Source organism: Tasmannia lanceolata, unplaced genomic scaffold (genome assembly GCF_043159265.1).
Source record: "Tasmannia lanceolata isolate RefF3 unplaced genomic scaffold, GAP_Taslan_0.1 ptg000012l, whole genome shotgun sequence".
NCBI lineage: Eukaryota > Viridiplantae > Streptophyta > Magnoliopsida > Canellales > Winteraceae > Tasmannia > Tasmannia lanceolata.
In genome coordinates, this window is record NW_027518689.1 from 46,078,234 (window position 1) to 46,139,181 (window position 60,948).

At 39.5% G+C, this 60,948-nt stretch overlaps 4 protein-coding genes and 1 long non-coding RNA gene across 5 annotated transcripts; 4 read left to right on the plus strand and 1 right to left on the minus strand.

Annotated features, from left to right (window-relative positions):
• Window positions 1-16,915: 16,915 nt before the first annotated feature.
• On the minus strand, window positions 16,916-18,373 carry LOC143887413 (transcription termination factor MTERF15, mitochondrial-like). The gene has a single exon (XM_077391501.1). The coding sequence runs from the start codon at window positions 18,205-18,207 to the stop codon at window positions 17,050-17,052; it is 1,158 nt and encodes a 385-aa protein (XP_077247616.1). The 5' UTR covers window positions 18,208-18,373; the 3' UTR covers window positions 16,916-17,049.
• A 1,714-nt stretch (window positions 18,374-20,087) lies between these two features.
• Window positions 20,088-21,681, plus strand: LOC143887414 (uncharacterized). Its single transcript, XM_077391502.1, has one exon. The coding sequence runs from the start codon at window positions 20,429-20,431 to the stop codon at window positions 21,584-21,586; it is 1,158 nt and encodes a 385-aa protein (XP_077247617.1). The 5' UTR covers window positions 20,088-20,428; the 3' UTR covers window positions 21,587-21,681.
• Window positions 21,682-30,880: 9,199 nt separating this feature from the next.
• On the plus strand, window positions 30,881-36,780 carry LOC143888872 (uncharacterized). Its single transcript, XM_077393261.1, has 2 exons — window positions 30,881-32,401; window positions 36,670-36,780. Exons 1-2 carry the CDS (start codon window positions 30,881-30,883, stop codon window positions 36,778-36,780), a joined length of 1,632 nt encoding a protein of 543 aa, XP_077249376.1.
• A 288-nt stretch (window positions 36,781-37,068) lies between these two features.
• On the plus strand, window positions 37,069-37,974 carry LOC143888873 (uncharacterized). The gene is made up of 3 exons (XM_077393262.1): window positions 37,069-37,401; window positions 37,487-37,506; window positions 37,566-37,974. Exons 1-3 carry the CDS (start codon window positions 37,069-37,071, stop codon window positions 37,972-37,974), a joined length of 762 nt encoding a protein of 253 aa, XP_077249377.1.
• Window positions 37,975-38,646: 672 nt separating this feature from the next.
• LOC143887416 (uncharacterized) lies at window positions 38,647-40,253 on the plus strand. Its single transcript, XR_013254167.1, has 3 exons — window positions 38,647-39,225; window positions 39,307-39,479; window positions 39,565-40,253. It is a non-coding gene; the product is annotated as an uncharacterized LOC143887416 (long non-coding RNA).
• The last annotated feature ends 20,695 nt before the right edge of the window (window positions 40,254-60,948 follow it).

The following is a 60,948-nucleotide window of genomic DNA, read 5'->3' on the forward strand; positions in this document are numbered from 1 at the left end:
GAGAGAATATTTTCTTGTTACCCTTTTCTGATAGAGTGGTCTCTTTATAAGAGAACGTCATCATCAGTTTGTTACATCTATCTGATTAGTTACACACTTCATTAAGGAAGTAATTAACTCTATCCTAACTCTCATTATTGACAATCTAATTCTCCACATAATCCTTCATCCAATGCGGCTTGCTTTTGGCTCGTGCTGCTCTGTTATACCCCTGCTCTGAATCAGTTGAATTACGTGGCTGCTCTGTAAGTGTATCATTGCCTACCCCTTGAAAATCAACCTTGTCCTCAAGGTGTAAATGGGGAAAATCAGTTTGGAGTGACTTAATATCTTCCCACGAAGTATCCTCGGGTAGTAACCCTGTCCACTGAACTGGAACCTGTTGAACAGCCTTATTATCCCGTAAGATAGTTCGTGTGCTGAGAATTCCCAAAGGTGAAATGAGGGGCTGATTGGCGACACCTTGGGATGGTAAGTCACAAACAACATTTGGAGTAGGACCATAATACTGCTTGAGCAGGGAAATTTGAAAAACAGGGTGAATGCGATTACCACCTGGAAGTTTCAATTTGTATGCAACATTACTCACCTTGGGCTCAATTTCGTATGGTCCGTAAAACCGTTTACTCAATTTCTGGGAAGATCTTGTAGCAACAGAAAGTTGTCTATATGATTGAAGCTTTAAGAGGACCCAACTACCAACCTCCAATTGTTTATCAGTGCATTTCTGATCGGCCAAAGACTTCATTCGTGATTGAGCGCGAATAAGATTAGTTTTGAGCCGAGTCAGAATAGTATCTCTTTGTGTCAGTTCTTCATCGGCGGCTTCTACTCGAGAGGATCCTTGCATATATGAAGGAATTGTCGGAGGCTGTCGGCCATAAACTGCTTCATATGGTGTCATTTTAATGGCATTGTGAAATGAAGTGTTATATGAATATTCGGCCCATAGCAAGGACGCCTGCCAATGTTTAGGATTGTCTTGAGAGAATGCATGCAGATACTGCTCATGGCAGCGATTTAACACCACAGATTGACCATCCGTTTGTGGTTGATATGCAGATGACATGGTAAGAGTGGTGCCGCTTAATTTCCATATCTCTGGCCAAAACTTGCTAGTGAAGATTGGGTCCCTGCCTGATACAATTGTTTTTGGTATGCCATGGAGCTTGACAGCGATGTCAGTGAAGAGCTTTGCTACTTTAACAGCAGTATAAGATGAAGGAAGTGCTCCAAAATGGGCATATTTTGAAAGCCGATCAATGACCACCAAGATGACAGTGAATCCATTTGAAGGGGGTAAGCCATTGATGAAGTCCATCGCAATGTCTTCCCAAATTTGTTGTGGAACTGGCAGTGGTGAGTTTGAGCCGATGAACAATCTATGATTATGAAGGATGAAACCGTTTCGAAGTGAAAATGCCAAAGAAGCTTTTCCTTGTTCAATTTCAGCTCGTTTTGCTCGCAGTTCAGAATCAATATTGTTTTCCAACTGAAGTTGGCTGGTGATGTCAAAAATTGGGCTGGACAATGCCATTAATTGGGACAAACTTGAATGTGGCTTTGAATCTGGTAAACTTTCCTCGATTCTGAAGAGAGCATCTGCCGCGATATTGTCCTTTCCCGATTTGTACACGATTGCATAATTGTAACCTAGTGACTTACAAAGGTATTGTTGTTGTGCAGGAGTCTGAATTACCTGAGCCATCAGATTTTTTAAGCTGTGATGGTTGGTATAAATGGTGAATTTTCGGCCCAACAGATATTGACGCCATTTTTTAACTGCTTCAGTGATGGCAAATAATTCTTTGACATAGGCAGAGGCAAGGGACATGGTAGGTGACATCTTTTTGCTAAAGTAAGCAATAGGATGTTTGTCCTGCATCAACACGGCTCCGATGGCGATACTTGAAGCGTCTGTTTCTAAAACAAATTCCTTGGAAAAATCTGGTGAGGCCAATACAGGGACCTGGGTCAACAACGATTTCAGAGAATCGAAAGCAGATCGGGCCTCTGGGTTCCAGGAAAAAGCATCATTTTTAAGTAGATTAGTTAAGGGAGAAGCCACCGTAGCATAATGCTTCACCAACCTGCGATAATACCCTGTGAGCCCCACGAACCCACGCAATTGTTTCAGGGTTACGGGTGGTGGCCACTCGAGCAAAACTTGGACTTTATTTGGATCGGGTTGGACTCCATTGCCTGATACCAAATGGCCCAAATAGTCTATTTGGGCTTGACAGAACTGACATTTAGTCAATTTAGCAAAAAACTTATTTGTGGCCAGACAGTCCATAACAGCGAGAGACTCTCCAGTCCCAATTAAAACTTTGAAAGGAGAGATTGGAATTATTGGCCAATTCAATGAGTTTACTACTCTTTCCCTTACAAAAGTATGAGTGGAGCCACTATCAATTAGCACATGGAGGGAACGATTAGAGCTTACCCCTGTAACGCGAATAGTACTCGGAGTTTGTTGTCCAACGAGGGCGTTAAAACTAATTTCGGCAGATTTTTCCCATGGTGTGTAATCTTGAACCTCCGGTACTGGATCGTCGATGTTGATATCAGCCACATGATCGAATTCATCATCAATGGCAGCCATCTGATATAATCTTTTACGACAATCATGTCCGGGACTATACTTCTCATCACAGAAGTAACAAATCCCTTTGTCTCGTTTGGACCACATTTCCTCCTTTGTTAATTGTCGCGTGCGAACTGGAAGTTGACGCAATGGCGAGTCCGTAAGGGGTTTCAGTGGTGGAATTGCAGGTGTGGGTAATAAACCTAAACCACTACCCACTGGTTTAGTCCACGGTGGTTTCCATGATTTCTTCATGTCGTCATACTTTTGTTCATATATCCTTGCTAAGGACATAGCTTGGATAAGGGAACTTGGTTGTAAAACCATTAGTTCACGTTTGAGATCTGGTTTTAGACCCGAAATAAAGAAACTGGTAAGGAATGATTCGGGTAAGCCAGTAACCTTGGTGGAGAGCTCCTCGAATCGCAATTGATAGTCCTCGACGGAGGTGATCTGATGGATTTTCGCGAGTTCGCCTTTGTGATCCACATACAACGAAGGACCAAATCGCAATTGGATAGCATCAAGAAATCCTTTCCAGGAATTGAGGAGGTTATTAGATTTCGCCCATTGGAACCAAGAAAGGGCAGGGCCTTCAAGGTGGAAAGAACTGATAAGCAGTCGTTGATCCTCAGGGGTAGAATAATAGTTGAAAAACTGTTCTACCTTGACTGACCAACTGATTGGATCGGAACCATCGAACTGAGGAACATCCATACGAATAAATTTGATAAAATTTGGGGAAATTGGAACAATACCATCATCCGAATTACTGGCAGAGCGAGCGTCTCCCGTAGGGCGAAGCGAGGCAGAAGACGGTGGTCGAACTTGTAATTGCTTGATCATGTTGACGAGTTCGTCATGCTGTTGAGTTTGAGTTAATCGTAACTCATTGAGCTGTTGTTGATGGAGCTTGAGCTGCTCATCGATCATTGCTTGTGCTCGAGTATTCTCCGCCATGATCGTGGAAGTGAATCAATGAAAGCACCAATGATAGAGTCCAGTTGGTTTTGGTGAAATCCAATCTGGTTTTCTGTCCAAAACAGAGGAGTCTAGAGGAAGAAGAAGAAGAAAATCAGAGGCGGGAAAAGAAAAGAGCAGAGATATGAGAGAATATTTTCTTGTTACCCTTTTCTGATAGAGTGGTCTCTTTATAAGAGAACGTCATCATCAGTTTGTTACATCTATCTGATTAGTTACACACTTCATTAAGGAAGTAATTAACTCTATCCTAACTCTCATTATTGACAATCTAATTCTCCACATAATCCTTCATCCAATGCGGCTTGCTTTTGGCTCGTGCTGCTCTGTTATACCCCTGCTCTGAATCAGTTGAATTACGTGGCTGCTCTGTAAGTGTATCTCAAGCATGGTGGTTCCTGGTGGGGTCTCATCCCCTTGGAAAAAATTATTCACGATTCAAGACCCTCCCTCAATCCCCACTGCCCTGGATTTCTTTGATCAAGATGATCCCGATTTGGATGAAGTAAAAGTGGTTCTTAAAGATGATGATTTTGATGAGGTCGAGCAGAAATGGAGCGATACTCTCATTGGTTATTTTCCTGGTAAACGACCATACTTCATCTCTCTCAAAAACTTCCTCCAGCGCAAATGGAATCTCATGGGTGATTTCAAGCTATTTGCTCTAAACGAACGGTTCTTTCTTTTCAAATTCATCCAAAAATGGTCGTAGAAGGTGAAGTTGGAAAGAGCTAAGTTAACTGAGATCCCAATTTGGATAAAATTCCCCAGGCTCCATCTCAAATTCTGGACCCATAGAGGGTTAAGCAAGATCGCTAGCAGATTTGGACTGCCTCTCTACATGGATTCGCACACAGCAGAAGCCTCTCATTTGATGTATGCGAGAGTTTGTGTTAAGGTTAATGTTGAGAAAAAGCTCCCAGAATCCATTATAATCGAATCCCCTACTGGAATTCATATTCAACTTGTCGAATATGACTGGAAGCCTTCGCCATGCATTCACTGCAAAGATTTTAGTCATAGTACAGACAATTGCAACCTATATTCAGAAATTCAGAAACCCTCCAGCAAGCTTGTTTGGAAACCAAAAATCAAAGTCACTGCTGATGCTGAAACTAAGGCTTTAAACCCTGCTGATGTTGGTGGACCCCCAACATCGTATGGTAAATCAATAATCTATGCTAGATCTTCTTCTTCTCAGTTAAACGGAAATCGGTTAAGTCTCATCCTACCTCCCAAGGGGAACAAGTTTGCCGCCCTAAGTGGAAATGAAGAAGATGGGGATGATTTGGACAATTCAATTGAGGAGAATCAATGGCAAAAGGTTCTAAAAAAGAAAGACAAGAAAGGTTTGCCGCCCTACTCTTCTCCTTCGCCCCTCCCCTTCTTGCATTCTTCCATCCATATCTAAGCGGCCATTGAAATTTGGCTAACTATGGAGGTTGGGAGGGTGTAATTTTGGATCTGGTATTTTTTGGCTTTATGCTTTGCCTTCTGTTTTTGGGATTATCCTCCTTGTTTTGGTTTGTTTTAATTTTCTTCTTCTTATTGTTTTCCCTTTCTGTTTTATTTGTGTTCGGTTGGGTCCTCTCTCTGGCCCTTTCCTTTGTTGGGTCCCCTCTGCATGTAGAGGGTTTGCTTCTTCAAGCTTCATGTATATCCTTTCATTTTATCTAATACATCTGGTGGGGGTCCTGCCTAACCCCAGCTTACCTATCCAAAAAAAAAAAGATTTATTCTGTGAATACTCGAAAGTAGAACTTTGGTGCAAGGAATTTCAACTTTAGGTTTCGTTTTGATTGTATGTGGAACTTTGAGGTATGTCAATTCATTTTAATTTTGGCCATTTTATTATGTGACAACCTTTGTTTGCCCCCAGGAGCCAAATTCCTAGCTCCATCCCTGCACAAAACAGTACTTAATTTCGGACGAAATTTCATTTTTTCTGAAATTTCGTCTGAAATTTTAGGAAGTTCGACAAAAATCTCTTTTTTTAATTTTTTATTATTTTCCTGAAATTTTGACGGTAATTTCAGCCAAAATTTTGTAATAATTAAAATTCTATTTTTAAATTTCGGTTTCAATGAGGTCTGAAACCGGAATAACTCAACTCAACTCAACTAAGCCTTCGTCTCAAACTAGTTGGGGTCCGCTAATGAATCCTTTAGAAAATTTTCATGAAGGTTAAAGGATCTACCTGACTCAAATTGACTACGTCTAATCCTGATGGTAATTGGGTTCGTCTGCATGGATCAATTTCTTCCATTATCTCCTATCCAAGGTCATGTTCTCTGTTATGTTCCTAGCCTAGCCATCAAGTCTTTCCTCATTGTTTCTACTCAAATTGTTTTCGATCTGCCCCTACCTCTTTTTACTCCATCAATCTGGCACGAGTCACTTCTTCTCACTGGCTGGAGCATCCAAAGTCCTACGTTGGATATGCCCAAACCATTTTAAGCGGTGCTTTCTCATCTTCTCCTCAATTAGTCCGAAATCGGTACTGAAACCAAAATTTAAAACCATGCTTACATGTCCACAAGTTTACTATCTACAGAAAATGATATATTGGCCCCTTCTTTTTTTACTTGGGACAACCACCTCGTGTGTAAAATAGTAGTCATAAATACACTAGAGAAAGCTGCTCCTTTTTTTAACTAGAGGACACCTTTTGGGGTCGTTCAGGCATTTGATGTCATAGTAATCTCCACAGCTAAGTCCACTATTGAAAAGAGCAGCTATGTTAGTCCCATACACTTGAATATAAAGATTACCATACAATGTCCCAGAAGCATCACCACAACCATAAAAGTGACATGTGCACTACAACCATAGAAAGTGACATGTTCACTAGACCATCCACTTTCACAGCCATGAACAGACCTAAACATGCTGAGAAGGGCTGCTAGCCAAGAAAATCCATGGCAGGAGTCTGAAACTGAAAGTCTAGTTGCACAAAGGGGAAACCCGCCTTGTATGACGATCTCGGTCTCCTCTTCTGATAGTTTCATTAACAAAATTTTGCTTCATCTTCAAAAAAATAAAAAAAATAAAAATAAAAAGAAGGGAAAACCCAAAAAACTTCTACTCATCTGTCACCAAGTTCATATAAAATCATTAAAGAACAGAAGATATAATGAAATATTTGAAGATTTTCTAAAGAAAACATTCTGAAATATAAATGAGATAACCAACAAAACCACAAACAATAAAATCCATGACAAGCGTCTGAAACTGAAAGTCTAGTTGCACAGAGGGGAAACCCGCCTTGTATGACCATCTCGGTCTCCTCTTCATTAACAAAATTTTGCTTCATCTTCAAAAAAAACAAAGGGGAAAACCCAAAAAACTTCTACTCATCTATGACCAAGTTCATATAAAATCATTAAAGAACTCAAGATATTATGAAATATTTGAAGATTTTCTAAAGAAAACATTCTGAAATATAAATGAGATAACCAACAAAACCACAAACAATAAACAAAAATCATAACAAATACATATACCAAAACACTGTTATTTAGAAAATCAGAACAAATGAGTACCTGAACACAGCCATGCCTCATTGTTTCCACCAATTGTAACATGCTTATAACCTTATCAGATGTGCTTATGAACATAGTTTTAACGGGGTTCAACAGAAAATTATCAAAGAATGATTCGGGATTAAACCCCTAGAATAGGAACCAGATATAAAAGTTGGAAAATATAACTTTTAGGAAGAAGATTAGGGGCAGAAAATTAGCAAAGATGCCGTGCCTTAATTCCAATCAAATTCAGTCCAGACCCTTTGGATCCGTCAGACCATCTGTCCACTGACATTTCTAGATGGACTTTGCACTTAGATCCAATCTGATAGGAACCCAATGCTGCCCAAAGAAATCAGCAGTTCTAGCTGATCTAAACCCCATGAAAAAGGTCTCAAATGCTCGCTACAATCCTGAAATTCCATGGGGGATCGTACCCACAACCCTGGTACTAAGTTGGGAAATTACATTCAGGCACCCAAATCAGAGACCGGAAACATCAAGGAAATGCCCCCACTTTATAACCCATGTCTTGTTAGATCCTATGGTCATATATTAGATTGCCAGTGTGATCGATGAATTACGAGAGTAGGTAGCAAGGATCTTGACAGCTCAATCCCTCCTCCCTCCCTCCTTTTTCTAAAGCAAACCCATAACTCTACTTATGTTACAGAGAATCAATTTACTAATTTCCAAGCGTGAAGGTGTTAGATGAATAGGGGTATTTCTGTAACTTTCTTATTATAAAGTATAAATATAATTGGGGCGTGAGTCAGAGAGGTTTAACGACTCTCTTCTCTCGTGGATTCCCAGTTCTCTCTTCACGGCTTCTTCTTCTCCATTCTCCATTCTCTTGTGGCTGTCTAACATGGTATCATAGCCATGGTAGATTAAGACATCTTTTTTTTTCCTCTTTTCTATTTTTCCTTTTCTTTCCTCACCCTAATCAGCCCTAACCCCAACCTAACCCTAATTTAATCTATCCTAACCTAACCATGTGTTGCCGTAACCCCCCCCCCCCACCCACCTCTCTTTTTTTTCTGTCGTAAACCCCCCCTTCTCCCTTGCCGTAAATCCCCCACCCCATACCCTTGTTGCCGTAGTCCCCATCCCTGTCTCGGAAAACCCCCAGCCCCCCAACTCATCCCTCCTCTTACCCTTCTGAGTCGTGTTTGTTTCTTTTCTCCACCCACGACCCTTCTGAGTTGTGTTCATTTCTTTTCTCCACCCACAACCCTTCTAAGTCGTGTTCGTTTCTTTTCTCCACCCACGATCTCCACCCACGAACCTTTTATGACTGCCGTGTAGACTGATAGTTGTTTCTTGCTTGTTTCTAGGTAGTTTGGAGGTTCTGTCGTATTCTTGGTGATATTAATGGTTGTTTGTTGGTGGTGATAATTGGTATATTGTGATTGGTGATCGATTCTCTTTGTGAGCCCCTGTTGTTTTGATGATATTGATGGTTTCTGTGAATGGTGTGTGGGATTGATTGTTCTTTCGGATTGATTTGTCGTAGTTGTGATTGCTGGTTGGTGGTAGTGGTATCGGTGGTTTGATGCTTACTAGTAATGTTGGTGGATTGATGATTGGTTGCTTCGTGATTGTGGCTGGTTCTTGGTGGATTGTGTTTGCCGTTTCTCTTTTTTTGTGCTCCGTGGTGGTATTCTCTTTATGTTGATGCTTGTAGTTTGTTGGGATTGTGATTCGATTATATTTGTGGTGGCCTGTTAGGTGGTGGTTGGTGACTTGGTTGACCTTGACTTCATTTTTCCTTTTGTTATTCGTTGTTTATCCCATTCAGTAATTGTTTATGGAACCCTCTGAGACATCCTTGCCGTCAATGACTCCCTTGAAAATTGATGGGGCTTCTTCTTCTTCGACACCTAGTTATTCTCATGCAGAGGCCCCTTTACAGATGACCTCGATTAAACTGGATGGGAAGAATTGTCCTCCTTCGAGGCTGGTCGTACGTACTTACCTACTTGGTCGTGGTAAAGTACGACTTCTAGAGAGTGCTCCTCCAGCCGCCAAGGATCCCACCTTTGAGAGATGGGAACAGGAGGATGTTGTGGTTAGATCCTTTCTTTGGAGTTGTATGGATTCTCAGGTAGCAGCAAATATGATGTTTCTTGACTCATCCAGGGAAGTTTGGGAGTATGGTGGAACCTTATATTCTGGTGCTGATTAATGTCACCCGATTGTGTGACCTGTTCTCTGACTGGTTAGGATTTCAGCGTGGTGACCTGTCTCTTTTTGAGCATTTCAATCCATATCAGGCTCTTTGCCAGCAATTGGATGTGCTAATGCCCTTCACTGTCGATCTAGTTGTCCATTAAGCGCCGCCAGGAGGAATGGCGCGTCGTTCGATATCTGGATTCTTCAAGGCCTGATTTCTTGCAGTTCTGGTAGCTTACCATCACTTCAAGAGACATTTTCTCGGGTTCAGCGTATGAGGGCTCTTTCGACCACAAATACTACTCTTGATAGCTCTGCCAATGTTACCTCTTACGGTACTGATGGTGGTCGTGGTAGTTGGCGAGGTGGCCGCGGTCGGGATGTCCGTGGACGTGGCCGTGGTTGGGACTCTTGGAATGGTCGTGGTCATGGGTCTCACTTTTGTACCCACTGTTGATTGTAGGGACACAGCATTGATTACTGTTATGACTTGCACCCAGAGCTTCGCCCTTCGAGGCCTACTGCTTCGGTTGCTACATCTGATGGCTCTGGTTCTGCTCTTGCTACTCCTGTCCATGCACTGCCTCCTGATCAGATGGTAGTCAGCCGTGCTGAATATGCGGACCTTGTGCGCCTACATGATAGAGGCAAGCAGCCTACTGCTACCTTTGCCCAGCTAGGTAGCTCGTCTTATTTCCTTTCTCGTCCATCCTCTGAATCCTGGCTTATTGATTCAGGAGCGTCGCATCATTTGACTGATAATCTTCAACTTATTACCTCTTTCCAATCGGCACCTTCTACTGCGCTTCGTACTGTTACATTAGCAAATGGGACCACATCACCAGTCTCTGAGGTCGGTGTGGTGCCTCTCTCTAGTGGTTTTTCATTATCCTCTGTCCTTTATGTTCCGTCTTTTCCAGTTAACCTATTATCTGTGCGTCACTTCACACAATCTTTGATGTTTCATTCTTTCCTTCTTATTGCACTTTTCAGGATCTATAGACTGGGTCGAGGATTGGCTTGGGCCTTAAGATGGGAGGCTTATATTACCTAGACTCCGTACCTACTGGCGCTGCACTTTGCACTTCTATTGACGCTTATCAGTGGCATTGTTGTCTGGGTCATCCTCCTGCAGACAAATTACGGAAATCTCCTTTTATTATTAAGTCTATTGAGTCGTTTTCATGTGTCTTGTGAGTTGGTAAAGCACCATCAAGTGTCTTTTCCTTTGCGTGGTTGTCGATGGTCGTCCAGACCGTTTGAACTTATTCATTCTGATGTATGGGGACCTGCACGAACTACTCTATATGGTTATCGGTATTTTGTTATATTTGTTGATGATTTTTCTCGTACTACATAGTTGTTTCTTCTCAAAGAACATTCTGATGTGTTTAATGCCTTTCTTAGTTTTTATTTTGAAATTGAAAATCAGTTTAAATGTTCTATCTCTTATTTACGCACTGATAATGCCAAGGAGTACTTTTCTCGTAGTAGTGGTTTCGCACAGTTCCTTGACTCTCGCGGTATTATTCATCAGTCCTCTTGTGCCTATTCTTCGCTGCAAAATAGAGTTGCAGAGCGTAAAATCAGGCACCTTTTAGATATGACTCGCACACTCATGTTTCAAATGCGAGTACCGAAGGTCTATTGGTGTGACACAGTATTGACGGCATGTTTTCTAGGGAATCGCCTGCCATCTTCCGTACTTTCTGGTCAGACCCCCTTCTCTATCCTATACCCTCTCGATAATCCTTTCTCTTTACTACCTCGTGTGTTTGGTTGTACTTGCTTTGTTCACAAGTTAGCTCCGAGACTGGATAAGTTGGACCCTCGTTCTAAGAAAAGTATCATTTTGGGTTACTCTCGAAATAAAAAATGATACAAATGGTATAGTCCTCGCCTGCGCAAAACGTTTATTTCGACTAATGTTTCATTCTTCGAGGATACTCCTTATTTCTCTGATTCTCAAGTTGCTGTGGCTGAGCCGCCGAGTTTACTTTACCGGTTTACCCTCTGCCCGAACCTGATGTTATTAACCCTACTCCTGGTTCCTTTTCCGCCAAACCTATCACGGATTCTTCCTCAGCAGAACCTGTGATAGATTCTCTAGCAGTTACTGCTTTGCTAGTGACGAAAATGTACAGCCGTGGTCCTAGGCAAGTATTTCAGCCTCCATCTCCTCCACAAGCCAACTCTCTTTCTATGTCTAATGATCAAGGTTTAGGTAATCCTATTACTATCTCCGACTCTCCGGTTGCAAATCGTACTCGTTCTCATACGACTGCTCATCCAATTTCACAATTTGTATCTTATGATCATCTTTCAACCAAATTTCGATCTTTTGTTTCTAGTGTTTCTTCCTTTTCTATTCCAAAATCAGTTACAGAGGCATTGGCTTATCCTGGCTGGAAGGCAACAATGGATGCTGAGATGGATGCCCTATACTCAAATAGCACATGGCATCTTGTTCCCTTACCTTCTGGTGCACAGGCCGTTGGGTATTTGCTATTAAATATCAGCCTGATGGGACCACTGAGCGTCTCAAAGCGAGACTCGTTGCTAAAGGTTACACCCAGACATTTGGTGTTCATTACTAGGAGACTTTCTCTCCGATTGCGAAAATACCCTCCGTACGAGTGTTAATTTCTATTGCAGTTAATCGTGGCTGGCCACTTTATCAGTTGAATGTGAAAAATGCCTTCCTAAATGGCGACCTTACTGAGGAAGTGTATATGGAGCAACCCCCTGGGTATGTTGCTCAGGGGGAGATGGGTTCATCAGTGTGTCGCCTTAGGAAAGCTATCTATGGGTTGAAGCAATTTCTGAAGGCTTGGTTTGGTCGTTTTTGTGGTGCAGTTATACGTTTTGGCATGAAACAATGCACGGTTGATCATTTGGTGTTTAGCCATCACTCCAGTACCTGATATGTTTTCTTGATTGTTTATGTCGATGACATCGTCATTACTGGAAATGATCAAGACGGGATTCATAGATTGAAGATCTTCCTTCAGGAAGAATTTGCGACAAAGGACTTGGGTCTTCTAAGAAATTTTCTTGGAATTGAAGTTGCTCACTCTAAACATGGTCTTTCCCTATCACAAAGGAAGTACACTTTAGATATTCTAGAGGAGACAGGCTCTATGAGCATCTATTCCTATGGACCCAAATGTAAGACTCCTTCCTGAACAAGGAGAGTTATTTGAGGATCCAGGCCGATACAGGAGATTAGTTGGAAAGTTGATTTATTTGACGATCTTCCCGACCTTATATTTCATATGTTGTAGGAGTGGTCAGTCGGCTTATGAGTTCTCTTTACACATCCCACTGGGCTGCAGTACTTCAGATTATTCAATACTTGAAAGGCACGCCAGGAAAAGGATTATGCTTTAAGAAAAATGGACATGAGATAGTAGAAGGATTCACATATGCTGATTGGACTGGTTCTCCAGTGGACAGGAGATCTACAATCGGTTATTGTACTTTTGTTGGTGGTAATATGGTGTCCTGGAGAAGTAAAAAGCAAGATATTGTCTCCAAATCTAGTGCAGAAGCCGACGGGAGAGTTAATTTGGCTATGTTCCTTCTTGTCAGAAATTGGCTTTCCTCCTTCAGGACCATCACGGTTGTATTGTGATAACAGGTCAGCTATTTATATTACCAACATTCTTATTTTTCACGAGCGAACCAAACATATTTAAGTGGATTGTCACTTCATTCGCCAGCGGATTCAAAGAGGAGAAATTTGCACCATGTTCACTAGGTCTGCCAATCAACTTGCAGATGTGTTCACCAAAGCTTTGGGACCTGCAAAATTGAAAGATGTAACAAGCTAGGAATGTACGATATATACATTCCAGCTTGAGGGGGAGTGTTAGATGAATAGGGGTATTTCTGTAACTTTCTTATTATAAAGTATAAATATAATTGGGGCGTGAGTTAGAGAGGTTTAATGACTCTCTTCTATCGTGGATTTCCAGTTCTCTCTTCACGGCTTCTTCTTCTTCTCCATTCTCCATTCTCCATGTGGCTATTTAACAGAAGAGATACACATCTCTTTCATCCCACCCACCAAAATATGATTGTGCAAAAATCTTGTCATAATCATTGTCGATTAAGAGTACTATATGAGTATCCTCAACACATTGCTTAAGGAAAATTCACAAAGACAAGTGGTATCTGAGCTGCATGTGTAATGATTTTTCTGTGCCCGTCCTGCATTAATATGTCTACACCCTTGGTTTAATAAATGCACTCTTTCCTCTCTTTCTTTTTGAACTTTTCTGATCAATTGTTAGAGGCAGTTTAGAGTCCTAAAAGGCTATCAACATCCAATCAGAGTGCTTTGAGATAAAGAGTAGAAATGCTGTTATCAAATCATGGGAGTGCATCTATTATTTCTCTATTTTTATATTAACTTTGTTTTGGTGTCTGTGATGTTGCAAAAATATTATGATGATATTGCAAAAATTGCTTATTTATTGTGACAATATGCCAGGCTTCCGGATACAACGTAAATCATCATTTTTTTTGAAATGGTGATCATCATTTTAACTTCTATATTGATGATTTTTGTTAAAAAACGAAGCTAAAATTTTCCGCTCTCAAGTCTATATATACTACACTAACATTTTCAGATTGTTCTAACAATGTCATGTAGGGAAATCTAGGCACTAGGTTCTAATAGGGAGCAGATATGGATCAGATCTGTAATCTTGCAGTTCTAGAATGATCTGACTCTTGGATAAAGTAAGTTTCTCTTGGATACAGTAAGTAAGGATTCGCTCAGATACCACTTGATCTGAGAAAATTTATGGGAGGAGAGGGGAGTAGTGATCTAAGAATAAGGGGATGCTCAAATAGAGTGCAGATATGGATCAGATCTGTAAACTTGCAGTTCTAGAATGATCTGACTCTTGGATGAAGTATATCTTTGTATATATGTTAGGATTCGTATCTAGGATCGATATACCAAAGTTTTTCGACACCAAACAGCCCCATGACCATACAAGCAAAAGGCATCAAGGCAAAATTTTCAAGCCGATAGAATCAGAAGTTTTGAATCCATAAAACCGCTGATTAATAAGAGTCCCAAGTCTTGCCATACAAAATAAAAAAATGAGTCCCAAGTCTTATCACAGCAGTAAATCACATAGAATCATAATCTTAGACATTCTGAAAAGCAATAGAAGCCGAAAATAGAATGCTTGGATACAGTTCCGGGGGATTCTGTTTCAATAATAAAACTACTAGCTATGATGCCTACACTATCATTGATCCAAATTACCCATCCAATGGACTGATCAGATAATATTGACCATTCACTCAGTAGCCGTGAAATGGAAGTTAAAACATAAAATAAAAAGTCATTCCTATTTCAATAGTTTTTTGTAGGCTAATTATTTGGATGGTATCTTTGTGTTGGGTAAACAAAGGGATTTATTGAAAGGAAGGTAAAAATCATAGAATATACGGGCTAGCAGCCAACCCACAATAGAGAACCAAAATAAAATTATAGAAATCTGAAGTCACTGTGACGAGTACTGATCTTCAAATAATTATGTCGATTTCAAGAGGAGAAAGGAAAATCAATGATTGCACTAGACCTTTGTTTGCAAGCCAATCTGCCCAAATGCCGTTATGAACCCCTTGATTAGATGATTCTGGGTTCTTGATCCATCAAACGTCTTTTGAAAAAAGAAAAGCTAGATCATTGATTTTGTAGTTCTACCCCACGGGGAATCGATAATGTACACCACCGGACACGAAAAGCATTTATTTCTTCCAACAGCTCAAATCCAAACCTTGTTAATCAATAAACTGTATCAAGCAGAGAGGAGGGGGAGGGGGCTTTACCTTGAACGAGCGACCAGATCCGTTCCGATCTTGTTACAACAATTTGGAGCCAACTAGAGCTGAGTGGATCAAAAAAATCCAAGTATTCAAGAAAAAGACTTGCTTGTAACAGGACGCTTTTCTTTGGTTTCTTCAAACTCGAGAAAATCGGGAATGTAACGAGTAGGCGAGCAATTTATTCTCTAGAATCAGAGTGGCGATCGAAAACCTTGAGGATTTCGAAACTCTAAAAAGAAATCCAGAAGAAAAATCTTCGGTTGAAATCTAAAGAGAATACAGTTTAAAGCGAAAAGGCTGGTTCTGCCTTCAACTATTAAGTTGAACTTTGAGGGTTGCTCTTTGGAAATTCCGGTCTAGTGGGTACCGGTGGAATATTCAAAGATGACAAGGGGTACGTGGTAAAACATTGCTTGAGGGAGGCAACTCAGTTTGGCCCTACCAACAGATTCATTTACTCGCCCAGGTTGAGTCAGTTTTACCTTGGCAAGTTCTTGTTTGAGTAAGTCCATTTAAACATTGCTTAAAAGAGGCTGAGGGTATTACAAACTCTTTGGTGAAGGCAGACCATAGAGAAGTACTTTAGTTTTGGGGCAATCTCTGCCCCTCTACTAATGTGTTGTAATGGTTTGTCTTGCTTAAATAGACTATCACAATATTTCATAAAAAGGTAACATTTTCGTGGAAATTGACATGGCAATAATTCAAATGAGTAGAACTGTTGTACTCTTCAGGACATCTCACCATGTTCACCTCTTGATAACTCAAACCAGCAAGTGCGAAGGTGTTGCCCAGATAACAGTATTTTGACTCCCAGTTATCTGTCAATGACTTTTGGATTCTTCGGTATCTGTCAATGACTTTTGGACTGTCATAACACTGAAATATATATAAAAAAACAAGAAGCTATATCATTTTGTGACCACCCAAATAATTTCTCGTAACAAATTCAAATGTGCTATTGTGCTTAGTTTGATGTTCAAAACCAAGTTCGGCAATGTGGATGGAACTTCTTAACACATGGACCGACTATATTTCGAACATCATAATGGGACTATGGGAGAACATACCCAGCCTCAGAAAAAAGAGCATTTAAGAGCACAAGAAAAATAATCAACGTGCTAAAAGTGGATTGTGCTACACGCATAGTGACCTTTGGCTTTGGTGACTTCAAACAGAGAAAAACATGAGAAGACAGAAGCACTGCAGTTTAGATAATCACATTCACGATGATCAGTCAAGATTCATCTTTCTACATTTTGCCGAGGGTTTGTTTGTTGCACAATTTCTGGGGTTTACTAACCGTGTTTTGACTGGTTTTGGGGTGCCACATCATCTACTAGTGGTGTTTGGTAGAATGTTCTGATTCAAACTACTAGGAAACTACTTGCCTTGTCTCTTCCTCATCTGACCATGTGGTATGACTTCTGTCCCCCATTAAAGTAGTTCAAAAAAGTGGTTTTTTGCTCGTAGAATCTTGGGACTTGGTCCTCTACTCTTCTCTCCATATATATTGGAAATAAGACATCTACTGCCCCCTTATTTTGGTGGTGACACTCCACACCTGGGAACTACTTCAGTTGACAACCAAACATAATTTACCACTACTCTAAGAAGGGGCTACTTACACTATTATTACACATGTTGAATCTCTACAAGGCAACTACGTGCAACAAAACTGACCCCAAGTGAAAGTGCCAAAACTCTTCCAAACTGAGTGTAGAGTCCACACAAAATAACTATTAACAGCCCGTCCAAATCTCTATGACTCTATCAGATGAAAGTCTTTGAACAGGAGTTGAAAAATATAATAAGCATTGCCGCCAATGAACTAAAACTAGTGGTACAACAACAAAATAAAACTAAATTGTTGAGTAGCAATTAGTACCATATAGAAAATGTGCATCGTCTTAGCACTTTCATATCAACATTTTACAATTTCTGCACCGCATCTGATTCTTTAGATCCAATGTCTAATCCTATATCTGCGGTCTTACCTAGGTACACACTCAGTATTTCTGGAACTCTCTCTTTATTCTTGGTCACATACTTCTCCATGAATTCCTTCTCAGCCATTACCAATGCGCTGGACAGCTTTAAATCTTTCTTAAGGATGTTCTTTGACATCAAAACTTGCAAAACCAAACATCTAGGACGAATCCGCTTTTCCAAACTAAGCAAAAGAAAATTAGGGTGCTTCGAAAGAAATGATGGCTTCCGATCCATTTTGTTGACAAAGAAATCCATCACCCTCTTAACCTTCTTCTCCGATGTGATCATATGCCCGGGTTGCTTTTTGAATGCTGAAAGAATTGCATCATTAGTCCAGCCAAAGCTCCTATAGACCTCCAATTTTCGTTCCCAGGTCGATTTGCTCATCACTGACATTGCGATGATAGCTGCTACAAATAATGAACCTGACGGATGGAACCCCATTTCCTTAACCGCCATAACAACCTCACTAAAACGATTAGATTTTAGCCCCACCGCTCTAGGATGTGACAAGATAAGTTTGAAAATCCTGGATTCAGGCACACCATGATTTCGCAATGTTGTGACATTGGGTTCCAGTACTGTTTGGGCATTATATTTAAGAATATATCTTGACTGTCTGAGGGCGTCAATGATGCCTTTGGTTGGGTGATGAATGCTCTTAAGGAAATCAAAGGTAGGAATGATTTGATTTTCTAAACTCACTTGCAACATATATGGATCTAGACAGAGGGTCTTTCCAAGGTCAGGCGCTGAAATCCCCAAACCAAGGAAAAACTCAAATTTGGGCTTTAGGGTTTTGTCTGGATTGTATAAAAGTAATTGTGGACATTTAGTAATGATATTTGAGATGTGGGTTTTCGTGAAATCATGGTGTCTGAAGAAAGCTAGGACAGAGTCTGGTTTTTCTGCTGTTTCAAAGTTGATCTTTTGAGCAACTTTCAGAGCTGCTTCTTTTGAAAGCCCACATGAGCTCATGAGGTAAGAGACCTTAAACAATGTTTGATTTGTTGAGTTTGAGAGTCGAGAGATGGATTTCAGTGATGGGTTTTGAAGAGAATAAAGGTGGAATAGCTTTCGGCGGAGAAACTGGAACATTGATGCAAGAAAAGGAGTAGGAGAGGGCGTTGATAAAACTTACAGGTGGTATGAGATAGCAAGGATTTGAACACATCTGAGATTAGGGTGGTCGCAGTTGTAGGGGTTTTCACAGTATACTCCAAACCCTTTCCTGATTCTGTCTCTGCCAATAAAAAAAGTAGCCTTTCAATTGTCGGAATCGGTATTGATGGGGTATAAAAACAGCAGGCTATTAGCTGTCGACACATGGCCAAGGGTGGCCCGCCGCAGATTCCACGTCAGCAGGGTAGTTTGGTAATTACAGCAGGGTAGGTGAGCTCGAACCTATAGTTGGCCGACACCAGTCTTGGGAGTAATAACTCCCCAACTACCCCAGCTTTTCTTCTATAAAAGGGCTTCCAAAGCTCATAAACAGGGTGATAACTTCTCACCCACCACTCTCAAACAAGCTCTACACTCCTGCTCATACTGACTTGAGTATCGAAGGGCCTGTCCGGAGTAACACTCCGGGTTGGTCTTCTGACCTCGTTTGCTCCTTGCGCAGGACGCAGCTCCTCAGAACTCAGTTCCTTCACTTCGGCTCCTCGAGTCCTCCAGCTCAGCTCTGACGTCACTGCCGTATCTATTACCGATTTTAGGCCTAACAGTTTATACCCAAAAAATCTTCCCTATAGGATGATCCTAACCCTCGGACAAGGTATTGAAATATTTACAGATCGGAGGGTTAGGATCATCCTATGGAGAAGATTTTAGTGGCATGAACTGTATATGTTGGGGACCAATAAATAATTTGCTTAGAAGTTAGAACACCCAATAAGAGGGGCACAACTATAATTTTTTAAGAAAAGGCTGCTTAGGTGTGATGTTCGGAGAAGCAAGGTGGTTGTTGTATTTTTGTTTTAGGGAAGAGATTATGTTAAAGTGAAGAGCGTATTTTAATTTCCAGAATCAGGGACCATATTTGGTAATGGTATCCTAATGTCATAACCTTAGAAATGGATTCGTTCCGACCCGACCCAGGCATATTCAGAAATCAGAATACTGCCTCTTGGGGCAAAAATCAGATTCCAACATTTCCCCCCTTTAATTCTGCTCCTGTGTCATTTCCGTGAGTTCATTTCTTAGAACTCAAATGCCAGAATCAGAATAAGATACCGATTCCGGCTATCCAAAGGCTGTTGTCTGGATTGCCAGAATCAGGATTCAATTCCTATTCCGATTATTCTGATCTCCCTTAAACAGAATGAGATTTTTTTAAAAATAATGGGAAAATTCTAATAAAAATTCCATTATGACAAGCGTAGAATCAGAATACCACTTTTCAGATGGTAGACCTGGCAAGAATAGACCCCAACCTGCGGGTCGACTCGGCCCGCCCGTAATTTCCGGGTCCGGGTTGACATTTTGTAACCCGTTTCTAAGTTGACCTGCGGGTCAACCCGGCCAGTCAAAACTGGGCGGGTCCAACTGTAGAAGTGAAACAAAGTAGTTTTTCCGTAATTGTCATATTTCTATACATCTTATTTGTAGTTTCTTTCGTAATTGTCATATAAAGGTACATTTTTAGTAATTTTTTTTCATAATTTTTCTACTTTAAAGCACTTTTTTCATAATTTTCCTCCAAAACTTTGGTACCTTATGATTATTATTGGTAGCTTTTCAGTACTTATTATTGCAGTTTTCATCACGGTCTAATAAGACAAATCTCTCAACACATACAATTGCAAAGGATGGGCGAGAAGTAGCCTTTGGAGAAGGTGGCTAGCAAATACCTATAAAGACAAAAACAAAAAAACAAAAAATTACTAAAAACACGGGAGACCCGCCGGTCGACCAGGCCCTGGTGGAAGATTTGTGACCCGTAAAATTTTCCAGCCCGGCCGTTTGCCATGTCTATCAGACGGGAAATAAATTTGTACCCTTTTCCTCTCTTTAATTCCGGCCCGGTGCCAATGTCACCCCTTGATTAGATTATGTTCTTTTCTCTTTAACAAATGCCGGAATCGAGAAAATTGGAATCAGATACCGATTCCGCTGCCTATTTCCGGCAATCCAAACTCACCCAAAGGGTTTGGTCATTGGTGTATGCTGTGAAAAGAAAAGAAAAGAAAAGAAAAGGAGTTTTAATTCCCTCTCGAAAAAAAGAAAGAGTAAGAGCAGCCCTAGTCTCAGACGGTGTTCCATTCGTTTCTAGTTCATCTAGCCTGTAAGTTCTATCTCTTACTCCTTTCTTGAATCAATGTTTCAGTATTTCCGGAGAAACTTATTCCACCTCTATTCCTTTCAAAACCCATCTTTGAAATCCATCTCTCAACTCTCATACTCCACAAATCAACCATCGTTTAAGGTCTCTTACCTCATCAACTCATGTGGACTGTCACAAGAAGCAGCTCTCAAAGTTGCCAAAAAGGTCGACTTTGAAACCGCAGAAAAACCAGACTCTGTCCTAAATTTCTTCAAAAACTATGATTTAACCAAAACCCAAATCTCAAAAATCATTGCCAAGTTTCCAAAGTTTCTTGTATCCAATCCAGACAAAACCCTAAAGCCCAAATTCGAGTTTTTCCTTGGTTTGGGGATGCCAGCACCTGAACTTGCAATGACCCTCTGCGTAAACCCATATATGTTGCGAAATAGTTTACAAAATCAAATCATTCCTGCCTTTAATTTCCTTAAGAGCATCCTTCACACAAACAAAGACATCCTCGTCGCCCTCAGGCACTCAAGATATTTTACTCAATTTAGTACCCAAACGGTAATGGAACCAAATATTACAACCTTGCGAAATCATGGTGTGCCTGAATCCAGGATTTTGAAACTCATCATGACAAATGCTGGAGCACTAGGGCTCAAATCTGATCATTTTAGTGAGGTTGTCATGGAGGTTAAGGAAATGGGGTTCGATCCGGCAAGTTCATTATTTGTAGTCGCGGTCATCGCATTGTCGGTGATGAGCAAACCGACTTGGGAAAGAAAATCGGAGGTTTTTAGGAGCTTTGGTTGGTCGGACGATGAGATTCTTTCAGCATTCAAAAAGCAACCCTGGTATATGATCACATCGGAGAAGAAGGTTAAGAAGGTGATGGATTTCTTTGTCCACAAAATGGATCGGAACCCATCATTTCTTTCCAGACACCCAAATCTTCTTTTGCTTAGTTTGGAGAAGCGGATTCGTCCTAGATGTATGGTTTTGCAAGTTTTGGTGTCAAAGGACATCCTTGAGAAAGATTTCAATCTGTCCACCATATTGATACTGTCTGAGAAAGAATTCATGGTGAATTATGTGACTAAAAATGAAGAGAGAGTTCCAGAAATACTGAGTGCGTACCAAGGCAAGACAGCGGGTATACGATTAGACATTGGATCTAAAGCATCCGATGTGATTCGGAAATTGTAAAATGTTGATATGAAAGTGCCAGAAAGATGCACATTTTTCTGTATGATACTCTTTGCTACTCAACAATTTAGTTTAATTTCGTGTTGAAACACTAATTCTAGTTCAATGGAGGCAATGCTTATTTTACTTTTTCTGCATGGTACTACTTGCTATTCAACAGTTTAGTTTAATTTGTTGTTGTACCACTAGTTCTAGTTCATTGGAGGCAATGCTTCTTTTATTTTTCAACTGAAATTCAAATACTCACTTATAATGGATAATAGGACGCGTTGTTAATACTCATTTTATATAGACTCTGCAGTCAATTTGGAAGATTTTTTGTGATTTCACTTAGAAAAATGGAGTAAAACAATTCGTGAATGCCATAATCTAAATGCAATGCTCTTTTCTTATCCTCAACTAAAAGTTTTTTTCCCAATCCGATCCTTGTAATACAAATTATTTGCACTCTCAAGCTTAAACAGCTCAAGTCCTATAACATGATTTTCTCGTTTTGAAGTGACTCTTATATGAAATGAATCCTATCGAAAATTCGTTGGGGCGTAACCTCACATTCTTCTTGAAAATTTTCTAAAGGATTCATTAGCCAACCCCAACTAGTTTGGGACAAAGGCTTAGTTGAGTTGAGTTGAGTTGAAGTCACCAAAGCCAATGGTCACTATGCCTGTAGCAGACAAAGGTCACTGTGCCTGTAGCAAGGATCCAATTGTTGCATGTTGATTATTTTTTCTTGTGTTCTTAAATGCACTTTTTCTGAGGTTGAGTATGTTCTCCCATAGTTCATTATGGTGTTCAGGATATTGTCAGTACAAGTGTTAAGAAGCTTCATCCATATTGCTGAACCTGATTTTGAACATCAAACTCACCACAATTGCACCTTTGATGTTTTAGGAGAAATTATTTGGGTTGTCCCAAAATGATATAGCTGCTTGGTTTTTTCTATACATTTCAACACCTTGGCAGTGGCTAGTGTGAGTTATCAAAAGGTGAACATAGTGACGTGTCTTGAAGAGTACGGTAGTTCTACTTATTTGAGTTATTTCCATGTCAATCCATTAACATTTTTATTTTTTATGAAACTAGAGTGCCAGAGATTGAATCATCCCCTCCCCCCCCCCCCTTTTCCCAAGAAAAAAGAAAGAAGTAAAGCACCCCTATAAAGGTTGCCTTCTCGAATGAGTCTGTTATACCCTCAGCCTCTTTCAAGCAATGCTAAGAAAACACAAACTCAGACAAGAACTCCTCCAAGGTAAATCCGAGTCGACCTAGTCGAGTAAATGATTGAGTCATTGAGGCCTAAACTGAGTTGCCTCCGTCAAGCAATGTCTCACCACGTCACCCTTGTCATCTTTTAATTTTCCACAGGTACCCACTAGGCCCAAAAATTTCCAAAGAGAAACCATCAAAGTTCAACTTAATAATAGAAGACAGAACCATCCTTTTTTTGCTCTAAAACTTTATTCTGTTTCAATTTCAACCAAAGATAATCTCATTCTATTTCAGTATTTCCTACGGTGATGTTGAGTCATGATCCCCCAAAAATTACCTTGCCTTAACACTCCAGAGGGTATCAAGACCTAAATGTTTTTTAGAAATCCATTTCTATACCAAAGGCAACTTGTCAAAAAAATAAAATAAAAATAAAATCCTCTATAGTCTTCCTGGAGGACCCAAGCCATCTCAAATGAGACATGTTCCGTACGAAACATCCCCTCCCCCAAGGTGTTATCTCCTCCTGTCTTCCAAAAAGAAGGGTAAAAGAAGCTAAAAAAGCCCAGCACCGAGACACACCAAGCCACCGAAGAATTGAGCTCCAAATCTTCCTTGCGCGGGGTACAATGAATACATAGGTGATGATTGGATTCCTTCCTCTCGTTACCTTAGATGCAGACCCCCAAATTTTAGAAACAGGGACACGACTAAAAGAAAAAAGTATATAAACATGATTTGTAGACCCATACGATGTGTCTGACTTGGCAACTACTAAAAATCAAAAAATGGTGACACGCCCACCATACATGTACATACATATAAAATTACATATAATTTGCTTCAATATAAATATGGTATTCATTTAACAAACTAATTAATCTTAGGATTAATCAACTATAATCTAAAACAAACATTAGATAAACCAATAACAACGCATTTATCAAGTTAATCCATTCTCTTTAGTCTACAATATGAAGAGAGAATAGGTTTAGGGAGGGGATATAACACCAAAGATTAGCTAAGAAAGAGCTAAAAGAAGAGTTTTTTAATCATAGAAAAGTTAATAATAAAAGAGATAAACGTAATATTCCATAATAAAACAGAATGTCACACTTGACAAGGTACAAAAGCATGTTGACACGCCCACATTAAGTCTTGACACTTCTAGTGGTATAATTAAAAGTGTCGAAAGGAGCGTCAACACGTGTGGACATGCGTGTCATGTTGGACATGGCATGACACGTTAGTCAGCAATAAATTCAAGGTGTCGGCTAAATCATAGGCAAAATGAGAACTCTAAATGATGTTCCAAAGAACCTATCACCGCCATCAGTACTAGATACCTGAAAACCATCAGTACTAGATACCTGAAAAGGACACAAGTGAAAAGTGACAGGGGGATTCAATTAGTCATGTCCAAATCCTCATATCTTCTCCACATCGGAGACAAAGACTATCTCAAACTTTTAATAACCCTGAACTCGTCTTCCTTAGGGGGTTGTTTGGTTATCGAGAAACAGGTGAAAAGTGTTGGAAATGAAGGCTTTTCCCATGTTTTTACCTCTTTCAATTGTTTGTTTAAGGACGAGTTTTCTCAGGGCTCCATTTCTTTCAACTTAAATTTTTTTTTTATCTTCATTTGTTTCAACGTAATGCAAATTTTTCATTCATTTTTATGTTAAAAGAAACAGAGCCCAGGCGGAAATTCTTTTTCATTTGAAAACGAAAACACCTCTTACCCTAACCCTAATACGTGGCTTATATATCAATTCCACTACTTCAATGGAATTACAGAAATACCCTTCAGCACAATGTGTCATGGACATTATTTGGTATTAGTCTGTCAGGGTGTAGTATCACGGAAAGAATACAAGACATCGGCACAACAAAATGACAACTGAAAAGAAAGAAAGAAATGATAAAACATTAATTTCTGCTATGCTAAAACATGCTTATTTTTTGTTTCAGAAATGACAAGAGATTTGAGTTTTTTTTTTCTCAGTTTTTAGTAGTAGAATGCTAGATTTGTATAGTTTTGACATTTTATTGATGTTTGTTCTATTTTCTGTTAGATATTATTCCTTTTTAATGCTAGAATAGTACCCTTCAATTTCTGTGTTCTCTATTTGGAGTACAATGAGTTTCTTCTCGATTGATACCATATTGGAACCCATCAAGAAGTGTCGATTTCTGTAATGGTTCATTAGGTTTTAGTTGCTTGTATTGCTTTATAATCCTTTTGACCATTCAATTTTGAGTGGCAGTATACTAAAATATAGTCATCTTGGAATGCAGTGATATTCCACTACCAATTTGATGTTATGTTTTTTTAGTAGTTGACTAGTGCTCATTTGATCTTTCCAAGATCCGATATCATCCCGTGATTTACTTGTTGATGGATTTTTGACCTGTATCCATCCAAAATGTAATTTTTAAAAGATTATATTTAATTTCCACAAATAATAAAGTTTTAGTTGGTATTACTGCTTTCTAGTTGTTTCGGTAGTACCCATGTTTAGTTTTATAATACTAGAATGGTATGTTTCCTGTAATATAGTAATGCCATTTTCTCCATTTGATGTTATGCTTTTTTATTAGCAGGTTAGAAATGGGTAAATCTTGTCATACTCTAATTTGGATTTGTGCGAGTTTTATTGAAAATGCGACTACCTTCTAAAATTCTTCTGAGTTTTGGTAATAAGTCTTAGTTTCCTTTGCCAACTTCTACTTGCTTTGGTAATATCTATTTAGAGCTTCAATTTTGAAATGTTGGAATTTACAGTGTACTACATTTTGATTTGGGAGTGCTGGAAAGACTTTCGTTCAAAGTAGCATTGATAATAGTAGCTTTTAAAGAAATTGGCAGTGAAGCTCCTTGGAGACCATTCTGCACACATATCTAACTCCAGTCCTTGCACATACCAACTTTGTGAGAGTAGTTCCTTCTTAAAAATTATCCTGATCATATAAACTAATCATTCAGTATATCATCGAAAATAATCACCATTACACTTGCTCATACAATAATCAATAGTAAATACTAAGATGTGTAATCATATTGTGGGCTACGCATCATAGTTTGTTAAGAGCAGAGAAACATGCAAACACACCTAAATGGTGGAAGACATAATATTCCTGTGAGCTCGCGGATGACCTTATTCACTTATTGTCACATATCTTCTGACATCACTAAGGATTGGGTGCGATCATTTTAGAGAATTTTCTACTTAATTTTTCATTCCATCAGGGTAACAATCACTAGTGGTTCGGCTGTAATTAGTACTCTATCGTGCATAGTTTGTTATATAGTCATTCCACAAGTGCTGAATGTAAATTGTAACCTTTATAGGAGTAAAGTGAAGACTTGGAATCTGAAGGTATATACCAAATTCTGTGACTAAGAGAGATTTTTCACATCATTTGTTATTAACGTCTAAAGTGTCAGGTTAGTGAACCAAACATTAATTCTATCGTCACTGCTGGGTAGTTACCTTCTCGGGTTAGTAGATGACCAATGGATATGTCAGGGCATGCTAGTACACATATTATCACTTTTTCTGTCTGTCTCTGCCTCCCTGTTAATAATGCTCATGAGAGCAAGTTACTAGCATATAGTCTATCATTTATAATATTTGAAGCATGTTTGAACTGTTTTGACTTTGCTAGGTTTTATGCTTATCATTTTGACCTTTATTATTATTTTTTGAAAGCAAAATCTTTTTTACGTTAATTAATTTTAAAGTTTGTTATCACTTCCAACAGAAACATCATTTGGTCATATCAGCTTGTTACTATTTGATTTAATTATAGAACTGGTGAATGTTGTATTAAATAAAATAACTCCATAATTATCTCCATTGTTGGCAGTAATAGTTCTCCTCTGCAAAACTTTAAAATTTCATTTCTATATCTTAAGTTCTCATTTTTTCTAAGTGACATGCATCCAAACAGAAAAAAAACTTTTCTATGTAAGAGTTTTCCTTTTCATGTTTTTTAATGACTTTTCCTTTTCATGTTTGTTGAACCAAAACGGTTAAAACAGTTTTCTCAAAAAAGGGAAGGAAAAGAAAGGACTTTCCACTGAGAGCTCTTTTTAGGTACAAAGACTTTTCTTTCCAACTAAACAGACCTAATGCTCTATCAGAAACCTACCTCCAAACCATCCTCCCTGAACCTTCTGAAAACAATCAACCACCCTGACCCTGCTCTTTCTGACTAACCAACAGAAACTCGAAAAATGCATGAAAAAGAGGGATGCCATCACACCAAATATCCTCCCAGAACTTGTTCATTGATTTTATTAATGGTGATTTGGGTAATGTGAACCAAACATTACTATCAATTTGGAAAGTTTGTAATGTGATGGTAGCTGGTTTCATTATGTATTATCTCTGACATCAAGGATCTTTGTCATGGTCTAAATGCTCATTGTTGTGATTTGAGTGGACTACTACCTTATTATTTGAGGAGATTTCCTTCTTGACATCTAATGGGCTAACAAGAGGACTGATATTTCCCAATCCATGCCTTGCAGTTTTTTTCAATTGCTTTTTTATGTGACAGTGGAAACCAATAACTTCGGGTGGAAATGTTTATCATTTTTTTTTAAATTTAGTCTGCCAAACTAATATCCTGTTTCGGTAGATAAGCTGGAGCTTCGACACCTAACAGTTTATTAATAAATAATCGAAAGTGAAAGCATTACATCATTGTCATCTAGTTTTTTTGGAGCTCAAACTAGATTTTGTACGATATATTTCAATATTTATGTTGACAAAGAACGTAGTTGGAAGCAAAGAATAAGAATACCTTGACATAACACTATGGAGGAAAACATGGTAGTGGCGGAAAGACCGATGGAGTATCGACGGAAAGACTGAAGCAACCAAGGAAGACGGCAGGGTCAGCGACAGCATGGGGAAGAGGCATGGGAAATTCAAGCCTCAAGGAAAGAAAGTCGACTGCGAAGGTTGCTGGGAGATTGGATCTGCTCGAAATGTAATTTCAAGAACTTCAAGAAGCGATTAGAGGGTATGAAATGCTCTAAAATCTGGTCAGGGTTTGATCGAAACCTCTCGCTCCAGCAGTTTCCTCCAAGAGGGCCCGTCAAAGCAAGATGGAAGCCGATCCACCCTCCGGAGGTAGCTGAAGGAGTGGTTATGGAGAAAAGACAAAGTGGCACTTTAATCGGTCTAGACACGGCAAGTATGAGTGATTCTTTTGAAACCAGAAAGCCTGAGTCATGAAAGAATTGAGTTACAAACTATTCAAGGTATTAAAAGGGCTATTTGGGGAGAGCTAAAGGAAGCATCAAGTGATTCAAGCAAGCTGGTGGAAAACTGGATAAAAGCAAGAGGTCAAGCTGAGGTTTCTGTTAAAAGGATTGATGATTGTGAAATTCTCATAACCTTAGCTGAAAACGTGAAGGTGGAGGACTGCAAAAATGAGTGGAATAAAAGCCCAGATAATCCTTTTGATGAACTTGAGATGTGGTACGCCAAGTTTTCTGGTTCTTTGATCGCAACTTGGTGGTCGGTTCGAGGAGTCCCTCTGCGTGCTTGGTCGGAGGAGAACTTCGTAAGAGTTGGCAGGAGAATCAGAAGAGTTTTACCTATCGATGAATCTTGTAAAGAAGGGAAGGGATACAAAGAAGGAATCATCTTACTGCTTGTATCGAAGGAGATACCAGAGGAGTTAAGAATACCTGTATTCATTGATGAAGATGTTCAATGGATAGTAATGAACAAATTATCAAGAATGGGAGGTAGATGCATCAAGGAGGGAAGAGTATCAGACATATCAAACCCCCTCTGGTGTAGATGTTCAGAACAGGGGAGAAGAAAGGACTGCGCAAGATAGGAACCATGCGCACGATAGTGGTGTAGCTCGTACGATAATGGTGTAGCTCAAGCGCATATTGGCATTGAGCCCCAAGGCTTTTTTGAATCGAGAGTTGGAGCCAGCTGTCGGGAAGGATCAACCAATGAGTCTGAGTCGCGACACGTGCTAAGAAATGTTGGGGGTGGACTTTCACCTGCTAGCAATCGAGTGGGAAGGATTCCTAACCCTCTATGGTCGGTCACTCCATCACAACATTTAGGTGAGTCGGTGTTACCCTCAGATTGGAGTCGCATAGAATTAGACAGAGCGAGTCTCCAAAAGATATTTGATAGGCTCAGGCCCATGAGTTATGGCCCAAATCCTTCGAGCAACTGGGAGTGGTTAATCGAATTGTGGATGAATGGGTTGATAATGGGGGCCCATTTAGCAAATCAAAGTAGGGAGAAAGAAGGCAATGATATCCCGCCGATGCCGTTAATTTCATTCTCTCCATCTCCAAGGGACTTGTGATGCAAGTGGTCGCGGAAGCGTCTTCGCCGCTGATCTTCGTTCATCGTATCTTTGGTGATACAATTTCGTTTCTTGCAGGGGGTTTAAGAAAATTCATATCTGATTTGAATCTTGCATCAAACAAGATGATGGATTAGGAAAAAAAGGAAAGATATAGAAAAGCCTAATCTTGATTTCCAATTTTCAGAGGAAAACAAAGGGATAAAGAGATCTCTACAACAGGTCAAATCAAGCAAAACTAACTACAAATGAGAGGGAAGAGGCTTTATATAGGCAGCCCCCTAATACAACATGAAGTATCCAAAATACTCCTAATGTAACTAGAATTTTGCAAACTACCCCTGCTAGTGTAAAAATGACATAAAAGTACAAGTAAAGCCACTAAAATCACTAAACTACCACGAAACAAAAGAAATGCCTATACATGTATACTAATGAGCAAATATGGGCTGATGTAGTGAATGCCAAGGGGATGCTCCTGCATCAACTTGCCCCCATCTCCTACGCTATTTCATCTATGGTCAGAAACGAAGATATCAGAGCCTGAAAGGCGGAAAATTTCCATTGCTCAGGTGGCCATCACTCTTAACTTTGAGGATTTGCAATTCAATGAAGGAATGGAACAACTGATGGGGACATCAACAATGCGAAAGAATTCTATTGTCCTGCATCAACAACCTATGATCCCTTCTATGCAGGGAAGGGAAGGATTTTGAGAGCTTGAGGTGGCTGAGAAGATGCCTTGAAATCTGCAAGGCACCATAAGAAGCGGGCATCCAGTCTCAGGTACAATGTGAATTTTTCTAATGCGCTTCTATTGTCTCCATTTGATAATGTTTTGCAGGATTCGGGGCAAGATTCATTAAATATTTTGTGCTATAAGAATTCTTCTATATCTGAATTCCCAGACCATGTAGTAAATTTATGTAGCAAGCAATCAGGCCAGAGACAGGGAGTTGAATCAGGGGGCTGTGTTGGGCAAGCTGAGGAGATGGAGGTTGGAGAGGGTATGGCGATGATCATCAGAAATGAAGATGAATTGGTTCCTTTAGAGTGGCAAGCCACGGAGAAGGAAGTTGTAGAAGCTTTTGTTAACCAGGTCAAGGAAATTAGCAAGGTGTTGGGGTTAACATATTCAGGCCCCACGGCTAGACTCAGGAAAATGTTCCGCGAAGCCGAGGTGAGAGAAATGAAATTACATGGCAGCATGGAGCCTAAGTCAGGGGAAATATCCAAAAAGACGGCGAGGGAGTTGGCCAGACTGAAATCTGAAATCGATTATGAGGGGCATCCCTAGCGATAGAACATGGAAAACAAAAGGGTGTCAGCACCATAAGTACGCCTAAGGGGAAATGTAAAAGTACCACTCAGAGCTCATGAAGATATTATCTTGGAATACAAATGGGTTGGGCTCCCTGAATAAGAGAGCCCAAGTGAAGGAGGTGATCTGTAAATATAAGCCGGATATATTTATTATACAAGAGACTAAATGGTCTTTGGTGTGTAGAGCGACAGTTAAAGGTCTGGGTTTCAGTGGCAATTGGGACTTTGAAACTTTGGAAGCGATTGGAGCATTTGGGTGGGATTTTGATAGTGCGGGATTCTGCAAAATTTTAATTATCTGAGTCTTGGTGTGGTCGCCTCTCTCTCTCTCTCTCTCTCTCTCTCTCTCTCGTTGTGAAGAATATCAGCAATAATTTGTACTGGACCTTTTCTTGCGTTTATGGTCCGATGCTCAGAGAGGAGAGAAGTCTACTTTGGGAAGAATTGGAGGTGGTAAGCTTTAAGTGGCCTCACCTGTGGTGCATTGGGGGGGACTTTAATGAGATCAGATTTGTGGAGGAAAGAGCGGGTTGTAGTCACTATAGTCAGAATATGAAGGCCTTTGCGGATTTTATTGCTTCCAAAGATCTTATTGATTTACCTCTATTGGGAGCCCATTTGACGTGGTCTAGAAATGAAAGTCGCAGTAGATTGGATAGATTCCTAATTTGCCCTAGATGGTTGGAGGGGCATCAGGAGGTGTGTCAAAAGGCCCTCTCGCACTCTGTTTCAGATCATTGCCCAATCCTTCTAGATCCAAGGATTGAATCTTGGGGTCCTATCCCCTTCAGATTTTACATAGCTTGGTTGGAGATTCCCAAAATGGATGAGAAGTTGGGAGCGTGGTGGGTTGAACATAAGGGGAATGGACCAGCGGATGTGGTAATTGGGTCTGAGCTTAGACATGTAAAAAAAAAAAGGCTTAGAAAATGGAAGTGTGAAATGGAAAAAGAAGCCTCTTCTAGGAAAGTGTGGCTGTTAGAGCGGATAAAATCGATAGTTGAAAAGGAGGAAATTGGGGCAGCTTCTGTTGAAGAAGTGGAGGAAGTGGGTCATTTAAAGGAAGAGCACACTCACTTTGTCTTACTAGAGGAAATTTCTTGGAGACAGAAATCAAGGGTAAAATGGTTGAAAGAAGGTGATAAGAATATTGCCTTCTTTCATGCCATGGCTAGTGTGAGAAGAAGGGGGAACCGAATTGAAGCCTTGCATGTGAATGATGAGGTTATTGACAATAAGGAGGGAATAATTAAGGAAATTATTGACTATTTTCAGAGTTTATACACTTCTGAAGGTGTCATGCGTATGGTCCCGGAAGGGGTGCCATTCATGAGTTTGTCGGAGCTTGATCAACAATCTTTGGAGCGTCCATTCATAGAGGAAGAAATAGAGAGAAGAGTCTTCTCTTTAGGGAGAGATAAAGCCCCCGGACCTGATGGATTTTGTATAGCTTTCTTTCAGGTGTGTTGGGGGTATGTGAAAGAGGATATTCTGAGATTCTTTGAAGAATTCCATCAGGGAATTGAGTTTGATAAAGGGATTGGAGCAACGTTTATCACCCTGATTCCAAAAGTTAAGGGTGGTCTGAAAGCATCTTACTACAGGCCTATTAGTTCGGTTGGATGTTTATACAAGGTGCTAGCAAAGGTATTGGCGGAAAGATTAAAAAGGGTGCTTCCGAAGATTGTTTCTATGAATCAATGTGCTTTTACCAGTGATAGGCATATTGTGGATTGTTATCTAATTGCAAATGAGACGATTGATTTCTACTCTAAGATGGGGAAGGAGGGTATCATGTGCAAATTAGACATGGAAAAAGCATATGATAGAGTGGAGTGGGATTGCCTAGATTATTTACTTGGTCGTATGGGGTTTGGCTCAAAGTGGAGATTGTGGATAAAAACTTGTATATCATCGGCTAGTTTTTCGGTAATCATAAATGGATCACCAAAAGGATTCTTCAAGTCCTCTAGAGGTCTGGGACAATGCGACCCTCTTTCTTCTTCTTGTTTGTATTAATAGCGAAAACACTAAGACATTTATTAGATAAAGGGAAAGAAAAGGCCTAATCAACGGGTTTGATTTTGGCGAAGGACATTTATAGGTTTCCCATCTAGAGTTCATGCATGACACATTGCTATTCAGTCACCCAGAGTTTTCACAATTAGTAAACCTCAAAGCAGTCATGCGATGTTATGAAATGATTACGGGGCAGAGAACATACTCTCACAAATCAAAAGTCTTTGGCATTAACATATAGAATGAAAAAGTCACAGAATTGGCGGGTTTAATGGGGTGCTCGGTAGATACATTGCCCTCGACCTATCTTGGCTTGCCGCTTGGAGTTGGTTGTCCAAAAAAAGAATGTTGGGAACCCATTGTTGACAGAGTTGAGCAGAGACTGGAGACGTGGAAAGGAATCTAGGTGCAAGGTTGGGGGGTAAAAATGGGTTTGATCGAGGTGCAAGGTTGAGGCTAGAAGGGCCGGGGTGTTAGGTTAGGATAGGTGTTTTGGGTTGCAGGTAGTTAGCTGGAGTGGTGAATGGCGGTGGCTGGAGAGGTAGTGGTTGAGGAAGGAGGTAAGACTAGGGTTAGGTGGAAGGTAGGGTAGGTTTATGGTTTTAGGGCTTGGTGGAAGTGAAGAGGAAGAATGTTAGGGTGAACAATGGCGGTCTCTAGGGTTAGGTGGAAGCAAGGGTACGGTTAGGGATTTAGGTTCTGGTGGAGGTGAAGAGGAAGAAGTTAGCGTGAACAATGGTGGTCTCTAGGGTTAGATTAGGATTTTTGGTTTGGTGGTTTAATGGGATCCCCCCGGGACGGGCGGTGGCGCAAGGTGGAGGTTGCTGGAGATCTGATTCGATGGGTTAGCTATCGTGCACGGTTATGGGCCCACAATAGCTTCAGGCCCTTGAGCAGGATTTTTGAAAATTGAATTCGCCAGCTAGAAAGTGGTGGAGAAGTCTGTGTGACGTGGCAGGTCACAGCTATGACTTGCTTGATGGGGCCCACAAATATGGCACTTTTTGTTGGATTCGATTCAATTGAGACCTTTGGGCAATGTAAAGCAAAGGAAGGGGGATAGTAAAGGCACTCTCGGCTGCGGTAGTAGATGAAGAATTCAAAAGGAAAGTGAAATAGTTATTCGGCATGGTGGCAGCGCATGGAAGTGTAGACTTTACTGTAGTGGTTGACCTAGAAGATCACTTCTTTTGGTTTTTACTGGCCTAGGAGTATGGTCCTGGCTACCCTTAATTGATTCTATGTAATGCAAGTAGGGACCCCTGGTCCCTAATGTAATCTTCATAGTATCAATGAAATTATCAATTTTCAAAAACATAAAAAATCTAGTTTCCAAAGGGGGCAGACTTACCCTAATCAAGGCAATATTGGCTAACATCTCCATTTATCAGCTTTCCATTTTCAAATGCCCCATGAGCATTATTCTTAGATTAGAAAAAATTCAAAGGCGATTCTTATGGGGCGGTAAAAATGATAAGAAAGGTATTCCCTTGGTTAATTGGGAGGAAGTTTGTACATGCATTAAGGTGAGTGGATTAGGTATTAGAAGGATTAAGGAAACTAACCAAGCGCTTCTTGGAAAATGTCTTTGGAGATATGGGGAAGAGGAGTCTCAGATGTGGGCAAGAGTGATTGATGCTAAGTATGGATCGTGTAAAGGCCATTGGGAACCAGGGCATAAGTTTAGAAAGAAGGGAAGAACTTTATGGCGGGATATTATGTGTTTCAAAGCTAAATTTTTGGAAGGGGTGAGATTCAGAGTATATAGTGGGGGACAGAGTCCGGTTTTGGTGGGACAAATGGGCACAGATGTTCCTCTAAAAGAAACATTTCCACAGTTGTTTGCCTTGGCATTCGGTAAAGGAGGTAATGGTTAAGGAGTGTTTCGGCCGAATAGAGAACAGGGTGGTATGGGCGCCGTCTTTCAGAAGGAATTCTTTTGACAGGGAACTTGATTTGGTGGGAAGGCCCTTGGAGACTATAGAAAGTTGCTACATCAAGTAAGACGGGAAAGATAAAACAATATAGGTCTTGAACTCAGATGGAGAATTCTCGGTCAAATCTTTTTACCACAACCTTGGAGAGGATACAGACTATTGATTTCCTTAGACAAAGGAATATGTTGATAATTGATCACTGCGCCTTTTGCATTGAATCTGGATAATCAATGGATCACCTCCTAGTCCATTGCAAGATGGCTAGTGAGGTATGGGGCAGATTACTCGTCAGATTTGGGATAGCATGGGTGTTCCCATCTAAATTTGTAGAGCTTCTAGAAAGTTGGGCTATGGGACCATGGAAAAGGAAAGGCAAAATACTATGGCAGATCTCCTTTTTAGTTACTACATGGGTTCTTTGGAAAGAAAGAAATGCAAAAAACTTTTAAGGGATTCTCAAAGGGAGCACAATTTCAGTTTGACTAGGCGATTGCGCTAACCATATCTTGGGAGAGAATTTTAGAAACCTTTAGATTTGTATCGGCCTATGACTTATGGCATGGATTGAGAGAGATTTTAGCGAGTCGACCATCGAACCCAAAATTATTCAAAGGTGGTCACCCCCCGGAGAAGGTATTCTAAAGTTGAATTTCGATGGCTCTAGCACGGGGAATCCTGGGCCGTCAGGCATTGGAGGTTTGTTGAGAGATGGAGAAGGGGTATTATTTGGGCATTTCGTGGCCCGATTGGGGTGACGGATGCAAACGAGGCAGAAGTATGTGCCATACACCAAGGTATCAAATTGCTTCAAAATGTGGATTTGGACAAGGTGGTGATCGAAGGGGACTTCGAGATCCACATTGAATTCCTTGGAGGTTTGCAGCATTATTTAATGAAATCTAGGACAGGATTGGGGTACATCGATTCTATTCAACTCTATAAGGCGGTCTGCCAATGGTGAAGTGGATAAATTAGCTAGAGAGGGTGTATCTAGGGAGAGTTTAGAATTATTTGATTTTCTTCCTCCCTAATTTTCAATTCCTATATATTTCCTTTTTCCGGAGCACTCTATATTATCATTGTATTCCAGAGGGACCGACTCGGTCTCTGTTTTCATTAATGAAAGCCTCTTACCGTTCCAAAAAAAAAATTGTAGTTGGTAATTTTTTTATTATTATTTAGGTTTTTTTTTTGACGAAAGAGGGATTGAAATCAATCTAAACTCTAAATGCTTGAAATTTGACCGGCATAAATTTCCATTTGGTTGGAGGAAGTCTATAATAGAAAATGCTTTATGAACATGATGCAGCATTAAATATCCACATGAAAAAATAATAATCAACAAATGTTCTCTTGGAAACTTGATAGAGTATATCCGAATTGATTTTAATTTTGTGGTGGAGTTAAATCTTGCCCTTGTTGGAGGTTTCTCACCATCTAGTAGTTTTCTTTCCGAGTGAACCTTCATAAAAAGTACTTTGAAGCTTTCCTTCAACCATATAATTTCGACATTTGGAGCTGGAAATGTAATTTCCTTATCTATACTTTCATTTTTTCAGGCACTTGGAATAATGATGATTATCTGTGCAGATTTAACACTATCATTTGGTTTTCCTTGTGTCACCATGACGTTTTCTTCCTGATTTTTTTTTAAAATGATTTTTTTGCAAGGTTTGCTGACCAAATTTTAGATAAATATTATATGGTACCGGCAGGAAATTCTTTTGTGTTGGATTAGGGTGTTCATGAAGAACCAGTCCGTTCCAACTCGATACTGTCAAGAATTCATAGGAACGGATTCATCTTCTGAGCATTTTTCCTGTCCAACATTTTTCTTCCTTTCCAACACTTTTCTATTGGAGCTTCCCTTGTTCTGCATAATGATGCAAATTGGAAAAATTGTTTTCCAAGGAAAATTTTTTTCAAGAAAATTGTTTCCCTCGTGTACCTTTCATTTCTTAGAAGCAAATGCAAGAATCAAAATAGGACACCAATTCCAGCAATCCAAAGGCCCTGCTTCGGCATTATCACTGATTCGGCATCCAACATCTGATTCAAGATTGTCTCTTAAATAAATTTTGAAGAAAAGTGCAAGCTACTGTTCTATAATGGCTCGTGTGATGATAGTTGGATTTGTAGTGCTATGGTGATAAACTTTAGTTTCTGGTTACTTGATCCATTAAGATACTAAAAGGAGGAGATTAATTTTTGAGTAAGACATAGTACATGTTCCATTGACAGTTACACGAATGGTTCATAATCATGGGTTACAAGAATCTTATCAATTTGTCTGGCTTCATGTTTGAGATTAATATCAATGTTGTTCGGCCTCATGTCTCTGTGGGTTCATAATCATGTTCTTTGATTTTGTAAAGAATAGTGTCATGGCCTCATGTCTTTGTCTGTCAGTGGGCCCTCCATTTCCTTCTTAGATGGTGAGGTAGTTTTCATGGGTTCTGTACATTTATATGGCCCATACACAGTAACTTGTCCTTTCAACTTCTGAGCTAGAGCCCACAACCTCCTCACCGATATTTACCTTCAGGTTTGAACTCAAATTTGAGACAGAATTATAGTTATTCTTTTATAAAATAAAAAAACATGTATACATACACTAATAGTTACCCATGTGTTTAGATAATGGATAGTCAAGCTTCCGTTAATAATGATCGCTCCAGAACCCGTTGGACATCACCAATGGATAGATACTTCATCGATCTCATGTTAGATCAGATTAGTGCGGGTAGTAAGGGGGAGCAAGGCTTTGGAAGGCAAGCATGGGTTGATATGACTGCAAAATTTAATACTAAATTCGGACTTCAGTTTGATAAAGATATTCTAAAGAATAGACACAAGACTTTAAAGAAACTATACAATAGTCTAAAGACCCTTCTTGGTCTAAGTGGATTTGGTTGGGACGAGCAAAGACATATGGTTACAGCAGACGATCTTGTTTGGGAAGATTATATCAAGGTAATTGTTCAGCAAATTAAATTTGCATACTTACATGTGAATTCATCAAATGTTATGTAATAATTGTTTCACATGATATATGCAGGCACATCCTGATGCGGCCAAGTATAAAACCAAATCTATTTAAACTATGATAACCTATGCATTATATTTGGAAATACAAGCGCTAGTGGAAAGTATAGTCAGACATGCCATAACCTTGTAGATGAGCCTATTAGAACAGAAACTGTTGCACAAAACGTTCCAGATGAAGAACCGTTAGATGAGGAAGCATCAATGGATGTGGGTGTAGATAATCAGCAGATGAAACGTCGGTCTAGTATCACATCCACTCAACATGTTGGGAAGACACGGCATGGCACTTCTGAGGGTATTGTGGGTGCTCTGAATGAGATGGCTGCTGCATTCAGGTCATACGCAACCAAGGAGGGTAACACAATCAAAGCGCTCCGTCAGGTATCTGACATCGATGAGGATCTCTTCTTAAGGGGTACTGAGTTGTTAGAAGATGATAAAAAGGGGCGAAGTTATTTTTGGAGGTGGACCCTGCATTACGAAAGAAGTGATTGTTGATGAAGCTTCGTCCTAATGATTTTAACATGTTTTCTACCTAGGAGTAGATAATGTTGCTCGTTTTGAAGTAAAGTAGATAGGGATATTTAATTTCTTTAAGCCATTTTTTAATTTTTTTTGAAAGACCATTTAGAACGTATTTTGATGTATTAGAGATTAGACCTGAGTTTATGAATGAAATTTGCATTTGGAATTTGGAATCTATCAATGTGCAAGTTGAAGAAATGGGTGTGTAGGCAATGTGCTGTGAAAGATATGATTAATTATTTTTATTTCATTTTGCCACATATAATCTTGACGAGTATCTGCGAGTTTCAAGTGTGCTTCTTTTGTTTCTTAATATGTTTGCTAGGGTGGCGGAATGATATTGCCACCCATGCTTGGGTGAGTAAATAAATATTTGTTGCACATATTAGCCATTAAAGGAAGAAGGAAAGTCTGCGCAATTTTAATCATTGAATATACTGATTTCTGTGAGACTTTTATAACTCCTTATTTAGACCTTAGGATTGGGATTCCTAGCTCAGTTTTTTCACAAGAGTTTATTTGGAAGCTTGCCATTTAGCTCCAAACCTGTCACCGAGCCTTCATTTTGATTTTGTGAGTACCATTATTAGCCCATTCTTTTGTATATAGTATGCTACTAGATGAATGAATTTTCCTTTTATTATGTCTACATCTATAATGTTATCTTTGTCTACTGCTATGTCTTTAATATTTACTTAAATGATATGAGTGCAGACAAAAGAACTACTTCATGGATAAGAAAATTGAGAAAGATAAGATGGTAATAGCGGCCGCTTGAGCCACAGGCCCCCAGCAGCATCTGCTGCTGCTTATTATTTTCATCAGTATATATCAAAAGAACCATGCAGTAATTCATCACCGAGTGGTCACATGTTGGTAATCGGAATACTCAATGGTAATGAATCCCGCTGCCACAATTTATTCCGCATGGATAAACATGTTTTTATTAACTTATGTGTTATTTTAAAGCAAAAGGATTTACTCCATAATCAAAGGGAAGTTACAGTTGAGGAGCTGGTAGCAATATTTTTGTTAACTGTTGGTCATAATGAACGTAATCGAGTGGCCAAAGATCGATTTCAACATTCAGGACAGACAATTAGTAAATACTTCAATGCTGTGTTAGACACAATTATAGCATTGGTTCCTGACTTCATTCAGCCAGCGACTGCTTCTACTTCCCCAGAAATCTTGTACAATTCCTCATTTTGTCCCTACTTTAAGGTAATATATTAGTGATCATAGTTTACCAATGTCTGTGTTCTATTATGTTTTAAATTTTAACGTTGTAATATAATATCTTAGGATTGCATTGGAGCAATTGATGGGACACTTATCCCAGCGATGGTCCACGCCGATGATAAAGGTTGATTTGCAATTTCAATATGTTCTCGCTGGGTGGGAGGGATCGGCAGCAGATTCACGTGTACTAAATTCGGCACTCACAAGAGAACATCATAGACTTCATGTCCTTGGAGGTGATCCTTAAGAAATTTGTATGTATATGTAATTTACTCTTTTAGGTTTTAAAGTCTATTGACATTTAACTTTACTTTGATGTAGGTAAATTCTACGTTGTCGATGCAGGTAACGCAAATATGCCGGGTTTTGTTGCACCATATCGTTGTATTTGCGACCACACTTGAGTGAATTTGCAAGTGGTCCTAGACCTGAAAATGCGAAGGAGTTATTTAATCTCCGTCATTCATCATTACGATCCGCAATCGAACGTATTTTTGGGGTCTTGAAGGCACAATTTCCCATATTGAAGTTGGCCTGCCCCTCCATATCCTTTCAAAACACAAGTGAAGATAGTATTAGCAACATGTGTGCTACACAATCATATCAGAAAGGAGAAAAGGAATGATCAACTTTTTGAATTGTATGAAGAAGGGATTCGAGTAGAAGAAGAGCCAATTGAGGAATATCGTCGTGAAGATATGGCAGCGCTTATTACTTCTCAAAGGCAAAAACGAGTGAGTGCTAAACAACTTCGGAACTCTATTGCAAATGCAATGTGGAATCATAGACCATGAATGTCATCTCTGATTATCTCATTGATAATAAATTAGTAGTCTTCAGTGAGAGGTTTTAATAAATATTGATTATATCTTTTGAGTGTGATGATTCACTTTAATTTATGGTGGGTATACCATAAGAGAATAATTTATGAAGATATTTTCTTGTAATATTAAGTATTTTTTTTTACAAAGGTGTCTTCCTTATCAAGATGTTGAATCATCCAATCAAGTTGGGCAAGTTGTACTTAGTTTTTTGGTGATTATATTTTTACCCTTTTGATCTTGGCATCCCTTCCTTTCAAACTTCTTTCTTGGAGTGAGGTGTCCATTATCAAAATATGGGGAATACAGGCAGCAATTTGCAGACAAATCTTGGAAGGTGATATATTCGTCCATTTTAAAACTTGGGACATCACCCAAGTTTATAATCTTAGTGTATTCAAGTAAAAAAAGGTTGGAGCAAAACTTCCATGGTGAGACTTTATAAAGGGATGGGCCATATAAAATTCTGTAATCTCCATAACCTTATAATCTTATCCATCCGATAGTACAACTGTACCAAACATCGAATTGAAATAATCCAAGGTTAAAAAAAATTTCATCAAACAGAAATTAAAACCAACTCGGGATAAGTTATCCATGGCAACATTAGTTCAGGATAAGAGCTTATTCTAGCTAAATCCTATCCCGCCGCAATCAAACATGCCCTTATTTCTCTTCTTATTCTCATTCTGTTTTTCCCTTAAAGAGAACGAGAAAAAAAAAAAACTATTAATTAAAAAATCTAATAAACATTTCATTTTGACAGGGGGTAGAATAAGAAGAATACCATCTCTTCAGGGGGGAATAAATTCCGACCCTTGTCCTCCTTTTAATTCTGGCCCGGTGCCAATTTATTTCACCCTTTGATTCTTTTCTTTTCTCTTAATAAAATGCCGGAATAGGGGGAAATCGGAATGAGAAACCGATTCTGCTGCCTATTTCCAGAAATGGAGACTGGAGAGAAGTATAACGAGGGATGCAACTTGGTCCGGGTGGGTCGGGTTTTCCAAAACCCTACCCTACCCGAGAATTATCTCAGGTCGGGTCGGATTTTTTACAGGAAAACCTGAGAATCCTAAACCCGACCCTACCCAAGATAGTTTCTCGGGTTGGGTTGGGTCGGGTCGGGTTTCCACTTTTTAGCGAAGGATAGTGACTAATTTTAAGAATTGTAGAAAAAAAAAAACAAACCTTCGCACCAAAAATTTCTAAATTTATATCATCAAGTGTATCACTTTAAGGACGACACTATATTTCCACATAACACACATGATCACCTCAATCAAAACAATTGTATCAATATATTAGAAAATAATTTTCTCAGTTATTCAAGAGATATTTAAGAAAGTCGCAGTGCACCCATCTGGGTCAGATCGGGTTTCGCCGTTTCGGCTTTTTTTTCTTTAAACCAGGCGCTATCCAAGATTGAGTCTGATTTTCCAATTTAAAACCCGACCCTACCCAAGACCCATGATTTCTAAACCCGACCCATGTTATTTTCTGTTCGGGTCGATGCGGGTCGGGTTTTTCCCGACCCAAGTTGCAACCCTAGTACTACTATAACGATGTGTTCCATTCCTTGCTAACTCACTGTAAGTTCTCTGTCACTCCTTTTCTTGCATCATGGTTCAGTTTCTCCGTGGAAAGCTATTCCACCTCTATTCTTTTCAAAACCCATCTCTCAACTCTCAAACCCCACAAATCGATCATCCTACCTCAAGAACTCATGTCGGTTGTCAGAAGAGGCAGCTCTCAAAATTGCTAAAATGGTCGATTTTGAAACCACAGGAAGACCAGACTCTGTCCTAGCTTTTTCCAGAAACCATGATTTTACCAAAACCACCCACATCTCAGATTTCATTACCCCTGAGTTTGCCAGGACCCTATTAAGAATATATCTTAAGGGGGGGCACTTGAATAGCAGTTTAAAAAATCAAAACAGTCATCTCTTTAATTTCTTGAAGAACAACTTTAGCACCGAAGAAGACATCTTCCTCCTCTTCAGACGCGCACGATCCCGAAAGCCACTCGAACCCAATTGAACGACCTTGGGTAATCATGGTGTGCCTGAATCCAGGATTTTTAAAAATTCTGGAGCACTAAGGCTGGCTAAAACCCGATTGTTCCTGAAACACTGAGTGTGTGTACCAAGGTAAGACATCAGTTATAGTATTATACATTGGATCTCATATATTGTAAAATGTTGATGTGAAAAGATGCACATTTTTCTGTATGATACTAATTGCTACTCATCTATCTGGTGTTGTACACTCTGCACTCAATTTGGAAGTGTTTTTGCACTTTCACTCAGCAAAATTTAATAATACAAATCTTGACAGCTTTCATGAATGCCCTATATAAACTGAAAAGTTGTTGCTTCGATCCACTTATAGGGAAATTCTTTGCACTCTCAGGCCTAAACAACTTAGGTCCTATAACATGTTCTTCCCTTTTTGAAGTCATCAAAGCTAGAGTTCACTATGCCAATAGCATGGATAGACTTTTTGCATTTGATTATTTTTCTTGTGTTCTTAGATGCATTTTTTCTGCGGCTGAGTATGTTCTCCCATAGTCCCTTGTTGAGATATAGGCGGTCCAAGTGTTAGGAAGTTCCATCTACATTGCTGAACCTGGTTTTGAACATCAAACTCACCACAATTGCACCTTGGATGTGGTAGGAGAAATTATTTGTATTGTCCCACAATTATATAGCTGCTTGTTATACACACACACTCACATATATATATATATATATATATATATATATATATATATATATATATATATATATATATATATATATATATATATATATATATATATGAGGAAAGTGTTTCTACTCGGTCCCCTAGATAAGCTTATCTACTCCTCCCTTTAAAAAAATACAGTGGGCCCACGCTGTTTGGATGATCCAAAGCATTCATTTGATAGGTCTTAACATAGATAGGGTGTGCCCAAAAAATCAGCACCAGAGGGTCATCCTAGCCCTTCGTTTTGTTGGGCACACCGTGTCCAAAATGGACGCATATAAACGTGACGTTTATATGTGTCCATTCTGGGCACCACAAGGCACTACAAAACGAAGGGCTAGGATGACCCTTTGGTGCTGATTTTTTGGGCACACCCTATCGATGTTAAGACCTATCAAATGAATGCTTTGGATCATCCAAACAGCGTGGGCCCACTGTATTTTTTTAAAGGGAGGAGTAGATAAGCTTATCTAGGGGACCGAGTAGAAACACTTTCCTCTATATATATATATATATATATATATATATATATATATATATATATGAGGAAAGTGAAGCTACACCGCCGGTGTAGCCAACTTAGCTACACCGCCGGCTTAAAATACAATGGGCCCACATTGTTTTGGTGATCCAAACCATTCATTTGATTGGCCCTCACATAGATAGGGTGTCCACAAAAAATCAGCTCCATAGGATCATCCCAACCCTTCAAACTGTGGAGGCAAAAATGGACAAATTTGTGAAGGTTTTTACACGTTCATTTTTGCCTCCACAAATCGTAGGGTTGGGATGATCATATGGAGCTGATTTTTGGTGGACACCCTATCTATGTGAAGGCCAATCAAATGAGTTCTTTGGATCACCAAAACAATGTGGGCCCATTGTATTTTAAGCCGGCGGTGTAGCTAAGTTAGCTACACCGGCGGTGTAGCTTCACTTTCCTCATATGAGGAAAGTGAAGCTACACCGCCGGTGTAGCTAACTTAGCTACACCGCCGGCTTAAAATACAATGGGCCCACATTGTTTTGGTGGTCCAAGGAATTCATTTGATTGGCCCTCATATAGATAGGCTGTCCACCAAAAATCAGCTCCATAGGATCATCCCAACCCTACGATTTGTGGAGGCAAAAATGAACGTGTAAAAACCTTCACAAATTTGTCCATTTTTGCCTCCACAGTTTGAAGGGTTTGGATGATCCTATGGAGCTGATTTTTGGTGGACACCCTATCTATGTGAGGGCCAATCAAATGAATGGTTTGGATCACCAAAACAATATGGGCCCATTGTATTTTAAGCCGGCGGTGTAGCTAAGTTAGCTACACCGGTGGTGTAGCTTCACTTTCCTCTATATATATATATATATATATATATATATATATATATATATATAGAGAGAGAGAGAGAGAGAGAGAGAGAGAGAGAGAGGAAAGTGTTTCTACTCGATCCCCTAGATAAGCTTATCTACTCCTCCCTTTAAAAAAATACAGTGGGCCCACGCTGTTTGGATGATCCAAAGCATTCATTTGATAGGTCTTAACATAGATAGGGTGTGCCCAAAAAATCAGCACCAAAGGGTCATCCTAGCCCTTCGTTTTGTAGTGCCTTGTGGTGCCCAGAATGGACACATATAAACGTCCACGTTTATATGCGTCCATTTTGGACACGGTGTGCCCAACAAAACGAAGGGCTAGGATGACCCTTTGGTGCTGATTTTTTGGGCACACCCTATCTATGTTAAGACCTATCAAATGAATGCTTTGGATCATCCAAACAGCGTGGGCCCACTGTATTTTTTTAAAGGGAGGAGTAGATAAGCTTATCTAGGGGACCGAGTAGAAACACTTTCCTCATATATATATATATATATATATATATATATATATATATATATATATTTATGAGTTAAGTGAAGCTACACCGACGGCTTAAAATACAGTGGGCCCACATTATTTGGGTGATCCAAATCATTCATTTGATAGGACCTCACATTGATAGGGTGTGCCCAAAAAATCAGCTCCATTGGATGATCTCAACCCTTCAAACTGTGGAGGCAAAAATGGACAGATTTGTGAAGGTTTTTACACGTCCATTTTTGCCTCCACAAATCGTAGGGTTGCGATGATCCTATGGAGCTGATTTTTTGGGCACACCCTATCTATGTGAGGGCCCATCAAATGAATGGTTTGCATCACCCAAACAATGTGGGGCCCACTGTATTTTAAGCCGTCGATGTAGCTAAGTTAGCTACACGTATGTGTAGCTACACTTTTCTCATATGTATATATAAAACACACACATATATATGGGGAAAATGTTTGTGAGCTAGAGCTCACAAACATAGGGCGCCCACATTGTTTGGATGATCCAAAGCATTCATTTGATAAGCCTTCTTAGATAGGGTGTGCCCAAAAAATCAGCTTCATAGTATCATCCTAACCCTTCCATTTGTGGAGGTTAAAAATGGGCTAATTTATGGAGGTTTATACCCGTCCATTTTAGTGTAACACCCGAACCCATGCTCTCTCTCTCTCTCTCTCACACACACACACACACACACATAAATGTTATATTAAGTTCTTTGAATGGAGTGTATTTACCAGTATTGAACTATTGATGTTATTTTTAATTCTTTGAAATGGAGTGTCATTATCAATATTAATACTAAATTTAGTTCTATAAAATGCGGCGTTTTTATAAAAAAGGGGTTGAGTTTTTGTTTTCAAAAATTGGAGGAGATCCAATGGTCATGGATGAAATAGGGAGCAAGTAGATGGATGTGTGGTTGGGAAACCTTGCTAGGATGAAAATTAGTTAGAAATAGAATTTTAATTTAATTTGAGTGTTTCATGTGGAGAAATTATGGGCTGCAAATGGGTGAGTGCCACACACTTAGGTCTTTTGTAACAAGAGAAGGATTATGATTTTTGGTTTATTTGGATTAGGATCCATAGGATTCAAACCAATAGGAGAAAAGCTTCAAGCATATCATGTTTATTGGAGAGTTGTGTTGTGTAAACCCCCCTCCAACCCATTGTCGATTTGAGGTTTGGGTCCTCCAACCCATTGTCGTTATGAGGTTTGGGTTCTCTTGTGACCTGGTAGGACAAAATTATTTTTCTTTACACTTTCGATGGCATAAAATGTAAATTTGATAACTTTTCTGAAGAGTCACTTTCACACAGTACAATCGTTCAGAGAAATTTGTTTTAGAGAATCTCTTTCACACTAATTTTAGCAACCTTTGTCATTGCTTTTGTAAAATTTGTTTTTTTAATGAAACCCATTAGCTGTCATTATATGAAACTTTTGAAAAATTTATTTTTTCTACAGAACAATGGCAGTGGCTGTAATTTTATAGATTGATTTTTTGTGAAATGGCAGTAGCCATAATTTCGAAGAACTTCTGTGGAGTTGCTTTTACGGGGAAACTTTGTGAGCATTTCTTTTCATATCATAAACTTTATGAAACAAATTACGGTTTCGGAGCTGACTTTATGAATATTACATTTTACAAGTAGACCTTGTCAAAATTACTTCTTATATAATAACTTTCTCAAAATTTCTTTTACAGGATACCTTTATTGGATGGTGTATTACGTTTAATACAATGATACTATTAGTATTCCGTTTTGCTAACAAAGAAACTCTAAGTATAGATTAGACTTTATGAGTAATATATTACATATTACTCATTAACTCTATAAATATTTTGTTTTATACAATAACTTCACATATCTATTAGTGCTAACTTAAAATGGAAATTACAACCATGGCTTTGTAAATTGGTGTTGTGGGATTTGGATTTAGGAATTTCGGCCTCGAAATTGACGGTCAGTTGACCAGATAGGGGATTGGTCGACCTAATCCGATTTAGTACCTCAAACACACTCTCATGTATCCAGATTTAACCATTTTAAGTGAATTTTAATGAGGGTATTCGATTTCGACCTTTGAGGGATTGGAAAGAGGACTTTCTTAAAAGAAGTATTTTGACTTTGTTAAGGCGTCGAAGAAGGTAAGCGGTTATACCTCTTACTTAGTTATTTTCCCTAAACTACTCCAAGGACTATTATTTAGACGAATTGTTGGACAATTCTAAATTGGTTTCGAAATGATTCTTTCTTTAAAAATCAACGTCTTTATGATAATTGAAAAACTATTTCCAAATAGAAATTCTATTAAGATTGTAGTACACCCATGTTTTAAATGATAAGAGACAACCATGCAATATTGTAAAAATATGTGGATTGGAATTACTCGTATTGTTATTTGATTTCTAAAAATGTACAGTACATTGAATAACGTTTATTTCAATATTTTGTTCTATAGATTCTCAGTTAGACTACATAAGATCCCGTCAGTGGGGGTTAGTCGCTGACACATGAACATGTTTTAGTGACCATATGGTAGTGACTCTAAAGTAAAAGTGAAAGTGAAAGTGAATTGTGCTCGCCCAAAAGTGGTGACTTAGTGTAATCGTAGTTCCAATGTTTGTAGTAGATAGAAGTGTTTAACCTATATTTGATTGATATTCAATGGTTAACTTGCTTTCTTAACTCGAGCGCAATATTTTAACTGCTTATGTTGGTTATCAAATGTGCATAGTTTCCCAAGTGATTGAACTATTTGGTTTGTAAATTTCTAAGAGAATGCATATTTCTTCTTAAATTGTGAAATGATTTACCCAGTGATTTCCGTTTAATGTTTTTATTGTGGCATACTTATCTCGGCTAAGTAAGGGATATAATCTCTTGCTGAGCGTGATCTCACTCCTCATATTAAATTTTTTCAGATGATCAAGATGCTTAGGGCTGCATGCGAGAGACTGGTGAATGTAGAAGACTAGTATGAAAATAGAGATTCTAATAAATGATTTAGTTATTTTATGAGTTAGAAGAACCTTTATTTATTTCATTTTATATTGAACTATGTGAAAGAATTAGTTATGTCGTTGTTTGGGATTATTCAATTATTATGGAATGGAATTAGTAGAGCACTTGATGAATTTTTTTTATTGTGGGTTTTTAATTAATTCCTTGTGTTAGACATTGTAATTGAAATCTACCTTGGGTGTTTTTAGTCAACCGTAAGTGTGTGGTCGCTGTTCGAGCCCTCGCTTCCATGCTTCTGGGTTGGGTGCGTGACATTTAGCGTTGTGAAAGTTCCCAAGTTATTGACAGACACCAGGGAGTCGTAATATGGTTGTCTGAGATCAACACCTTGGCAGTGGCTTGTGTGCCTTATCAAGAGGTGAACATAGTGACATGTCTAGAAGAGTATGGCAGTTCTACTCATTTGAGTTATTTCCATGTCAATCCATGGACATGCTTTATTTTTTTACGAAACATTGTGATCGATTATGGGCGCTGATAACACACAACCCCCCTCCAACCCACCCACGACCCACCCCCTCTCTCTCTCACGACTCAGTAACGGGAAAAGTGAGACTTGACTCATGAAGCAGGTTTCCTATCTACGTTTTACCGGTACGCCACTACTCCAATCAGGTCTCTCTCTCTCTCCAGCATGCATGGACGGTTGGTGGGCCCAATTAATTTGTTTTAATCTGTGAGCAAGGTAGGCCACACCATTGGATGATCCAAACCATCCATTCAATGGCCCCCAACGTAAATAGGTTGCACCCTAAAATATCATTTCCAAAGGATGATCCTAGCCCTCCGATCTAAAGAGAAACTGCAAGTTATAGAAACCTCTATAGAATGGAGGGTTGTGATCATCCCATGGAAATGATTTTTGGGGCCAACCTATTTACATTGTGGCCCATCAAATGGATGGTTTGGATCATCCTATGGTTCAGGTCGTACAGTAACATTAAGGCCCAATTGTAGGCCCCACTTATATTTTTCAAAATGAAGCGTACGGTCCACACAATAGGATGATCCAAGCCGTCCATTTGATGGGCCGCAACGTAAATAGGTTTGCCCCCCATTTCCACAGGATGATCGTTAGATCGGAGGGTTGCGATCATCCTGTGGAAATGATTTTTTGGGATAAAACCTATTTACATTGTGGCCCATCAAATGGACGGTTTGGATCATCCTATGGTGTTGGCCGTACAGTTCATTTTGAAAAACATGGGTGGCGCCTACCTTGCTCAAAGATTTAAACAAATTAATTGTTGGGCCCACCAACCGTTCATGGTGGGAGACCGGCTGTTGAGTGGGGGCTGGGGGGGATATCACTGCCCTTTCTGTTTCCTCAACATTTGTTATTCTCTGTTAGGCCACAATGTAAATAGGTTGTGTTGCAAAAATCATTTCCATGAGATAATTGCAACCCTCCAATCTATAGAGGTTTCCGTAACTTGCATTTTCTCTTTAGATCGGAGGGCTAGGATCATCCGTTGGAAATGATATTTTGGGGTGCAACCTATTTACGTTGTGGGCCATCAAATGGATGGTTTGGATCATCTTATGGTGGGGCCTACCTTGCTTGATGCAGTGTTGTATGTCTGTAGAGTAGGGGGTGATTTTATCCTAGAATGGGGAGAGAAAAAGGGAGTGACTACTTAGCCATTAAAAAGTAGGTAGGAAACATGCTTTATAGTTAGTGGGCCGCGAGAAGGGGGATGGGAATATCAGCGCTCTAGTTTATTGGAGAAAGACAAAACATGACAACATATTAGTAGAGTGCCAGACATTACCTCCCAAAAGTAAAGCACTCCTACATACAATGCCTTCACCGATGAGTCTCCACCGATGAGTCTCCAGTACCCTTGGCGTCTTTCAAGAACTGTTAAAAAATACGTACTCAGACAAGAACTTGCCCAAGGTAAACTGGATCGACCTAGTCGAGTAAATGATTTAGTCGTTGAGGCCAAAACTGAGTTGCCTCTCTCAAGCAATGTTTCACCATGTTACCCTTTTCATCTTTTATTATTCCACTGGTACACTAAATTTCCAAAGAAAAACCATCAAAGTTCAACTTAATAATCAACTTAATAATAGAATACAAAACCAACCCTTTTGTGCTTTAAAACCTTATTCTATTTAGATTTCAGCCAAAGATAATCTCATTCTATTTCGGTATGTCCTATGGTGATGCTGGGTCATGATCCCCAACAAATCACCATGCACTTACACCCAAGAGTGGATCAGGGGATCAAGGCGAAATCTATCTTCTATACCAATGGCATCATGTCATACCTTTTTTTGCTTTAAAACCTGATTCTCTTTAGATTTCAGCCAAAGATAATCTCATTCTATGTTTTGGTATTTGAAGTAGTGTGGTTAGCTCCTTTTTTTCCAAAAGTAGGGTAAATGAAGCTGAAAAAGCCTAGCATTGAGACACACTAAGCCACCCAAGAATTGAGCCCCAAATCTTCCTTGCATGGGGCGCAATGAATACATAGGTGATGATCGGATGGATACCTTCATCTCGTTACCTTAGATGCATTTGTTCGCCAATTAGAAAATTTCTTCTTCAGCAAATTGCGTGTCGCTTCTCTATAGAGCGTCGCTTCTCTGTAGAGCCTGCAAACCAGTAAAATGTGATCTCTAAATGATGTTCCAAAGAACCCACCACTGCCATCACCACTAGGTACCTAAAAAGGACGTAACTGAAAAGTGACACGGGGATTCAATTAGTCATGTCCAAATCCTCCTATCTTCCTCCATGTTGGAAACAAAGCCCATTTCAAAACTACTAATAACCACGAACTTTTCTTCCTTAGGGAGTTGTTTGGTTAGAAAGAAACAGGTGGAGAGTGGTGAAAATGAAAGGCTTTTCCAAGTTTTTACGCCTTTGAGTTGTTTGTTTAAGCAAGAGTTGTTTAATAGCGAGGTGAGAGGGGCAGCGATTTTATCGTATTTGAGAACGAAATGACGGTAGTACCTGGTGAGGCCCAAAAATCCACAAAGCTTACAGGCATTATTTCGGAACACGCTAGTCAAGCAAACTTTGGATCTTAGAAGGATCAGTTGGAACCCCTCTCTCTGAAACGATACGTTCCAAATACTCCACTTCTGTCCTTCCAAATAAGTATTTTGATAATTTGGCATGGAGCTAATGTTCCTTGAGCACCTATAGAACCTCTCGTAAATGGCGTAGCTGTTATTCCCAGCTACCACTGTAGACCAAAATATCATCAAAGAAGACCAAGTCAAACCGCCTCAAAAATCTGTGAAATATCTCGTTCATGACTGCTTGTAAAGTAACGGTGCATCCGTGAGGCCGAAGGGAATCACTAAAAATTCATAGTGACCATCATGAGTGCGAAAGGCCTTCCTTCACACGGATCTTATGGTATATGGAAAAAAGATCGAGCTTCGTGAAATATAGTACAAAATAAAGTTTATCCGGTAACACATCAATCACCGGAATTGGAAAACGGTCTTTTGACGGTGATATGATTGGGTGCCCTATATTCCACACATAAATGCCAAGTGGCATCTTTTTTGAAGTCCAGCAAAACCGGAGATGAATATGGACTAGTGCTAGGAAGTATAAGGTCAGAATCTTACATCTTCACACGTTACTCTATCTCATTTTTTTAAAAGTGCGGGTAGAGATATGGCCGAACATTTGTAGGTGATGCACCCTGCTGTACTTTGATTTTATGGTTTTGAGCACGCTATAGTGGTAACCCTTTGGTTTCCGAAAAGACCACAACAAACTCTGTTAGTAAACATTGAAGAGCAAGGGAATGAGTAGGAGAGTTACCCTCATTTGCATGTAGCTGGTATAATAAATAACACGGTGCATCATGTTGAATGAGACGTTCTATAGAATGAAGAGAAGCCAATCTAGGACCTGAGAGGCGTTGACCTTCAATATGATGTTTAATAGTGCCCACTAAAAAATCCATGGTCAATTTCTTCCGATCGCATAGTGCTGGCCCAAGGCTCTCCAACCATTGTATCTCTAATACTACATTAGCATTGTTAATTGGTAGAAGATATATGTGTGTTTTACAACAATACCCTTGAATCTCAATGTCAAGGGTCGAACAATAGCCGACGCACTGCAGCTTGTTACGGTTTGCTACCATCACCTGAAATGCCAGAGAGCAGGAAATTGGGTACCTCATTTTTTGAGCAATGTGGTTGTTGATGAAGTTGTGGGTACTGCCGCTGTCAATTAGAATCGAAATGGCTCGTCCCTGCCCTGTCCCGTTACCCACATAATACGGGAAGATACCCCACCAGTTAAAGCATAAAGTGAAATTTCAGGTTCTTCTTGACCTATGTCACACTCACGATATTCTTTACCTTCTTCATTCTCTGTCACCAACAAAAATATTTGTTGCTACTTGCACTTATTACCGAGGCCAAATTTTTCATCACAATTGTAGCATAAACCCTTCTTGCTCCAGGCTTGCATCTCAGCCCATGTGGGCCGACAAATCAGTAGTGCTGTAGTTGGCGTTAGAGTTAATGTTACTGCTGGGGGGTGGGAGGCATGGTCGTGCTCTCACGAATCTGCCCACATTCGAGTGCTAGTTTCGACGGATGCCATTCAATTTCACCCCTTGCATGCTCGCTAGCCCAATGGCAGCCATGAGAGTAGTGGGGCGAAACATCCATAAATCGGCTGGAATATCTTCTCAAAGTACCCCAATGAAACAACCAAAAAGCGCCTTTTCCGACCAGTTTTGCAACCGATTGGAAAGACGTTCGAACTCCCGCCGATAATCACGTAAGGATATCCTTGTTGACGAATCTTCTCTAAGGCTTCATCAAAGTCCTGATACTCGATGGGGCCAAACCTTACCAACAATGCCTTGGAGGACATCTCTCACATAACATAATGGAAAGAGCACTCCATAGATTAGAACCACTAGTTCGCCTCCCCCTATAAGTGGAACGAAGCAAGCAATATGCACTGATCCAGGGTGTGTCTTGATAGCGAAAGAATTGTTCCGCGCAATGAAGTCATTCTGTAGGTTTGGTTAGACCTGGCAAAAGGGTGGATCGGGTCATTGCGGGTCAAAATGACCCGCATTCCTGCAAGTCAGCAACCAGGTGACCCGTACCCAGTGCGGGTGGGCCGGGTCGACCCGCGGGTCACCCGCAAAATTTTTTTTTTTTTAAAGTAAAATTTTTTTTATAGAAAAGGCAACGTGAAGTTCTGGAAAGCTTCAAGGGGACTGGTGCTAATAAAGAATCATGGTTGTAAGACAAATAAAAAAAAATATAGCTGATGGTGGCCGGATCGAAGGTGGCTCGGATGGTGGTCGGATCGGCATGGAGGTTGGTCGAAGGTAAGGAGGTTGGTCGGAGGTAAGGAGGCGGCTCAGCTAGTGGCCTTCTTCTTCCTTTGTTTTTGCTCGGATGGTCGGAGGTAAGGAGGTTACAGAGATGAGAAGCCCTAACTCGGTGACTCCCTAAATGGCTAAATCTAAAAAGCTATAAAAGAGAAAAGTATAAAACCCTAACTCCCTTTGTTTTTGCTTTTGATCTTTTGGTCTTAACCTTTGATTTTTCATCTTTTTAAATAAAAATAAAAAGTTAAACAAAAACTGAAATCCACAAAACCCGCGGGTTAACCCGATCCGACCCATGTTTTGGCGGGTTGGGTGACCCGTAGGTCGATTTTTATGGGTCACGAAAATTCCGACCAGTACCTGCAAATTTGCGGGTGGCCCGGGTCGACCCACGGGCACGGGTCGGTTTTTCCAAGTCTAGGTTTGGTGCAGGACTATCTATAAAAATCCAGGCACACGAAACGAGCCTGATTTGTATCGTTAATAGGACTAATCCCTGCATGCAAATTGGGTGGCTGTTGCACATTATTTCCATGGGTTCCATCACTCTCTTGTTGCATCCCACGCTCACGACCTTGGATGCATGTAACTGTTCATTCCGCGATCTGATAGTAGCCATTGCCACATTCCAAATCTTTGACTGTTGTGGTGATCTCCTGTAGAGAGGTCGTAGTCTCTTGTTCCTTGATTTTTAGAGCCTCAATCCTCTCCTTGATTGAGTCCATGGATCAGTACTCTTATTATATCTGTTAATATGATTCTAAGGGTTTCTTCAAGGGAACCCAGCCTCCTAAGCCAAACCTTTAAGAAAATCGTTCATGCCTTATTCGACCAACTTATCTCTTCTAAATAGAGAGTTACAAAAAGAATGAATCTCTCCTAAATAGAGAGAGAGTTACAAAAGGGAACAACTAATATAGAAGTCTCAAAAGCAACTCAACTCAACTCAACTAAGCCTTTGTCCTAAACTAGTTGGGGCCGGCTATTTCATAGAAAAGTGGCAAAGTTTATGGCCGGTTGCCAACCTGATGCCTACCCTCCTCCTTTATCCTGGCTTTGGACAGGCTGTGAAAAATACAGGCGGAGTTAAAAGTCCCAAAACCAATAAACGTTAAAAAGGAAATCAACCAAACTACGGAACTATACATGGCATGAAATAAAAATAAACTAAGAAGGTGCATATTTAAGCAGATCCTCTAGGTCTTCTAGCCAGTCCAGCAGATCCACGTGGGTGCTGATAAGCCAGACAGTAACGTGGGTCTGGGTCTGGATCTTCTTTTTTTTTTGAAATTTTTTGCTCTTCCAGCCACTAGACCCTACCTCCGGCTGAGCCGCTGGGTCTGGATCTTAGGGCCACGGCTGCTACCAGATGATGCTTTTTCTCGATCAGGTAAGGAGCAGATTGCAATTGACTTTGGGATCGCCTTCGTGAGTTGCATTTATCACATCTAGATGGAATGAAATCTGAGGGTCTTCGAAAAAAAAAGTGAAGCACAAATTTCTCATCCTCAAAGACAACGTCCATGACATCGCTTGTTGGGTTGGCTTTCTCTATCTTAATGTTGAATACAATGCTATTAATAGAGCCACAATGGGTAATCTTAAGTGCATGTTCATACCCATAACCCGATCTCCCAAAGGTTGTTTGCGGATTAAGCCGAATGTTGAATTGGTTAAACTCAATACGGATGCCTCTTTTGACTCAGTCAGGTGGAACCATTGGTGGAGTTATAAGAGATGACATGGGGACCATTATAGTGGCTTTATCTATTAAGACTCACTCTGATGACAATTACTTGCTATAATTGAAGGCCATTCTCCAAGCGATGAAGCTTGGCCTTCGCTAGCAGCGTCATGACTATTTATTGAGTTAGCAGCTGCCTGTGGAATGCTGGACTCTTCCACGGCGTTTAGCAACTGACTTCCTTCCTAGGTGACTTCCCAATTCATGCTATGCACTTTTTTTCTATTGCTTTTTATGTCTACATTGGAAACCAATACCTTCGGGTAGAACGATTTTATCAGTTTTATTTTTGAGATTTAGTCTTTTAAATCTGATGTCCTGTTTTGGTCGATCACCTGGAGCTTCGACACCTAACAGTTTATTAATAAATAATGGGAAGTGTAAGAATTACATCATTGTCGTCTAGTTTTTTGGAGCTCAAACTCGATTTTGTACGATATATTTCAATATTTATGTTAGCAAAGAACGTAGTTGGTAATAATTTTCTTTTGCGAAAGACGGATTGAAATCAATCCAAACTCTAAATGTTCGACATTTTTTTTTAAAAAAAAAATGGTACCCAATTTTATTAAAAGAAACGACTGAGATGGTCAAGATACAATGCGGAAGATAAGAAAAGGAAAATGAGAGAAGATACAAGAAAAAAGTTGGTCAAAAAGACGATCAAATCTCTAAGGCGGATTTTGAGATTTCTTCAACCACCTTATGAGGTTCAACGAGTCTCCTTCTACTATCACTTTTTTCCACCCAATCTCGCACTAATAACTTCAATCCTTGATGAACCATCTAGAACCATCAAAACTGAGTTTCACAAAATCCAATGGCGGAGGGACCGACTCTTGAGGAAATACCCGCTTTGAGGCCATAGAACCACACACCACTCTCCACCCTGTCCATAGATCATAAGCCGAAACAAACCTAAAAGATGGAAGAATTTTCACCTAGGATAGCTAAAACTCTAATGAATAGAAATTCTGAATTCCGAGAAACCCCTTTGAATACTCTTGCATTCCTTTCCTTCCATAGCTCCTAAATGGTGGCTAGCTAGGAAAGATCCCTTCCAAAGCGTTTTACCTTTCTGCTTCCAAGGGGCAGAGGACCAACATTGGAGAAGGCCAACCAATCTTTCTGGGAATACCCAAGACTATGATTTGTGGACACGGGCATGAGTGTCACGTGTCGACACTGACATGGAGTGTCGGACACGGAAAACCTCCAAAATTTATAAATGGGGACACGGCTAAAATAGAATGTATATATGATCATAATTAGTCGATATGGATTTGTGTGTCAAGTTTCGACAAGGATATGAGTTGTCCGACATGGCAACATCTAAAAAACTAGAAACGGTGACACGTACATACACAGAAAATTATTGATCATTACACAAATGTGTTTCCACATGCCCACGTTAGCTCTAACACTCTCATAGCAATACATTTAGAAGTGTCCAACGGAGTGTCGACACATGTGGACAAGCGTGTCGTGTCGGACACGGCAAGACACGTGTGTCAGCAATAAATTCAAAGTGCCGGTTAAATCATAGACCCAAGAAATGCCAAATCAACCGCGTAATTTACCCCATACTTCTCTAGCAACTCGGCAATGGATAAAGAGGTGGTCCACTGTTTCACCCGCCTGTATACATAAGGCGCAATATCTATGATGAGCATCTTCCTTTTTCGAAGGAAGTCGACCGTTTGGATTCTTGACTAGCAAAATTATCCGATTTGGTTGGCGGAAGTCAAAATGTTCTATGAACATGATGCACCATTAAATATCCACAAAAAAAATCAAGAATCAACAAACATCCTCTTGGAAACTTTATCCGAATTGATTTTAATTTTGTGGTGGAGTTAAATCTTGGGCTTCATAAAAGGTACTTTGAAGCTCTCCTTCAACCGTATAATTTCTACATTTGGAGTTGTAAATGTTATTTCTTCATGTATACTTGCATTGTTTCAGGCACTTAGAATAATGATGATTATCTTAGCAGATTTAACACTATCATTTTGTTTTTGTTTTTTATCAGTACTATCATTTTGTTTTCCATGTGTTGCCATGAAATTTTTGGGAAACGATAAATGCGCCCCTTTTCATCACTTGGGACACCCAGCTGCATTGTACGTGGCAATCAGGTCACTTCATTCATTCAAAGGTGAAGTACATCAGCAGCCCTTTGCAGCCTTAGATACACTGTAGCGGGTGTCCCTAGTGATGAAAAGGGGCGCATTTATCATTTCCTATTTTTTTTCCTGAATTTTGTTCCTTAAAAATGATTTTTTTTCAAGGCTTGCTGACCCCATTTTAGATAAATATTATACAGTAGCAGCGGGAAATTCTTTGGTGTTGAATTTGGGTGTTCCTGAAGAACAAGTCTGTTCCAACTTCCAACTTGATACTGCCAAGAATTCAAAGGAACAGATTCATCTTCTAAGCATTTTTCCTTTCCAACATTTTTCTATTGGAGCTTCCCTCTTTCTGCATAATGATGCAAATTGGAAAAATTGTTTTCCAAAGGAAAAAGATTTTCGAGAAAAATTTTCATGGTTGCCAAGCATGCCCAGTATCTCTTTTTGATGCACTTGATTCCCTAGAAAAGTCTACACAACACAATTATCATGTTTTAGTCACTTGATTCCAATAATTTGGACATTTTTTTGGCATACTTTTCGTTTTGACACAGAAGATCCGTAATTCTAAACTAGAGATTGATGATGATGAGAAGCTACATAATTGAGAAGCCATGGATGCTCTTCTTGCGAAGCTCTTTGCCAACATTATTATCTTTGAATTGGTCAATGCCCAGCTCCGAATTTCTCAGTCTCCTTATGATTCTGATATCCTATGAAGCACGGGTACGGGTACGGGGTGCAGGTACGACACGACACGGGTACGTGGGTACGTGATTTGCCAAAAAAACCGGGTGCGGGTACGTTCGGGTACGCCGAATATAATAATATATTTTAATATTTTATTATATATTTATAAAAAATTTTAAAAAAATTGTAGAGCAATCAAATAACAATAACATCACCAAAATGAAAAATTCTAATACTACTCTTCATTTCATAAGTGATTAAGTTCCATATTTCATAACATGAGGCATCAATACATCATTCATTAGAAAAAAAAGTCTGTCACCAGTGTGTTGACCAGTGCCTGACAAGATAAATAATTTTTAGAGACCAAATTATGAGATTTTTTTACTGGACTTTTGGGATTTAATAATGTTTGGACACTATAGACTTTATGAATTTTTAAAATTTGAAAAATACCTCACCGTTTGGAAGTTAAGAAAGTTAAAATTTTGACCCGACCATTTTTCTTTGAATTTTGTACTAGAACTGGAGAGTTGACTTTTTTTCCTTTTAGATTTGGGTGTTGAAACTATTTTTAATAAATCCAAAAAGGGGGTATTCCGTTATTTACATGTAAATCTTAAGTAAATGTTTACATGTAAATACCGAGTACAAGAAAGTAGAGAAAAGTACAGGAGAGGAAAGAGAAGCAGCAGGAAGAAGCAGGACGTGTCGGGTACGCGTGGTGCGCACCCGACACGCACCCAACCACCAAAACTAGTTTTTTTTTTTTTTTTTTAAATAGGGTACGCACCCTTACGTGTCGGGTGCGGGTGCGGGAGCCTCGGGAGAGTACCCGTGCTTCCTAGCTGATATCATTTAGTAAGCTTATGAAGTTATCTCCTCGAGCTGAAGGATATCTCCAAATTGAAGCAGTGCTACTTGAAGAAACAAAACTTTCCTTTCCCCAGTTGCGCAGTTGTTGGCAGAGTATGAACTCGGAGATCAACTTCCTTAAGTAGTAACAATAGTCACATAGTTAGAACAAATAGTTAGAACAAATCGCTCAAGAAAGACTAATTCTCATCTTTCTAAACAAGGTGAGAGTTAGAAATTGACTGAGGTAGTTTTTTTGAATTGATATAATACATATTACAGGATTTGATGATGTATCAACAACAGGCTTCAATCTACATTTGAAAATAAAAATAAAAAATTATAATAAAAACCAAATTTTAGTGCTGCAAAAAATCAGATTTCGATGATCTTACAATTCATGAGTTTATTATTAAAATAGAAAATGCATTGTTAAATGAGGGTTAGGATCTTTACCTGAAGTCATGATGTACTTATAACTTATCGACACGCAACGTGTAACACTTTGGTTTTCAATTTCCGTCGGAGTTTCATTTTGGCAACAGAACAAATGGGTGTTCTATCACATTTTATATTTCACCCATATTTGAAGATGGAGAACAATTCCAGATGTCGTATTTCACCCATGAATGAAGATGGAAAACAAAGTCAGGACGTTGTTAACTGTATCCACTCTTTCCCATTACAACTCTCTCCCATTAAAGAGGCACATAGAGACTCAATATGGATGTGTCCTCCACAATGTAGCTACCCAAAATCTTTTTTCACATTGGAGACTATAAAACAGAGTACACCTATAGAGAACTCATGTTTTATAAAAGACAATAGGGCTACAAAAAGTTATTTTTGTTGTTGAAAAATCCCAATAGAGAAACTAAGGGTGAGTTCTTTAACCATTCTTGTGATTCTCATTCTGGAAACCAGAATCAATTCTAATTCTTTAGTCATTCCAGAATCAGAATCACGTTCCTTAACTCATTTCTAAGAATAAGTTTTTTCTATTTTTTGGAATGGAATCACGTTCTCATGTGAACAAAAAAAATTGATTCCAAGGTAATAATTTATGAATGATATAATGTCATAAATGGTTACTCACACCCTATCTATGTCAGTGCCCATCAAATGAATGCTTTGGATCACCCAAACAATGTGGGCCCCATGTGTTTTTTGAGCGATCCCTTAGATACCTTATCTAGATATCCCTTAGATACACTCTGATGTAACAAATAAAATAGTCTTAATTTAGGAATTAATTGAAAACATTACTCATATAAACCAAATGTGTATAATATTTCAAATCCAAAGATTCCATGCATTCGATTAACAAATGAGATATAGGATAAAAAACTGCTCCCTAAATCTGTGGTAGCCCACGCGCTCTAGCCATTCTATTTGCAATAGAGTCCCTAAGTAATGACATTTGCATTAACCTTTGTGATTCACTTGTACTAGTTGAAGGACGTCTTTCATTGTTTTCATCCTCAATAATCACATCTTCATTGCTGAATGTTGTGAATTCTTTATCCATCCGCATTTCACTTCGCATGAAGTTGTGAAGCTGTAGACACCCCATTTTGACCGTGCCCTTAACCTTCCAATTTAATGCAAATCCTCATCAAATCATTGAATTGGAACCCCAAATTTCACCCTAGGTTAGCATAGGGTCTCCTTTAGGTCCCCGCAAAATTTCAGGAAAATCCGTTGAGAGTTGCCCTATAAATGAATGTGTTTAGATAAGTAGCGTAAAAGGGGAGTGCATTGGCCACTAACCTTGCTAGCCAGGGCAGAAGAGGGGTGGAACATCCGAGCTGTGTGTGCCAGTATCAATTTTCCAAGCAGCAAAAAGGAAAAAGACTTGAAACTTACCCTTTTTCTTACTTGTACCACCTTAAAATAACCAAAGCAATTACAAAGTACATCTAAGGGGGGGTTGTCCCAAGTAAAGAGGGGGTTACAATTTTTTAAAAAAATTCTATATAATGCAAAGGGGGTTTCTCATTTTCGTCTGAGAAATTTGGGGAAAACAGAGGAGAGAAGCAAAGAGCGAGAGAGAGAGAAACCCATTTTACTTCGATCATCTTCTCCGATCATCTCTCCGGCAAATCCGGCCAATTTCCAGTCATTTTTCGGTCATTCCCTGTAGATTTAATCTCTTGTACTTGTCTTCTTCATTTTTGTTTCTTTTTTGAGCTTCAAAACCCTAACCCTAGCTTGATTCACCTTTTTTCTCCAATTAGTCCTCTCCCACCGGCGGATCTGAGCTCCAGCCAACTTATTCTTCTCCGATCTTTCTTCATCAAGCTATTGTCTGCATTTTCCCTAATTTTATTACTGCTTTCCCTTGTGAAACCCTTATATTTGCTGTCTCTACTTTGAAACCCTAGCTTTCATCTCTATAAAACCTTATATTCTTCTCATCTTCTCCAACAAGATCTAGCCGGATTTCAACCATTTTTGCCGGCGGCAATTATAGATCTAGTTTGTTT

Excerpts from the sequence above, each read along its gene's own strand:
- LOC143887413 (XM_077391501.1), bottom strand. The coding sequence starts at position 18,207 with ATGTTCCAGTTTCTCCGCCGAAAGCTATTCCACCTTTATTCTCTTCAA.
- LOC143887414 (XM_077391502.1), top strand. The coding sequence starts at position 20,429 with ATGTTTCAGTATTTCCGGAGAAACTTATTCCACCTCTATTCCTTTCAA.
- LOC143888872 (XM_077393261.1), top strand. The coding sequence starts at position 30,881 with ATGCTCAGAGAGGAGAGAAGTCTACTTTGGGAAGAATTGGAGGTGGTA. Across the intron at positions 32,402-36,669 it reads TATCATCGGCTAGTTTTTCG|TTACACGAATGGTTCATAAT; the intron begins GTAATCATAAAT and ends TTCCATTGACAG.
- LOC143888873 (XM_077393262.1), top strand. The coding sequence starts at position 37,069 with ATGGATAGTCAAGCTTCCGTTAATAATGATCGCTCCAGAACCCGTTGG. Across the intron at positions 37,402-37,486 it reads TTTGGGAAGATTATATCAAG|GCACATCCTGATGCGGCCAA; the intron begins GTAATTGTTCAG and ends TGATATATGCAG. Across the intron at positions 37,507-37,565 it reads GCACATCCTGATGCGGCCAA|CGCTAGTGGAAAGTATAGTC; the intron begins GTATAAAACCAA and ends TGGAAATACAAG.